This window comes from Microtus pennsylvanicus, chromosome 6 (assembly GCF_037038515.1).
Source record: "Microtus pennsylvanicus isolate mMicPen1 chromosome 6, mMicPen1.hap1, whole genome shotgun sequence".
Lineage (NCBI taxonomy): Eukaryota > Metazoa > Chordata > Mammalia > Rodentia > Cricetidae > Microtus > Microtus pennsylvanicus.
In genome coordinates this window covers 126046506-126103409 of record NC_134584.1, presented here as the reverse complement: position 1 = coordinate 126103409, position 56904 = coordinate 126046506, and the positions used below count along the sequence as shown (strand labels likewise).

The following is a 56904-nucleotide window of genomic DNA, read 5'->3' as shown; positions in this document are numbered from 1 at the left end:
AACCCATAAAACAAAAGCTAGGTATGGTGATGTGCATGTATAGCCCTGGGAAGGGAGGGGCAGGAGGATCCCCGGAGCTCATCAGCCATGTTCACCTACTTGTTGAATTCCAGGCCAGTGAGAGCCCCTGTCTCAAAAACAAAACAAAACAAGGTGGGTGGCTTTTGAGGATTGACACCCAAAATTGTATTTTAGCCTTCATATATGCACATGTATATTCACATACATACCCCCATGTGTACACCCCCGTGTACCCACACACAAAACCTGGAGCAGCTTCTTATGAAAAGAGTCATCTAGAAGAGTGTGTGCCTGTGTGAGTGGGAACAGCACGGATCCAAGAGGCTCCTCTCGACCACACAAGTGGCATTCTGCACTGTGTAGATTTTAGGCAGCAGGATGTGGCGCGGCAACACCTGCCATGCTAGCAACTGGGAGACTGAGGCAGGGGGACCACAAACTTGAGGCCAGTCTGAGTGACAAGTGACACTGTGTCAAAAAAGAACTGCCTCAGAAAAGTGCCCACGGCCCACCTAGGGGCTGGCCTGCCCTGTCTCGCGGCTGAGGGCCAGCTCAGAGCCCTCCTGCATTGTACATTTCTTCCAAGTGGCTCCTCCAGGCCATGAATTGGGGGCGGGAGATGAGTGTGTGTGTGTGTGCGCGCGTGTGTGTGTGTGTGTGTGTGTGTGCGCGCGTGCATATGTGTGTTCTGCCAGCGTCTTGGTGGAAAGCTGCACAATTTGGTGCAGAGGTTTGCTTGCTGACAGACCGAGAAAATGCAGTTAGGAGCTGGCTGTGGTGAATAAAGACCCAGAGATTCCTTCACTGTCGATGGCGCAGACCTGTTTCTCTGTGTACAGGGCTTTATAGCTTCCATGATCACATCCTCATTTGCTCCACTCTGTACCTCAGAAGGCGCAGGGTGTTGCTCCGTGTTAGTGAGCTTGCCTGGCGGGTGCAGGGGTCCAATCCCAATACCACACAGAGAGAGAAAGAGTGAGACATTCTGCCAGCACCTCCTGTTATTATAGGCAGTGTCTACTCGCAGGAGTGAGCAGAGAGTAAATCCAGAGTCACGCAGCACAGGGACACCTGGGAATTAGCCCAGTCCTCAGCTTCTGCCTTCAGGCTTTCCCAGGCCTCCCTTGTCAGGCCTTTGGTGGCAGTGGGCCAGAGTGGTTCCGGGCACCTGGACAGACTGTGTGACGGGGAGTTTGGTAAGCTGGGAGGTGCCGCCGCTCTCTGAGCTCCTGGGAACCAGCTCTGTGCTCACGGGGCTGTGTTGCGACGTGACTAATGGGTGAGAGGGTTGAGACCAACAACCATTACTTCACCAGCATGAATCAAGGTCATTTGTCATCATAGGAGCATGGGGAGCTGTGACACTGGGGAGAGAAGGGAGGCACCTACATCTGAGTCCAGCCCTCAGTGTGGTCTGGTGCTTATCCCATGTGGCAGGAAGCAGGGATGTTTCCAGAAAGAAGAATGTGCAAGGTGGCCAGGTCAGGAGCCGGAGCCAGGGGACCTGACTGTGCCTGCTGCAGCCACGGGGGCTTTGTCAGGTGCTGGCTGGTGACCATCCCAGACTAAGGGCTCCTGGACACTGAGACAGAGGCTACCTGAGAATAGGTTAACACCGAGCTTCCGGAGAATCCTCAGACCTGGCCTCTCTCCCTAGCTTGGCAGGCCTGTTGGCACAGTTTGGACGTGAAATGTCCCCCAGGTTCATGTATGTACACACTCGGTCCCTCCCTGCAAGTGTTGCATTGCAGGACCTGTGGGACTTAAGGACTAGAAGGTATAGGCTGCCAGAGGTCAGCTCAAAGGTTACAGGCCAGCCTTGCGTTCCATCCAGCTCTCTACTTCCCTGATTTCCCAAGACGGGAACAAGCTGCCTAATGTTCCTGTCACTGCGCACAGGAGCTCTGCGTCAGAGTGCTCAGGCTCAGAAGAACCCTCACAGACCACTCCTAGAGGGTACGCCATAGGAGCTGCGCGCCAGAGTGCTCAGGCTCAGAAGAACCCTCACAGACCACTCCTAGAGGATACGCTGCCCACACTCAGGCCAGCGGGCTAGGACCACACTTCCCGCCAGCAACCCAGGTTCTCCATCATGGCTGCCCCCGGGCTCTCATCCTCAGCCCTGAGCTGTTCCTGTGATCCTCACATCATTCCCACCTGTCAGCTTCCCCTGTCCCCATTCTTGCTGATATCCACTGATATCACGCTAATATGACCTGGCGTGTTGATTGGGTTGCTCGCTTCTAGTGTTTCTTCTCACAGAAAGGCGCGTTCCATGAGAGATGGAATCTTGCCTGATCCAGGTTATAGGGTCACATCTTGGGGACAGAGAACATCTCTCTATCCTTTGGATGAAGGGATCAATGCATGGGTGTGAGGAAGCAGCTGGGGTGGAGATGGACTCAGGTACAGACCACTCATGAGTAGATGCTGCCTAAGGTCCCTCGCGCGGAGGGGCAGCTGAAACCCCTATGGGGGCAGACTCCTCCTGAGGCTGAGCAGAAGGCACCTCTTGAGGGCTCTGCTGTGGTCTGGCAAGGGAGTGGGATTTGCGGGTGAGTAAACAAGGCCGGCCAAGAGGTCAGGAGTAGCCCAGTCTCAGAAACTGCATGTGTCATAGAAATGGAGGAGCCAGGAATGTGTTTTGCACTGATGTCAACCTGTCCCACTGGACCACACCTGCTTCCCGACCCAGGAGCGTGGGAATGAGAAGAGCGTGCCTTGTTTTGGTAGAGGTGGAGCGCGGGTAAGAGTGAGGATGCTCGCGCCCTGACTCAGAGTGGGGAGTTACTCTGGGGACTGCGGTAAGAGCCTGGGCTCCTGGCCCTTCCCTGCCAGGTGCTCCAGTGAGTGGCTTGTTCAGACAAGTGTGCTGTCTGCATGGGACAACTTCCCTCTGCCCAGGTCTCCCTTGTCCTAAGATGCAGGAATTGTCTTCTACAGCAGAAGGGAACCGGGACCTGGAGGCTGGACTTTCCACTCCCAGCTTTGGCTCCCATAGCTCTTCCTGCCTTGTTAGCTTCTGGTTCCCCACAGTTTCACCCTCCAAGGCTGTCAGGGCCATGTCTTCTTCCTTCCCTCTCCCCAGCTGCCTTGCAAAGAAGCCATGTTTTCTGAGACCCCTGCAGCCAGGCTCTGCCACTGCATAGAGACCCCACCTCCCCTGCAGCTCTCCAGACACAGTTGTTAAGCGCTCCGCAGAAACCTGAATCGATATTCTTCACACGTTTTAATCCAAACCTAAAGGCTTGTGTGACTCCTAGTCTTGACTCTCACTGACCAGTTTATCCCTGATACCAAGTGATATGCAGGCCCCTTGGTTACTAGGAAACTGGGGTTCTCTCTTTGGGATTCTTGGAGGATTTTGTAAGGCTGGTGAGATGATGGGGCTGGTGAGGTGACCCGGTGGTAAAGGCCCTTACTTCTATGCCTGACAACCCGAGTTCAGCCTTGAGGACCCCGGTGGTAAAAGTTCTCTCCTGCTCTCCACCTGTGGCCCACACATATGCACATGAATCTGAGAACATAATGAAAAATGTTTTTAAAGTATTCGAAGATGAACTCAGAACAGTTTTGTTAAAGTCTGAGAGGAAAACAAGAGGAGAAGCAAACTAAAAATCCTGGCAGTGGCCGGGGAGAAGGGAGATGGAGAGTCAGGACTTTGCAGTTTGGAGGTCAGAGAAATGGGGGATGTCCTGAGCATTGGGGATGCATGCTTTGAAGAGCTGAGTTCAGAGGAACCGAGTTCCAGACTCGTGTGTCTGAGAGCAAAGGATTGCACCAGGGACACATGGTTAGAAACAGGAACAAAGACAGTTTATTAAAAAAGAAAGAAAGAAAAAGCAGAAGGTGGGAGAAATGGCTCAGTGGTTAAGAGCACTGACTTCTCTCCAGTGGACGATGGTTTGATTCCTAACAGTCACAGGGTGACACGCTACCATCTGCCACTCCAGTTCCAGGGTAACTGGTGCCCTCTTCTGGCCTCTTCTGGCACTGTATGCTAGTGCACATATATACACGCAGGCAAAACACCCATGCACACAAAACCAAATAAATCTTGAAAGATTTTTTTAAAGAAAGAAAGACAGAAGAGGCAGATCTCTGTGAGTTCAAGGTCAGCTTGCTTTACATAATGAGCTCCCAGCTAGCCGAAGTTTCACAGTGAGACTGCCTCGAAAAATTAAAATAAATAAGCAGGAAGAAAGGAAGGAAAAAAAGAAGGGAAAGAAAAGAACGGGAGTAGGGTGTTGAGTTGAGGAAAGAGCCCAGAAAATGCTGGGCTACATCACCCCGACCCTCCTTAGGTCATTTTCATAGCACCCGATTCTCCCAAGTTCGTATACTGCAGGCTTTTCTTTTGTGTGCTCTATTAGAGAAAATCCAGGCAAGGAAGGACTTCCTCTACTCCTCTGCAAGCTGGCCTCTTTCCCACTTAATCCTTGAGCTTCTGCCAGTCCCTCCCACCTTTCAAGCTCTGCCTCTTGCACAGGTTCCGCGTGCGCGCGCGCGCGCGCGTGTGTGTGTGTGTGTGTGTGTGTGTGTGTGTGTGTGTGTGTGCGTGTGTGTGTGTGTGTGTGTGTGTAGATTGGACCATTCTCCACAAGCGTCTAGGCTAAGCGCTGTCAGCCCATGTGCCGCAGCATTGATGGTACAGATCACCCTGTCACTGGTCTGTAATCTGTCTCCAGCACAAGCCTGGATGTCGAGAGGTCCCTCCGTTTAGGGTAGTGTGTCTGCCTCACTCTGCAGGTGGGAGTTTGATGGGCACAGCTGATGTCTTCTTTTAAATTTTATTTTTTTATTTTTGTGTGGTACATTTGCCCACATATATGTGCACCGTGTGTAGGCATTACCCACAGAGGCCAGAAGAGGGGGCCATATCCCTGGGAACTGATGGGGCAATGGGTTAAAAGCACACCCATCATCCCACGCTCACCCCCTCGCCATGTTGAATTCAACCTGCCAGCTGATGCTTCTGTACTTCCAGAGTGGTCAGATGAGCAGCTGGATTACTGAGTCTTGTTTTCTTTTCTTATTTTTTTCTTTTCTTTTGACTCCGTGTATCTCTGACTTTCTTGGAATTCGTACTGTAGACCAGGCTGGCTTCGATCTCAGAGATCCTCCCGCCTCTGTTTCCCAAGTGCTGGGATTAAAGGTGTTTGTTACCAAGCTTGGCTGCTTCCTGAGTCTTTAAAATCCTGGATGTGTTTATGTCTCCTTGCCTCTTGAGTTTTCAGGCTTGAAATTCTTCCAAAGATCTCAGATGTCTGTCTCCAGAAGCAATTTCGCTTGGCTTCATGTGGTTGGAGCTACTTTTGTGTTAGGGGGCTATACTGGCTCTTGAATTTTATGTTGTTTTGTTTTTGTTTTTTGAAACAGGGTTTCTCTGTATAACTGCCCTAGCTGTCCTGGAACTTGCTTTGTAGTAGCCCAGCTGACCATTGGAATTCCATGGCTCTCTTCAAGCTTGTTCCCCACCACGTGCAGGTGTGTGACATGCCTGTGTGGAGTGGGTAGGGCCCTGGGTCTGCACACACTGTTTCTAAAAACAAACCAGGGTTTGGGGAGATAGTCCACTCATTGGAGAAGTGCTTGCCACAAAAGCATGAGGACCAGAACTTGGTCTTCAAGAACCCACAGGAGCAAGGTGGGGGAGTCAGGAACGGTGTAATCTCAGCGCTGGGGAGGTGTAGGCAGGCACGTTCCTGGGCCTCACTAGCCAGCCTGGCTTGGCCGACTGAGTGAGTTCCGAACTAGTGAGAGACCCCGCCTCAAAAAATAAGGTGGATGGTACCTGAGGAACTGACACCCTCACGGGCCTCCACGGACATACACATACATGTTTCACACACCTGTCCTCATGAGCACAAACACGTATACACAAATTATGATGTCCAGAAGGCTGTGTCCTTCATGGGTCATGGTCAAAGGTGTTCCTACTGGAATATTGTTCTGGTGCTGTCTCAGGTTGGACATACTATGGGGCTTTGGAGTGAGCTCTGTTTTGGCCCAGTTGGTCAGTCAGCAGCTGCTGGGTAGTGGGAGGGGCTTGGGAATGCACTATGGAGTAACACCACCCCTGACAAAAGGAAGCCTGGGTATGGCTGTTGAAGTCACAGCATAGCCAATGGTATGTCAACTCCTTAAGATCTTGTGGTCACTACCTGTGCAGTGAATGGGATTAGTGTAGCACTGGACATTCAGCAAAAAAAGACCTGATTCTGCACAGCTGCCAGGCTCCACAGTACTTGTGGGTGGTGGTCTGACTGCCCTAAAGCCAGGTTGGGTAACTCCTCTCCCTAGCCGACAAGGTTAGTCATTGCTGACACCTCCCGAGTCTTTCTCATTTTCCAGAACAATCCCTATAAACAGGTCATGCGATATGCCACATGTTTGGTGCCAAATTCCTTTGCAGGTCCATGACTGTATTTTGCATATTGAGGTGGTTCAAAGGCTGACCTCCTCCCGGAAGTGCCCCTGCCTAAATGCTGCAGCCGGTGGTGGTAGCCTCTGTTCCCAAGCCTCGCTTTGTCCAGGGGTGAACTTAGTACCTCTGCCCATCCAGCCACCTCCCACCTCAAAAGTCACCGAGCCCCTCCCAAGTCAGGCACTCTGCTAAGTCTAGGGGCGTTAAAACAACTGGAGGTTTATAAGCAAGCCCGGGTGGTGCTAAGTGCCCTGTACTAGCAGAGCAAGGAGAATTTTCTACGCGATGTGAGCCCGCAGGGGCTGCTCAGTATCTTTCCTAGGGAAAGTGTGCCTTCATCCAGACGGTCATCAATCAATAGGACGTACTTAGTATACCAATGTGAAGCACCAAGGGGCTCCTCCCAGACAGGTGTTGCCTGGACACAAGGCTCAGCGCCCTGCCCGATGGCACATGCCTGTAATCTCAGCCACTCAGGTGGATGTGCAAATTCTGTGTTCTGTGCTCTGGGTACCCTGGTGATACCCTGTGTTGAAGTTCAGATTTTAGAAAAAGGCCTGGGGATGTCACTCAGTAGAGTGCTGGCCTAGCCCATGCAAGACCCTGCATTCACACCACAGTACTGAAAAAACAAAAACAAAAGGCAAACAAAGATGCAATGATCTTTCATGCCTGCTTAACGCAAACGTAATCATAGCTTGTGCTAAAATGACTTAGTGAAAGGTTTGCTTTTTAAGGATTACTTTTATTATCTTAAATTGTGTGTGTGTGTGTATATGTGTGTGTATATGTATGTGTGTGTGTGTGTATAAATGTGTGTGTGGGGGTGCATGTGAGTGCTGGAGCCTCGGAGGAATTTATAACAGTAGCAAAATTACAGTCATGAAGTAGCAATACTTTATGGTATGTGTGGGGGGCGGGCGGGGCTAGGGGCTCAACACAACATGAGTTATCAAAGTGTCGAAGCCTTAGGAAAGTAGAGAACCACTGTCCTAGAGGACAGCAAGCCCAGGACTTTCCTCTTACTACTCTCTGTGTGTTCTAGCTAGACGCTGAACCCAGAACTAGTTCATTCTCTCTCTCGTCCTCCTTCCCCTACTTCTCCTTTTCCCCTTCCTTTCTTCCAATTAATTTTGTGTGTGTGTGTTCCACTGGGGTTCAGGCCCAGAAGTCCTCTTTAAAGCCCTCGAGTGGTTCAGAGAAATGGGAACATTGGCATAAAGTGACCTAAAGAGGGGGACTCTTCCAGGCCTGTCCCGCAAGGTCCCCACCTGAGTAAACATCCATTTGCATATCAATGTGTGGATTACAGACGTTTTCCTTCCGGGAACAAGCCAGCGCCCTGTTAACTCACACAGGTGTACAAACATCTAGGGAACCCTCCAACCCTGTGCAACCTGGGAACCGAGGCCCGAGTCCTCAGGCCTGAGGCCAAGGCCATGCTGGTCCAGCGCTGTCTGTTGCAGTTGTCGCAATGCATGCTTTGCTTGCCCTCCTTCCCAGATGACCAGGCTTCGGGCATGCGCAGGGGCTCTCCCTCTCCTGAAGCCAGGTTTGTAGCTCAAGGGTTTTATCTTGGGTCTTAGTCATACAGATAAAAGAATTTAAAATGGATTCAAAAGAAATCTCAGGAACAATTTTATTGGCATTATAGACAGGCACCCAGCAGGGCCAGCAGCTGCCTTGAGGAGAAGAGGAAAAAGAGAAAGTTGGTACTTTTCTGAGTTTGAGGTCAGGAAAGTAAGCTCATTAAGCAATGGAAGCCTCCAAGCAGCTGCTGTGGAAAGGAGGGAGAGAGAGAGGGAGGGAAGGAAGGAGGGAGGGAAGGAGAGAGATTGAGAGGGCAGGCAGGTTTAGGAAGAACAGGAAAGAAAATGCCACTCTTTCTAAATTAGAACTCGGGAATTGAACGGGTCTAGCAATGAGAGTCCATAGGCGCCTACAGGAAAAGTGGGTTCTGGGTCTTTGATGGTCTCCTTCCTGAATCTCTTCAGGTGTGTTGTTTCTTTGCACCTCCTGGTTTCAGGCCACGGAGCCTTTTGAGGATGTAGGACAGGATTTGTCCTTGTTTCAGGATGTCTTCGCCTTGCCTGGGCAAGGGAGGATCCTGCCTTTCTCACCAAAGGATGCTGTCAACCACCGACGAGGCCCTTTGTGAAGGGGGCTACTGTCCGACCACAGCTTTTGGGAGTTGGGGCCTGAGGATGTGTCTCATCCTCACCTGAGCAGGTGGCCAGCCCTGGCAGCAAGTGTCTACCCCTGCACGTCCCCTCCAGAAACCGTTCCATTCTAGCCCGGGAAAGACGACGTTACTATACGTTCTGTCCCAAAAGGTGCTTGTGGAGCGCGTAGCTGCCGTGTTTGCTTGTTTGCGTCACATTGAGGAAAGGTGGCTTTAATAGCAGTGGGAGAGTTCACCACACACATGGGACTTCTCCAAGAGCCATACTGAATACGGGGTCCCAAGCTGCAGCCACCACCTCTGCTGACGCTCCTGCTGACACCGCCTCTCTCGGGAGGGGAAGGTGAGAGGCTCGGACTATACCAGCTGGGTGCAGTACAGAACAGGGTAATTGGATTGTTACAGGTGCTTCAAGGCCGCTGAGTCACTGTGGGGATCAATTACCCAGGGGAGCAGGCGTCATCAGTGGGGGCGGGGAGGCAGCCTGTAACTCGGAGTCCTCATCTGGAAGCAGTGGGGGCCGCAGGCCGCACCAGATTGGCTCCTGCAGGAAGGACAGGCGGGCATCACTGCTGATGTGGATAATTGTGATTTCCTCTGCAGCAGTAATTAACCCTGAAGCACCTTGTAGGGCCGTGTACTTTCAGGAGGCGGATGCCGGCCACTTGGGGGAGGTTAACATTCTCCTCTCTCTCTCTCTCTCTGACGTGCTTTTCAGAGTGTGTTCAGTTCCAACTAATATCATTAAAAAAACAAGTCCTGGATTCAGCCATCAGGCCATCAGGCAGAGGATTGCGATTCCGTGAATGCAGGTGATAACAGGGCCTGTATACTGGTGTTGGTAAGGCTGAAGTCTGGCTCCTGGCAGCCCCGCCAAGTCCAGGTTTGGCTGCTGTCCTCAGCAGGCCAATCCAGAGAGGCAAAACAAAGCGAAAAGCGAAGAAAGTAGACTTATCCAATGAGGCCCTGGTGGGAAGAGGAGCAAAGACATCACGTGGCGAAGATTTGAGGTCCAGGTTTAAATAGAGGCGGGCAAGAGTTAATTCACAGCCAAGCCAGCCTGTCCTGTAAGGTGGTCTCCTGAGGACCGTATGGAATCTCTCCGGAGACCTAAGTTCCCTCTCTGGCTGGTCCTGGCCTTCAGCTTTTTATTTTTCTCAGTATGAGGTACCTGAGTAAATCTCAACTCCCTGGGGAGCCTCTTTAAAGAGCCTATTAGCCAAAAGGAAGCAGGTGTACAGGTGAGTCTTCAGAATGGCTTCCCTCCCACCCAGGTGGTTATAGTGCCAGCCTGTTTGGGCAGAGAGCTGACTGAAGGCCCATGGCCTCTTTGTCAGACCTCCTTAGGGTAGGGCTTTACCTTCTCCCTCCTCTAGGACCCATCTAGCCTACTGATCTCCTGCTGCTTCCGGCTTATGAGTGACCCACAGTGGTCTTCCTGGGTGGGGCCATAGGTGCACCTTCCTGAAATGCAGCTACAAGATGACGGATCCTCCTTGCTTCAAAGACTTAGAAGGGGCCATGGAGGTGGCTCCGTTGGCAAAATGTCAGTCATGCAGGCATAAGGACCGCAAGCCAGATCCTCAGTACCCATATACAAAGTCGGATGCGATGGTGTGTGTACCTACACTCTCAGGGCTGGAGCTGAAGACAGGAGGATATCTGGATGTCACTGGTGGCCAACCTGGCTGAATCGATGAGCCCTGAGCTAGAGACATGGTTTGAGTGATGAAGAAATATACTTGAGGCTGACCTCTGGCCTCCGCAGGCATGAGAACACCTGGGCAGATCAGCATCCATAGTCACGGATTGCAGTGAGTCCCCATCTGTTTTCCTACAGGTACAGACAGGCCTGGTGAAGCCTGCTGGCTAAACCCACTCTTTCCAGATGGAGGACCCCAAGCTGCAGGTTTCCTCCACACCAACAGCGATGATACGGGCTCCCTTGGATCAGCTATCAATCACACACAGTGACCCAGCTGCCTTGGGGCATTTGGGGCAACCCTGTGTCCATTCAGGAGATGAAGAAATGGAGACTCAGTGGGAAAAAGAAGCTACAACCAGGAAGTGGTTGAGATGGCTGCAGAATGGCTATTTCTTATTTATTTATTTTACAATATTCTGTCTGTGCGTATGTCTGCAGGCCAGAAGAGGGCACCAGACCTCATTACAGGTGATTGTGAGCTACCATACCAGGAATTGAACTCAGGACCTTTGGAAGAGCAGGCAATGCTCTTAACCACTGAGCCATCTCTCCAGCCCCAGAATGGCTCTTTCCTTAGACATCAAGGAGAGTGTGACCAGTCTCTGAGAGAGTGACAAGGATGATTTCAGGTAGTTCTAACCCAGGGCCAGAGGGCCATAGGCAGCTGAAGGTAGCTATGTAGGCAGACCAACAAGACATCTTAACATTTACTTAAAATATTATCATGTAATTTATTATATTTTTGTGATTCTATTGACTCAATTATGAGGTTATTTGTTTGTTTTTTGAGACAGGGTTTCTCTCTGTAGCTTTGGAGCCTGTCCTGGAACTCACTCTGTAGACCAGGTTGGCCTTGAACTCACAGAGATCCACCTGTCTCTGACTCCCGAGTGCTGGGATTAAAGACGTGCATCACTAACGCCTGGCATGAGGTTCTTTTTTTATCTTTGTATATATGATCTGGTGTGTATGCGTGTGTATGTATGTTGTGTGTATGCTATGTGTACGTGTGTAGAGGTTGGAGGAAAACCTGGGATATTGGTCTTTGTCTACCATTTTGTTTAAGACAGAGTTTCTTGTTAGCTGCTGTGTATCCAGCTAGCTAGCTCATGAAGTTCTGGGAAGTCTCCTGTTTCTAGTCACCGTAGTCTTGCTATAGGAGTACAGCGATTCCAAGGAGCACCCTATGGCACCTCACTTTTGGGTGGGTTGTTGGGGCCCTGAATTCAAGTCTTCACGCTTGAGCAGGAAGAGCTCTCCCCTGAGCTGTCTACCCAGCTAGCTTGGGTGGTTCTCCAGTGTTAACTTTGTAGATGGTGACGTCAAGTTGTCATGGCTACATAGTGGCTCGGACCCACCCAGTAGATGCTCAGAGGTGTGAGCTGCCTTCTTTATTCTTTGCATCTGTATCGTGGATCTGTCTGCGTCTCTGAAGGGGGATCTTGCCGCCCTGAGAGGAGCCAGCAGCCCATTGGAGCCTAGTGGTGGTTCTGGAGAGGAGCACAGGATTTGATCAATAAACAAGCAAGATGAAGCGGTGAGATGGCTCAGTGGGCAAAGCGCTCGCTGTGCAAGCCTGGGGACGGAAGCTCCATCCCTGGAACCCATATAAAGGCAGAGAGGGGGAGTCAACGCCACAAAGTTGTGGTCTGCTCCCCATACATGTGCTATGGTACAAATCCTCCCCAGTCACAGTACTAAAAGTGCAAGATGCCTAGATAAATTAGAATTGAATTTCATATAAAACTAACATTTTCGGGAGGATAAAAGTATGTCCTGTATGATCACTGGAATATATTTATTTAATAAATACAATATTTGGGGCTGGAGAGATGACTCAGCGGTTAAGAGCACTGACTGATCTTCCAGAGGTCCAGAGTTCAATTCCCAGCAACCATGCGGTGGCTCACAACCACCTATAACGAGATCTGGTGCCCTCTTCTGGCCTACAGGCAGGATACTGTACAAATAAATAAATAAATAAATCTTAAAAAAAATACAATATTTAATATATTTATACTGAGAAAGTATTTATTGGCTGAAATTCGAATCTCACTGAGCACTTTTTTGTAGTTCCAGGTGAATCTGAAACTGAGAACAGGACCCCGGAGTGGGCTTTGCAGGACCCTGGAGTGGGCTATGCAGGACCCCGGAAGTGGGCTTTGCAGGACCCCGGAGTGGGCTTTGCAGGACCCCGGAAGTGGGCTTTGCAGAACCCCGGAGTGGGCTTTGCAGGACCCCGGAAGTGGGCTTTGCAGGACCCCGGAAGTGGGCTTTGCAGGACCCTGGAGTGGGCTTTGCCCAGAAGCTCAGAAACCCATCCTGAAATTGGCAACTCCACCCTCAGTAGAATCTGGCCAGCTGTGTTTTTGACTGACATGATTTTAATTACAAAGTCCCTAGCCAGTCAAAACACAGAGCTGGGAGCTCAGTCCCAGTGGATACACCCACAGCACAACTCCCGGGACCTAAGGCTCAGGGAACGCTGAGGAAGACGGGAAGAAAGGTTTGTAAGAGCCAGAGGACCAGGGAGTTTGCTGGGAAACTGTTTCTCCTAGCAATGCCAGAAGCTACACCCATAAGGTCTCACCAACATGACTGCATAAATATGATCTAAACAAGGATGATACCAACAAACACAACAAACTGGTTGGGGAAAAGTTCTTGAGGCCTCAACCTTGCATGAGAAACTTTAGACAACGGAGGAAAGCTGGAAGTGGGAGAGATGGTCCTTTTAGGGACGAGCACACCAATCGTCTGTCCAGTGTCAGACCGTCAGCCCTGAAAACACGATACAGGTAACATTATACAGACGGAACTGGTTATATTCAGAAATATTTATGTAGATACACGTAATACACATATGTGCATGCAATAACAATAAAAAGGGGCCATGGATTTGAATTAGAATGAAGAAGAGCTTATGGGACGGTTTGGAGGGAGGTAATTGTATAAAATTATATTATTAAATTATATTAAAATTTCAAAAAAATTTAAAGAAGTTTTCGATCGTCAAAACAGATCAGGAACCTTCACACACAAATCTAGAATTTCTAGTTTCTGCCTCATCTTGTGTATTATGATCTGAACGTGAAGGGTTCCCCACAACAGGCTCATATGTACTGGTACTTGGTCCCCAGCTGGTGGTGCTGAGATATTGTGGAACATTTGGCATTGTGGTCTAGCTGGTAGAAGTGTGTCATTGGAGGTGGGCCTCGAAGGTGATGTCTGCCTCTGGTTCCAGGTGGATCTGTCTGCTTCTTGATCCTCCGAGATGTGACGAAGCCCTGCAGCAAACAGCCGCCACCGCCACTGAAACTGCCTTGGTGACCTTTGTGGACTGTGTGCCCTGAGACTGTGACCCAGAGTAAAATCACCCCTTAAGTTGCCTCTCCCAAGTGTGTTACCCCTCAAAGTAACGAACTTATAGGGTCTTCCTATGCAGGGCAGGCTGGTCTTCAACTGGAGATCCCCTTGGCCCCACCTGCCAAGTGTTGCTTGTTGGGATTACCGGCAACAGGTGTCTGGGTTAGTTCCTGGTGTTCTTTAAAAAAATGTGTGTATGTGTGTGTGTGTATGCCATGTGTGTGGATGTCCACAGAACCCAGAAGCGGACTTTGGATCTTCTGGATCTGGAGTTACAGGTGGCTGTAAGCTTCCCAATGTGTAAGAGTCAAACTTGGGTCCTTGGAAAAGCAGCAAGCACTCTTAACCACTGAGCCTTGCTTTGGTTGTCTGACATTTGCCCTTGAGACTCGATAGCAGTACTGTCAGCTAAGTCCCAGAACCCTCAGGTGTTTGCGCTGGCCTGCTAGTCTGGTGGATATCACCTAGTGGCAACCCCAGCCCCTGACTCACTTCTCCTAGTTCAGCCCCAGCCGACTCCAATCTATCACCTCTTCTGATTTCACCACACACTGGATCATCCCCTTCTTGTAACAATAGCAAAAATACCAAGAGTCTGCACTCAACTGTCCCCTCTGTTTCTCTCTCAGGGATGCCCCTTCCTATCTGTCCATTGGTTACCATGTGGGTTACCCTTCCTCTACAGTCAGACTGACCCTAAGGCTAGTCCTCATGCCCGTGGCTTCCTTCTGAATGTCTCCTAGAAGCCCTGGCTCAGATGCTTGCTGGTGCACACACAGATGCTGCCACTTAGCAGAATTTCCTCATTGCTCAGATTGACAAATGGAAAATGTGACTCTCAAGGATTAAACACAGCTGAAGCTGGGTAAAACTGAGACTGGGACCCGGGCAGCAGGGAGGAGGGGGTTTCTCACCCACCCACGTGCTCTTGGTGAGGAGCCAGCTCCCAAATGCTCTAGGGTAGCATCACCATGTGCTTGAGAAGCCATCTCTCTGACTGACTGACTGACTGACTGATTGATTACTAAAATCCTTGGCTCTTGAGCAAAGTCTTTCTCACTCAGCTGAGAAAATTCTCTGTGCTCTTCCTAGTCCCCAGAGATCAGATGAAGGGAAGCCCTGATGTTACCAGAGAGCTTTCAATGGCCGAGGGCTTTGGGGCCGGAGGGAAGGATCTGTTTGTATGCATAGACGAGGAGGGTGCAAAGAGCGGAGCAGGAGGGCAGATTTTTTTTTTTTGTCCGAAACAGGGATAGGTAAAATCTCGCCCACCTGCCATATCTGACCCGAAGCCTGTTCCATACGTCAAGGTTTTCTAGAGCTTTTTTTGTGTGTTGTCAAAGGCTGCTTTGTGTTGCAATGAACGTTTAGTGGGCACCATAGAAACAGTGTGGCCTGGCGAGTCTAACATCTTTACTGTTTTCTCAGAAAACGTTTTCTGGGGCCTGAAGAGATGGCTTAGAGACTGTTGCTCTTCCAGAGGACTGGAGTCTTATGCTAAGCACCCACATGACAGCTCACAGCTGTCTTTAACTCAAGTTCCTGGGGACTAGATGCTCCCTTCTGGTTTCTAAGGGCCTACACATGAAACACACACACACTTCCCATCTCCCCCAAAGAACAAAAAAGCTGAGCATGGTTTATGCCTATAATAGTAATATCTGAGACACCGAGACAGGAGGATTGCTGTGAATTCAAGGCCAGTTGGGCTACATATTGAGTTTGAGGCTATGCTGGGCTATAGGGTGGGACTCAGTCTCTCTCTCTGTCTCTCTGTCTCTGTCTCTGTCTGTCTCTGTCTCTCTCTCTCACACACACACCCTCTTACACACATACAACGCATTACTTCCTTTCCATAATGGCCCAAGTTGGTCACTTAGCCATATGTCACATTTGACTTTTCTACCTCATAATCACTCAGTTGGAGGAAGCAGGATGAGGACAGGTGGTCTTCGAGGGTTATTGCCTGGCCAGGTTGCTCCTGGCTCTAGCCTCTCCCATTGCTTCCTGATAGATGGAGGTGTGGCTAAGTCTTTAGAGAGCTCCCACCATCATGGAGAGCAAGCAGCCCAGCTTCCACACACCCCCCGTTCTGTGACAAACTGTGTCCCCTTAAGCTGGGACACCCAGGAAAACCCTTCCTCCCTTAAGTGGCTCTGTCAGGGAACAGTAACTAACACAGGGGCTGAGATGTGGCCCAGAGGGAGAGTGTTTACCGAACGCCTGGGAAGCCCTGGCTTCCATGCTCCATACTGCATAAAACCGGGTGCGGTGGGAGCTGCCTGTAATCTAACTCTCAGGAGGGAAAAGCAGGAGGGTCAGAAGTTCATGGTCCTCCTCAGCTACACAGCGATTTGTACGCTGGCCTGGGCTCCATGAAACCCAAGATTGGGGGTGAGACAATATAGGAGGCATAGATGGTATCATTGTTGAAGGGTCATATACAGGTAAGGTGGTGTCTGCTCTGGCCACACGAGGCCCTGTAGCAGCATGGATTCTGTGCACAGCTCCTCCTGCAGGCCTGGTTGAACGTTCTTTGTTCAGTGTGGCGTGACAGTGTCTGTCCTTTGGAGGCTGGGAACTCCAGGGTGCAGCCAGCGTACCCCATTTATAAAGGCAGCCTGGCTTATGGAATAAATAGATTCAGTGGACATTTGTAAACAGCGATGCCGCCTTGGGCTTTGGCACGTGCTGCCGTCTTATGCGAATCATTGTGGTAGTGTGCTGCGTTCTGATGGTTGTGGCAGGATTTCCTCAGAGTCCCTCTTCTTGGTTACCACCAGAGCTTTACCTGGGGCTTAGCGCGGGTCACTTGTGCTGTTGACGAGCTCTTGCTTAGCTCAGTGTGCAGATTGTTCTTTGGTCATCCATTGTGCATTTATTAGCATTAAAACAATTCTTACGGAAGCTGGGTGTGGTGATGCACACCTTTAATAGCAGAGGCAGGCGGATCTCTGAGTTTGAGGCCAGCCTGGTCTATGGAGGGAGTTCCAGGACAGCTGGGACTGCAAAGAGAAAACCCTGTTTCGAAAAAGCAAACAAACAAACCCCCCAAATCTTGTGGTTGATCCACAGTTAAGCGAGGCTTTAGAGCTGAGCCTAAATGATGCGGTGAGAGGAACATTGGCAGAGCTGGGGAGACCCAGCGAGTGAGAGCGCTTGTGATGCTTGAATCCGCAGCACCCACATAAACAAGCTGGGTGTGGCCACTCGAGTCTGTAAACCCAGCTGCTGCTGGTGGACTCGAGAGGAGCTCAGGGCCTGGCAGGACGCCAGCACAGCTCCGGGGTCACTGAGATACCCTGTGTCATGGGACCACGGAGAGCGATGGAGTGGTAGAACAGGACACCTGACATCCTCGTCTATCTCACATGCGTGTACCTGCACATATGTGTGCATGTGAAACACACACACCACATGCCACACACACACCGCACACACCACGCACACACACACTGCACACATATACACACACACCATACAACACAGACACACCACACACACACACACACACACACACACACACACACAGTAACAACAGCAAAACAGCTCTTTCTCCATGGTCTGTCTTCCCCAAGGAAAGTCCCCATTCACAACCTAACTGATTTCCTCAGACTGCAGAAAGGGAAGTGGGGTGAATAGTATTACCCCCGCTAAACACAGTGCAGCAGAAATAGCAAGAATACGGGAGTCCCCTGATCCCCTGGAGACGGAGACCCCGTGGATGTCTCGAACTGCATAGTATGATCAACCTGCCTCTTAGACTATGTTTTCCTCTCCACACGCACCCATGAGAGTTTAGTTTATAAATTAGACACTTCAGGGGTTAATGACAATAATTTACCACAGATCTTCACAACCTTGGGGTATGAGTGTTTAATTTTGTTTTTTTATTTAATTTTTATTTTTAAGTTTTTACGTTCCTGGCTCTCCTGGAACTCACTCTGTAGACCAGGCTGGCATCAAACTCACAGAGATCCTCCTGTCTCTGCCTCCCAAGATCTGGAATTAAAGTTATGTATGTGTGCACAGCTATACATAGCTAGATTTTACCTTTTTGTTGTTTGTTTTTTAATTTTTAAAAAGCTATTTTTTTTGCATACCTTTAATCCCAGCATCCAGGAGGCAGAAGCAGGTGCATCTCTGTGAATCTGAGGCCAATCTGGTCTACATGCTGGGTGCTAGCACAACCAGGGCTGCAGAGAGAGACCCTGTCTCAAGAAACCAAAATAAATAAATATTTAAAAAGTTAATTTTTATTTTATATGCTTGTTCGTTTTGCCTACACGTCCATGTGTGCCTGGTATCTGTGAAGGTCAGAAGAAGGCATTGAGTCCTCTGAAACTGGAGCTATAGATGGCTGTGGGCTGCCCTGTCAGTGCTGGGGACTGAACCTGGGTCTCCTATAAAATCAGCAAGTGTTCTTAACCAGTGAGCTATCTCTTCAGCCCCCCCCCCCCATTACTTGTTTTTGATGTCCTAGCTGGGCTTTACCTACCAGGGTCTCTCGAGAAGGCACTGGAGGGATGGGGAGAGTTCACTGTGGGTAAGTGACTAGGAGGACTTGAGTTTGGGTCCTCAGCACCCACATGTGCACACACACATGTGCACACGCAAACACATTTGCTCCAAGTTCAAAGTAGGTGGAGGGGCTCTGTTGTGGATGACACAGGACAGGCCACCTGACAGTCAGTGTTGCCACCATCCAACCCTTTTGTCCCTCCTTGTTGACCCTTCCCTGGGAGTCCAGAGGCTGGGGGGTTCACCTGGCCTAAGTCAGAAGACGGGGCAGCGCTGTGCATGAGGCTGCGATCAGGTGAGTCTCAAGCTCCCTGGCGTGCGCAGCCTAGATTCTTTCACGCCGCCTTCCAGGAGAGCAGGCAAGGATAAAATACCCAGGTCTGGCCATGACCTCTGTCTCTGAAGCCTCCCTGGTGTCCTGCCCTCCTTTTGTGACTCTGAGGTTGAATCCAGGTCTCTATGACTGGAGTCAAAGGCTCACCACCGTTCCTACCTTCTGTTTTGTCTCCACGAGCTGTTTAAGCTGACTGAGACCCCATTCTGCACACTGCCCAGCCAGGCCTTGAACTCATGACCTTCCTGCCTCAGCCTCCCAAGTGGCAAGGATGACAGATCTATGCTACCTGGTCTGCCTCCCGTTGGTTTTGATGTGGAGTGGTACTTTTTTTAAAAAAAAATTTCTTTTTATTTTTCTGTTCAGCATTCCTGGCCCTGGTGATAACAGGGCTTGTGAATTATGACCCAGGCAGCAAATGTTTTTAATCTCCCATGAAACAAAGCCAATGTGTTTTCTGTCCCTGGGGCCTCCGCCAGGCAGGAGCTACAGCTGTCTTGATATGGTGAACTCGGCTGACGTCAATGCAAGCCATGCCAGGCCAAGGGCTCCACTCGGGAAACTTGGAAGTGATACTAAAGACACATTTGCATTTTTTTTCCTTCACAGGAACTCAGCTACTCTCTGCGCCACTGAGCCGCTGAGATGTTTTCACTGGGTTCTGTGCAGCCAGCACAGAACAAGCCCCAGTCACCAAACGTTTGGAAGGCCACCTCCGCTTTTGTTCTTCATTTTCCTTTAAGAGTCCGCCAGCCAAATTCGTGTTCCCTGGCCCAGGGCTGGAAACCCTGGCAGGCTCACACTTTTCTGCAACTCTTAGGGAACAGCCTGGCCAATGGTCACTTTAAATGGAAAACAGTCCCAATTTGGAATTTCAGTGTTTGGGCCAAAATGTTAGTCAAAACTCGAAATTGTAACATCTCATTCCCTTCCCCGGTCCAACTGAGCCGGCTTGGGGCTGGAAGCCTGCATGGGAAAGGGGCGAGGTTGGCTGCTCCCCCTTTCCCGTCTGGCTCTGTTTCCCACTTCCCTGCTTGCAAGGTTGGAGGTAGGCAGGGCGCCAAGGGGCCAGGGCAATCCTAGGGAATGGGGCATTGGAGAGAGTTTCATTCTCAGCCTGGCTGAAGTAGATACCTGCCCTTGGCCCTTCTCTGACCCCCCTCCATGTGGTCTCTTGAGACTTTATTTCCTCTGGTCTGTCTTCAGCTTCTTCCTGTCCTGGGACTAGAACCCAAACCTTGACCATCCTAGGAACAGGCTCTTTCACTGGCCTGAATTCCCAGCCTCCTTTCACTTTTGAAACAAGGTCTCATTGGGCTGGCCTGGAACTCACTCTGTAGCCCCAGCAGGCTTCGAATCCATGCTTCTCCTGCCTCATCCTCCCGAGTAGCTGGGATGGTAGGCCTGAGTTCCTTGATGTGGCTTACCTATAGCTCCTCCCTGTGGGGTTTCTGCCCCTTCTGGTAGCTCCATCAATCAGGCATTCTGTAGCCCACACTAGCTGCCTGCCTCTTGACCTGGGCCTGGACTGTCACTGACCCTCTTAAATTGCTTGTCCTGACAGCTCTGAGGCAGAAAATTGGCCCAACACTTGCTCCTGGTTCTAACACTAACACAGAGAGCAGTCGACTTGTGTACAACGTCCCCATGACTGCTGTGACAAAAAGACACAACGTCCCCATGATTGCTGTGACAGAAAGACAGACACAAGCTTGAGGTCTTCAAACTATTCTCTCACGGCTCTGGAGGACAGAAGTCTGACATCACTTTCCTTTGGCTGTGTCCACGGAACTGCGTTTCCTCCAGGGAGGGAGCCACTTTTGATCTGGTCCAGCTGGCATGGGGTCTGCCATTACTTCACTTGTGGCCTCATCACCTCCACCATGGCCGTGTGAGGACTTGGATGTAAAATGCTCTCCACAGACCCACGCGCTTGAACGCTTGGTCCCCTGCCGATGGCACTGTTTGGGAAGTGTGAGAACATTGGAAGGTCAAGCCCAGCTGGAGGAAGGAAGTGGGTTGTTGGGAGCGGGGGATTGGGTGGACACTGCGTTTTAGGAACGGGCCCCTCCTCTCTGTCTTTTCGGTGCCCCCTGACTGCCCCTGAGACATGGCCATGCTGTGATCCCACAGTGACAAGCCATTTCTGCCACCCCGCTTTCTTTCCCCGCTGTGGTGGACAGCGTTCTCTCAACTGGACGCCAGAGTAAACCTTCTCTTCCTGAAGCCACTTTCATGAGGTGCTTAGTCACAGCGATGAGCGAAGTGATCGGTGCACTCGGCTTCTGTCTCCTAAGGACACAGGTCATTGTATTTAGGGCTTTTGCCTTCTCAGCTTTGGATCCTCTGAGATAACTGCTGCACCTCACAGTCCTTAATCATATTGCAAAGATCCATTTTCCTAAAGACAAAACCAACCAAACAAACAAAAATCCACCAAACCCCTCACATTTATAGGCCTCGGGGGATGAGCCTGGCATCTTTGGGGGACTCTGCCAGCCTACCGCAACCCAATTTAGACTCTCTGAAGTCCCAGCTGGCAAAGGCCTACTCCTCTCTGCTCTCAGCTAAAGGGCATCCCAGGGTAAGCTCTGTCACATTCTGAGGAGCAAAGCCCGTCCCCACTTCCTTTCAGGGGGCATGGATTTCTCCACAGATTTATTGCTCAGAAGATCCTCTCCTCAACTCTGACCCCCCAGCAGCCAGCACCTTCCATGTACGAGGGAGGGGGAAGGTGCACGGAGGTTTGAGGTTCTAGATCCTTTCCTACCGTGCTGCAAGCGTCATGGCCTCCAGTCTGTCACCTTTACTGTGGGGATATTAGCGACGGATGATAGGGCAAGCTTGTAACCTTTACGGCTGTGCACACTGTACTCAACCCTAGGGAATCCAGAGAGGGGCCACCGAGGGCTGTGATCAGCCACACCTTCCCCAACAAGCCCGGCCCTTAAGTTTGCAGGCCTGCATTTTTGGGTTCCTTGAGCTACATGTCTTGATCTCTCACCAGTCTCGTGGCTGACCTCATTCTGTTTTCTTTGCCAGTCGTTGGAGGATGCAGACAGTGCCCTGTGATCACGGGACACTAGTGGCAAGCGAGGCAGGCATCCTTCCTGGGACTTGCGGTTCATGAGGTGTGTTGAACCAGAACCCTGCTGCTCTGTGAGTTAGCAGACAGTGTTTGATAAGGAGGTTGTGCGTGGATGAGCGTGCCACAGAGATGGACAAGCTGGCCTGAGAAAAAAATGCACTTATCTTTCAGACTTCAGTCCAGCTTTTTTTTTTTGGGGGGGGGGCGGACGGGTAGAGGGAGGAACAGATTTATTTGGAAGGCCCTGGAATGCTCAGATAATAAATCCTTTTATCTCCTCTTCCACCTTAGCAGTGGAAATGAGTCCCTGGACTGCTGGAGGAGGGATGAAAAAACACCGGCCTTGAGCTAAATTCCTAAACACTTGGGTACACTGGTGGACGGGGCGCCCTTTGTCCCCAGGGTTCTGTGGGAAATCTGCAGCGTATAGAGGAGGAACTGAGAAGCGTCAGAGACGTTCCCAGTGACAGTCGTCAAAGACGGAGCTCACTCAAGGGGCTTGCAGTATGCCTGGATTATTATTTTCTTGAGCTATTTCTGTCACCTCAGTAGATACCTACCAATGGCTCGAAAAGGAACTTCAAGTCTTCTCCTAGTCTCTTGACACTGTTTTACCTTTTGTGTGTGTGCGCGCACAGGCCAGAGGGTGCCCCAGGTGTTATCCCTCAGACACCGGCAGCCTTTTTGTTTTGAGACAGGGTTTCTCACTGGCCTGAGAACCACCCTGCAGGTTAGGCAGATTGGCCAGAGAGCCTCTGGGCTAGGCTGATCTCCACCACCCCAGCGCCGTCATTGGACCCAGTTGGTTCGTTGTTGTTGTGTTTTGTTTTTTAATTTATTTATTTTCATTTTATGTACATTGATGTTTTGCTTGTGTGTATGTCTGTGTGAGGTTGTCAGATCTTGGAGTTATAGACAGTTGTTAATTGCCATGTGGGTGCTAGGAATTGAACCAGTGTCCTCTGGAAGAGGAGTCAGTGCTCTTAACCCCTGAGCCATTGCTCTAGCTCCTTGTTTTTTGTTTTTGTTTTTTGTTTTTTTTTTTGATTTTTCGAGACAGGGTTTCTCTGTAGCTTTTGGTTCCTGTCCTGGAACTAGCTCTTGTAGACCAGGCTGGCCTCGAACTCACAGAGATCCGCCTGCCTCTGCCTCCCGAGTGCTGGGATTAAAGGCGTGCGCCACCACCGCCCGGCTGTTTTTGTTTTTTGAGACAGGGTTTTTCTGTGCATTTTTGGTTGACCTGGAACTCACTCTGTAGACCAGACTGGCTCGAACTCACAGAGGTCTTCCTGTGTCTGCCTCCCAAGTGGTGTGATTAAAGACATGTGCTACCATGCCCAACTTTTTTTTTTTTTAAACATGAGTACTTGGAATTGAACTCACTTCCTCATGATTGCATGACAAGAACCTTACCAGCCAAGCCGTCTCCCCAGTCCTCATCTTATTCCTGGATCTCTGAGGCGTTATACCATTGGCTTAAATGAGGGTCTGGTCTAAGTGGGCCCATACCTCTCCTATTTGGGTAATCCTGGGGGAAACTGAGGAAGGTTTGGGGAGATTTTCTTCAGTGTGGTCAGACTGGATTAGGAGTGAGGCTGCTAAAGAAAGACCGAATAGACTAGGTGACTTAAAAAAACAGCATTGACGGCTCAGAGATTAAAAATGCATACTGCTCTCGCAGAGAACCTGATGTCAATCCCTTCACAGCGGCCTATAATCCAGCTCCACGGGACCTCTGTGAGCATCCTGGACCTTGAACTGATGTCCACAGACAGACAGACACATCTAAACATCATTAGAAATAACAACAACCATTTAAAAAAGAACAATATTATATTCTCTTATACTTGTGGGCAGAGCTGGTTTCTCTTGAGGCCTCTCCTTTTGGCTTGGCAGTAGCTGTGGTGTCCCTATGTCCTCATCTGGTCTCTGTGTACCGTCATGTCCTAGCGCCCTTTTTCTGTGAGGACGGTGGTCGGATTTAATGAGGCCTCATTATGTTCACTGTGTTGAACCCTTTGTTTTTGTTTTTGTTTTTTTTTCTCATTTTGAGATGGTCTTACTACGTAGCCCAGGTTGGCCTCAAACTCATGATCCTTCTGCCTCGGCCTCCTTAATGCTGGGATTATGGGCATGTGCTACCATGCCCATCCATACTGAATCCTAGTTACCTCTTAGGTATTGTCCAGAACATTAATATGGGAATTCGGTGGGGACATGATTCTACTCTAACACCAGGCAAGACATTTAACATAGTGATTTCAAGTATTCCTTCCAGTGATACTGAGCTAGACCACATTGTCCACACACACACACACACACACATATCTGTATATAGATACAGATATCTATATAGGTGTATGATATCTATATATATATCTGTACCTATATATATCTGTATCTATATAGATATCTATATACCTGTATCTATATAGATATCACATATCTATATCTATATAGATATAGACGATAAAACCAAGGCTCACAGAGATTAGGCAAGCTCATTAAGGCTACACACTAGCAAACAGCAGAGAGGTGAGTCACCCCAGGGCGGGTCCCTCAGCCCGCACTTTTCTGCTGAAGCCAGATGACTACGCCTTGTGAGGTGCCGAGAGAGGGTGGGAGGCAGAGAAAGGGGTCATGTCACAAGCTAGCTAAAAATAAAGCCCCGGGGTCATATGCCCACACCGTGTCAACCCTAGACGTTCCTTCCCGTCCTCGGTCCAGTGCACCGTTAGGGCTCCTTTGCCTTGAGTTGTCCTCGGCACGCACCGCGCGCACCGGAAAGACGCTTCCGCAGAAGGTGAAGGAGAGGCGAATCTAGAAGGTTCGGAGGAGGCTCACGGGGACGGGCAGCATTGATCCTGACTCCAGCTGGCACAGGAATCAGCCTGGGGAGTGGCAGAGGAACAAAAGTCACGGAAGAACGAGATTCCCTTGAGTGGGAAGGACACTGTGCCTCCTCCTTCCGCAGGGTGCACCAGAGCAGTTCCGCAGTGAAGCTCACGTCTGGGGCTCTCAAGGGCCAGGGTCTAGATTGTCCCCAATCCCACCCTCAACACTCATGAGCTCTGCTATGCGACTCGAATGTGAACTGTCCCCGTAGGTTCAGACTTTTGAATACTTGGCCCCTACCTGGCGTCACTGTTCTAGGAGGTGGGCTCTACCAGCGGAAAGTGCGCCACTGGGCAGACCTAGCCCTGCCCTGCTCTAGACCCCTGAGTCCTGCTCTGACGGAATGTGAGGAGTTCCCGTCTGATGCTTCCCCTGTCATGATGGACTGTGTGCCCTCCCGTAGGGCATGAGCCAAAACGAACTCTTTGCTAAAACTTGCTTTGTGATGTGCTTGGCTTCAGGACCAGAAGGGTAAGGAGTCTAAACCCACACTTGCTGTCTCAGTGTGTGACCAGGCTGAGATGGGGCCTTGAAGAAGTGATCACATTGAAATTCGGTTCCTCCTAACCCAACCTGACTGCTGTCCTTAGAAGAAATGAGTTTAGAAGTGGGGAGGTGCCTTGAGTTTGAATTCCCAGCACCCGCATAAAAACTGGGGAAGGCAGCATGTGTTTCTAACTCCAGCACTGAGGGGAAGGGATGAGCAGAGACGGGTGGATCTCTGGAGCTCACTGACAGTCTATCTGGACTGATGAGTGCCAGGTTCAGTGAGGGACTTCGTCTCAAAAACCAAAGCGGGGCTGGAGAGCTGACTCAGCACTGAGAGCCATTCCTGCTTAAGCGGATGACCCAAATTCAGTTCCCAGCTCCCAATGGCTGCTCACCATCCCCCGCGACACCCCCTTGTGGATTCTGTGACCCATGCGCTCACATGTGAGAGTGCATACACACACATGTGCACAGACACCACATACACACACACACACTTGAACAACAAAAATACATCTGTATTAAAAGTTGTAGTAATATGGGCAGCAGGGCTGCGTCCCCAACACCCCAAGCCGCCTGCCCTGCCCGGCTAGCTTTACCCAAAATAATTACACGGAAACTGTATTCTTTTTAAATACTGCTTTGGCCCATTCCTATCTATCCTCTTCTGGGCTAATTCTCACATATTAATTTAGCCCATTTCTAATCATCTGTGTAGCGCCCCTAGGTGCGCTTACCGGGAAGATTCTAGCCTAAGTCCATCCTGGGTCGGAGCTTCATCGCGTGCGTCTTCCCTGGAGCAGGTAGCATGGCGTCTCTCCTGCGTCTGCTCTGGAGAGGAGAGCTGTGGAGTCTGACCTCACTTCCTCTTCCTCCCAGCGTTCTGTTCTGTTTACTCCACCCACCTAAGGGTGGGCCTATCCAATGGGCCTAGCAGTTTCTTTATTGCTTAGCCAATGAAATCAACAGATTGATATATGACACTCCCACATCACTTCCCCTTTTTCTGTTTAAACAAAAAAAGGCTTTAACCTTAACATAGCAAAATTACATATAACAAAACAGTTATCAAGTAAAAGTTACATCAGAAACATTTATACATATAACAAAATTGACCTTAAATCTCTATCAATAAAGCAAAATCTATACTAATGCAAATTATTCATATCTATATCATATCCCCCTTTAAATGTAAAAGAACTTATAAACAATATTTGGGAACATGAGCGCAGTTTTTTCTCTCCAAACTGCTTCCTGCTGAATGGGGGCGTCGTTAATTAGGTCTTTCATGGTATAACCTGTGTGCTAGTTTCATCTCAGTTGGCAGTTGAGCAAGGCAATTTTCTGAAGATGTTCATAGCAACCCTTCAGGAGGACGTGGTCCATCATACCAAATCGGAATAGAAGAAATCCATAGAGTCTCATCCTCTGTGAAAACAAAAGAAGAATCTCTTTTCCAAAGTATCATATCCTTAGATCCAAATTCTGAAATCATACCCTCATGATATCCGTTCTGGTTCCACTGGGCAGCCCATATAATGAAATGTCTCTCTGTACTTAGCTCCTTCACAGTCAAAAATTTTAAAGAAAACACAATGTACATAATCCAGACTCTCTGTGAATTTTTCATTTTTACGCGGCTTATTTTTATTTATATCTATAACTATCTGTACTCTGTCTCTTTAAAGACTTTACTTTTACTTTTTTCTTTTTAAACCATTAACTTTATTCTCTATATTCTTTTTCTTCTCTCTCCCAAGCCTACGTACATTCATCCAACAGTGTGACTCATTTGGTGGTCTGAATCTGTCCTATTGTGAATCTGCAATTTTTTACTATCCAGGAGCACTTTTGATTTGCGCCTTTAAATCACTAGGCGCTTAAGAATCTAAGCTGCGACATTCCTAGGTTAACTTTTTGCTTTTTGAGCGTATATCTGTAGACCAGGCTGTCTTTGAACTCTCAGAGATCCGCCTGTCTCTGCCTTCCAGGCATTGGGATTAAAGGTGTTTACTACCACACCTTGAACTCACAGAGATCTGTTTGTCTCTGCCTTTTAGGCCCTGGGATTAAAGGCGTGTGCTACCACACCTTGAAGTCACAGAGGTCTATCTCCCTCTGCCTCCCAAGTGTTGGGATTAAAGGTGTGTACTACGACACACAACAACTCTCTTCCTTTTTTTTTTAGAACTTCAACTTTTAGCTTGCCTATATTTTTAACACACAGTAAACCATTTAGAAATTTTCTTTGTCTCTGAATCTCTCTTTACTGTATATCTCTCTTTTTCTGACCACAAGAGCCTTTAATTTACCAAGCAATATCAGTAGGACTAAAGGCGTGGCTTTGCCGGCTAGATGTAGCCCATTCCTTAGCTTTTCAGCCTCATGGCTGAGGTACTGGCTGTAGCCATGTTTACTGCCATAACTGGCATTTCAAGGTCCCTGCCAGCCAGCGAGCTACAACAGACAACACTCAAGTCCTCTCTCAGTAGCTGGCCCTCCTGCCTCAAACAGTCAGAGTTTGCCCTGGCAGGATGGCCCAGAAAGCCGGCATTTTAAAACAACACAGGTTTGTTCCTGCTGCTGAGTCAGGAAAATTTCAAAATGGAGGACGTACCATTTTGTGCTAGCTCTGGGGCTACCAGGTAGGAGCGGCAGTCAGCACTTTAATTCTGAGACTGAGCGTGCAGCACAGAAATTCTTTTCATCCAAGTAACATCCAAATCTGACACGCAGAGCACTGCGCAGTCTAAAAACACATCTCTGTATGGCGGCAGGAATCCGCCATGCTCTTCCGCCTGCCTAAGCCTGATTCTGCCTTCTGCCCAGGAGCAGGCGGGGAGCTCTGAGTCATCGTCATGGTCTCAGAGCACTCTCCTTCTGATCCCAAGCGGGAACACAAACATAAAGCCAGAGTTTGCACTGGCGGCACAGCCCCAGGAAGCCACGCTTTGAAATGATACAGCGTTTTTTCTGCTGCTGTTGCCGAATCAGGAAATCTCTCTACAGCACGCCACCAACAAACAGCAAAAATCTGTGTTAAACTCTCTCTCCCTTATTTTTAAGCCTTCTCAGGTTTTTTAAGTGGGTTTAGTTAGCTCCACGTTGGGCGCCATTTGTAGTAATATGGGCGGCAGGGCTGTGTCCCCAACACCCCAAGCCGCCTGCCCTGCCCGGCTAGCTTTACCCGAAATAATTACATGGAAACTGTATTCTTTTAAATACTGCTTTGGCCCATTCCTATCTAGCCTCTTCTGGGCTAATTCTCACATATTAATTTAGCCCATTTCTAATCATCTGTGTAGCGCCCCTAGGTGCGCTTACCGGGAAGATTCTAGCCTAAGTCCATCCTGGGTCGGAGCTTCATCGTGTGCATCTTCCCTGGAGCAGGTAGCATGGCGTCTCTCCTGCGTCTGCTCTGGAGAGGAGAGCTGTGGAGTCTGACCTCACTTCCTCTTCCTCCCAGCGTTCTGTTCTGTTTACTCCACCCACCTAAGGGTGGGCCTATCCAATGGGCCTAGCAGTTTCTTTATTGCTTAGCCAATGAAATCAACAGATTGATATATGACACTCCCACATCAAAAAGTGACGTGGCAAGCAACTGAGGAAGACATCTGCCACTGTCCTCTGGCCACCACATGCATGTGAACGCATGTACACAGATACTTGCATGCATAGGTGCACACACCCACACCAACATGACATACCTCGCCACATACACACGAGAACAGGACAAAGACACAAACAGGGACCACTGTGTAAAGATGAGAGGGGAAGACAGTCATCTGTAAGCCACAGGGTGAAACCTCGGGAGAAAGGAGCCTTGCAGAAACTTTGGCCTCAGCCTTCCAGTCTCTGGAGTTGCGGGGAAACACATCTTCGCTGATTCAGCATGGGAGCCTCACAGAAGAGGATGCCTCGTATGGAAACTAATTCCCACCTTTCCTGAGTGTAGGGGTCTCCATCTTGTCTCGGAGTCTGCTGTGCTTTCAGGCAGAGGTGATACCTGAAGAGAGGTCAACTCTGCCAGAAACCACACAATGCCAAGGCGAGAAAAAGACGCCAGCAAAAACACAGGACCCTGGAGACAAAAAGCACCTAAGAAATCACCTAGAAATGGACGCCTTCAGAGAAAATGAGGGAGGAGTCACACTCATTTCCTTGGGTTTTTCTAAAAGTTCCCTCCCTAAAGCTAAGGCTGCAGCTCAGCCCCCCACCCTTGTTCCGAACTCCTGTTCAAGCCATGCAGATTTATTTGGAGATAACACAAAGGTTTTGCAATATCGAGTCTTCTAATGCAGGCTCGTGACATCTCTCCTCATATTGTGCTCCTTTAGAATCTTCACCCCAATGTACCGGGCATTGAGCTAAGGCCTCAAACATCTGAGACAAGTGTGGGGGCCCAGAGGTTCTTATGCTCATAGATAAGCACTGGGGTACATCGAATTTTAAACACACCGTGCTGCTCCTTCAAAGGAAGGAATGCATAACCTGTTTTCTGCCCAGTAGACGGGGACAGACATGGTTAATAGCCTGGTGACCTTTGTATTATCTGTGTGGTGGGAAACCACGCCAGATCCTCCCTTAGACACTTACAGTAAGCTTGTTTTCTTCTTCTTTTTCTCTCAGTCTGTAGAAGCCATCTTTTTGGAAGGTGTCCACGTGGGCTTTACAAAGAGCTTTGATGTAGTCGGGTCTAATCTTTATTGAGCTTGCTTTGTTCCTCAGGGATGTTTATGCCTGCTTTATTGTACACAGTGTAGCGAGCTGATTATCACCAGGAAAGTTTTCATCAAATTGTGCTTTTTTTTTTTAAGATTTATTTATTATGTATACAACATTCTGCCTCCATGTATGCTGACACACCAGAAGAGGGCGCCAGATCTCATTACAGATGGTTGTGACCCACCATGTGGTTGCTGGGAATTGAACTCACGACCTGTGGAAGAACAGCCAGTCCTCTTAACCACTGAGCCATCTCTCCAGCCCCTTGTGCTTTGCTCAAATATACCTAAAATAAACCACTCACCGTCAGACTCCAGAAGCTTGAACCAGCACTGGCTACTGAGCTGTGTGGAGCTGATCTGCCTCTTCGCCTCTGTGGGAGCATCTCTCCGCTGGCCCAGGAGGTTGCAGAGACCCCTGCCGCCGAGCACTCGGCTACTGTGCTACCCAGCCCTTTTTAGATGTCTTTTCTCCTTTCTTTCTTTATATTTTTTGAGGTAGATTCTCACTAAATTGCCCAGGCTGGCCGGCCTTGAAATCACTCTTGTAGCTTAGGCAATCTTTACTCTTTAAAGCCTCCTGCTCAGCTTCCTGGGTAGCGGACAAACCTGTTTCCCCAGGTCAGGCTTAAAACAAGGTATTTCTAAAACAACTACCGCCAAGGATTCCTGGGGTCCTAGTCCCTGTCCTCAGGGTGCTCGGAGGGCCTGGCACAGCAGGCGAAGTGTCATTCTACCCTGTGGCCCTGACAACTAAGACTTCTGGTGGTATTTTTATTCTTTAGCTTCTTTCAATGAGGCTCTCTCTCTCTCTCTCTCTCTCTCTCTCTCTCTCTCTCTCTCTCTCTCTGTCTCTATCTCTCTACTGGGGAAAGGACAAAGCCTAAGCTACTCCCCCAGCCACCATCTCTATAGACAAGAGTCCCTACCACACTCACATAGACAGGAGACCCACCTTCATGACCTCATTTAAACTTAGTCACTGAGTTGAAGACCCCACCTCTAAATGTAGACCCTCTCTGAGGTGCTCGGCTGTGACCTCAGCATTGGGAGTTCTGCAGAGCCATGGTTCAGGCTGCTGAGACGCTGAATGGGACCATTAAGGCACAGGGCCAATGTCTGAAACACTTGCACACAGTTCTTATTTTGGCCCTCAGAAGCCATCACTCCGGGATCTCCGGTAGTGGCCCTGGGGACTTTTCTGTACACTGCAAAGATTCCACAGAGGTTAAGAGAACATTCCATACTCATCTTGCCAGCTGATTTTCAGCCGTGCGCAGCTGAGGGACAGGGAGCCTGTCATGAAGGACACCGGACACCCAGAGACTGGCCGTGACACAGAGCCCACAGGTGGGGGCAGTGCGTACGGAGGAGGGGGTGTAAGAGGGGTTGGCAGGGTGTCTAGGGGCAGAGGCTGTTGTAAAAATAACCTGCATCCAGCCCAGGGCCAGCCTTCCAGATTGGACAGTGGCTTCCTGCCCTGGCCTCAGTCCCCAGAGCCATCTCATACTGTAAGGAGCCACACTGGAGGCTCGGGTGTTGGCAACACACACGAGTAGGTACGACTGAAGAGTAGCTGTGCAGGACAATAGGAACAAGGGAAGGGAGAACAAACTCCTTGGCCATTTCTGAGCTACCTTGCATGGCTAACATTCTGATTTAGGGACCCATGAAAACTTCTGATGGCTTCCAGTGACTTCCAAGGACTGGAGAAAAGACTTGATTCTCACCATGTCAAGAGGGCTGTTACATAAACCCCAGTGCCCGTGGGGCCATAGGCCAAAGGCTCCTGGAGGAAGGGGCAGCTGACTCAGGAGCCCTTAGGACTTGGGTAGCAGCCAGCCTGACCAATGAGCCTGCTGTTCTGGGGTGGTAATTACCCATCACCCAGGGGACTCTTCTAAGCCCTCTGCTGCTCTTACTTGTTCCAAGGCCTTCCAGGACATCACCGTGTTATTCCTGATCTTGCTGCCTCGAGCACAGAGTCTGTCCTCGTGTGGAGGTTGATACAGGCTACCGTTTATTGCCCTTCACCTTATTTTTCCAGACAGGATTTCTCACTGAACCTGGGAGCTCACTGATTTAGCCAGGCTGGATGGCTAGTGAGCCCCTGGGATCCTTGTGTCTCCGTCCCAAGTACTCGGATTACAAATACAAGCTGCCACATCTGGCTTCTGCGTGGGTGCTGGGTATCTCAACTTGGGTTCTCATACATGTGTAGCACGCGCTCTCCATGCTGAGCACCCCCTCCAGTCCAGCATCTGCTTCTGATCTTCAGCTCACACCCCCCACTTCTGCCACCGAACTCACATTCTTGGACCCAGAAGAACAGTCCATCTTGCTGGGGCCTATGCCTGCTTGCCAACATGGAGCCATTGGACTGTACCCCCCACCTCAGGTGGTATAAGCCCCCGAGACTCCCATTTGCTCCTTTAGCTCAGGAACCTTCCTGATTGCTTTCTTCTGAAGAGTCATTCCCTCATTTTCTGGGTAGGGGGAGAGAGAAGCTGCTGTACTCACACTCCTAGTCGGGAAGGTTTTCTATCTGATGACAATCATTCCCCTCCAACCCTAGAAGTGCATAAGGAAACATGGGGGTCAGACCTTAACCTCTTAGCTCCAAGTCCTGTCAATCCCAAAACCATCCCCCCCGAGCTAGACAAAGTATGTCTAAGCCTTGCTTTGGAGCTTTGACAACATTGCACAGTTTGGTATAGAAGACTTGCTTGGAAATCTTCCTCTGTGCGAACGTAGATTTGATTACAGGATGGAGAAGGAGATGTGTGTTTCTCTATTTTTTTATTGTCTCGATTTTGTCCTGTGATCTTTCTGTGTGTATGTGTGTATGTGCATGTGTGTGCTTGCCATGTGGAGGCCGTAGGGCAACTTTGATGTTATTCCTCAAATGCTGTCCACCTTGTTTTTAAAAGTCAATCTTTTAAAAAGATGTATTTATTTTTATTTTATGTGCATGGGTGGTTTGCCTACCTGAATGTCTGTGCACCACACGCATGCCTGTTGCCTCTGAGGCCAGAAGAGGGAATCAGATCCCCTGGGACTGGGGTTACAGACAATTGTAAACTGCTACATGGGAGCTGGGAACAGAAACCTGTGTCCTCTGGAAGAGCAGCCAGTGCTCTTAAGAGCTGAACTAGCGTGACAGGACCTAGTTTTAGTTTTTCAGAGTTTTAAAATCTATTCTTAGACAATTGTACATGTAGACAATGTATCTCTATCATATCCAACCCAAAGCCTTCCTGCTCCCCTGCTCCGGGATCCCACTGATACTTACTCTCCCACATATATGGGTGTGGAGCCATCTTTTTCTATTTTTTTCTAGGTGGAGCCTCTTCTTAGATCCTGGGGCTGCTCAGATTAGCCCGGCTGGCCAGAGACCTGCAGGGAGTCACCTGTCTCTACCTCCCTGGGGCTGGTATTAGAAGCATATGCTACCACCCATGGCTTTTGTTTTATGTGGGTTCTAGGGGTGTCTAACTCAGGGCCCCATGCTTGTAAGGCAAGCACTCTAGAAGCCCACCCATCTCCCCAGCCCCTTCTCTGTGCTTTTGAGCAACGTAACTGCACAGCTGTCTTGCCTATGCCCCCACCCCCACCCCATTTTGGAGGTGCATCCAGCTGGCTCCTCTGAACCTGTCCTTTTCATTCTTCTCCTTTGCTTTTCTTCGGGCATTCTGGGCTCACTGTCTAGACTGGGGATTCACGGTGGCTTTTCTCGCTGCGCATTCCACCCCCGCCCCCACGGCGGCTTTGCTGGATTCTCACAGCCCTTCCCCGACTAGCCCACTCCATCTCCACAGCGGTGGCTTTATCCCCTCAGTGTCCGAGGAAACTGATTCATCGCCCGAGGTCCTGTCTGAGAACTGCTTCCAGACAGCCGGAATCACATTTGAGCTGTGGGTGGGATCTGGGTTTGGGTCTGGCCTTTCTTTTGCTTTGTTTAGCTTGCTTTGGTCTCCCTCTGGGATGTGGGACTGCCTCTTTTATTTATTTATTTTTGTATAATTCCATGCCCAGCGTCAGGCTTGATCCAAGAGAATTTCTTGTTGCCAGTGACACACGAAGCTTCTAGAGTTTGTTTATCACGCCTCAGGAGCTTGCTATCCTCTGTCCAGCAAGCTCAGGCCAAAGGTGTGAATCTGTAGGGTAAAGTCATACAGTTCCTGTCCCAAGTGGGCATTAGTCAACACCCTCAGTGGCATTTGTAGGGGCTTTGATGGTGGGAGGAGAAGAACGTCTTTCCATGTAGGAAAATAACTACTCTGTTTGGTCTGGAAATCATTTTCTTTGTCCAATTATTTTCAATCAAGTAGCATTGTGAGAAAGCTACTGCAAACTTGCTTTATAGCTCCCTGCTTGCGTGTTTGTGTGTTTTTCAATGTTCAGAAATATATATTTATCCCTTTCAAGAGTCCTGACAAGAAGCAGTAGAGACTTAACAGGAACCAGATTGCAAAACAGGGGTGGACCATCCATCATGGCGGAGGGACGGCTGACAGGCTTAGAAACTGTCTCAGACACTTTTCCCATTGCGGTGACAAAATGCCCGAGGGAAGCAACTCAAGGAAAGGCAGGGTTGTCTTGAAGGAGCAGTCCTTCATGGTGGACGGGCCACGGTTCATGGTGGAAGGGGCACACACAGTGTGAGCAGGGAGTTGCTTGCACCGCACCCATAGTCAGGAGCCAGAGAGAGGTGAATGCTGCGGCTTAGCTTCTTTCCCCCTTGTTGTTTCTATGCTGGGGTCCTAGCCCATGGGAGGTGACCATCCCCTTTCCAGGTGTGTCTTCCATTCCAAGGTAAGCCTCTCTGGAAACGGCCTCATAAACATGCCCAGAGATGCGCCTCCTAGGTGACTCAAAATTCCCATCAGTTTGGCAATAAAGAGTAGCCATTAAACATATCCACCAAAGACTCCATATCTACCCCAGCAACTGAGAATCCAGAACCCTCTGGAGGGAAGCAGAAGACTGTGAGAGCCAGATATGCATGGGTCAACAGAGGGACACGAAGGAAGGGGGTGATCCCCACAACAGGCAGGGTTGGCAAGCACATCACAGCGTGGGGACATGCGTCCTTGGCCATGTGCAGGGCATCGTCTCAAGGCCCCTTGCTTCTTTTCCCCCTATGAGATGAGGTCTATGCCCCCTTTCATCTACCAGAGATGAGTTTCATCAATAAATAAGGGGCCTGTGACATCATGTGGTATTCGAAGCAGGGCCTCATGAGGCCATATGGCTTCTGTTTTGTTTTTGGGATCGCTTACTTCTCGGTCTCTGTAACTAGGGAAGTTTGACCACCCTGCGGTGGCTGTGCTGGGAGGAAGCTGAGGCACATGGAGAAGCCACATGAGGCCTCTGGTCAGCAGGCTTGGCCTCTGAGTCAGCGGAGTCCAGGTTCCAGATGCCTGAGAGGTCGGGTATCCAGTTGACTCCAAACCCCAGCTATGGAGTCAGCCTGGCTTTTGAGGCTACCCTACTGAGGCCCAGATATGTGGTCAGATACCAGCCCTCCCTGCTATATCCTGTCTGAATTCTTCATGTGTATGTGTATGTATGTTCATGTACACACATGTGTGGAGGCAAGAGATCAACCTCAGGTGTCAATTTTAATGCTCCACCCATCTTGTTTTTTTGATACAGGGACTCTCACTGGCCCAGAACTCATCAAGCAGGCTAGTCTTGCTGGCCAGTTCCCTAGGAATCCACCTGTTTCTGCCTCCCCAGATCATTTCTGGTTATAAATTTCTAGCCCAGATATGTCCTCCAAACATCCCTGCATATGTAAGTGGCTTCATTATTTTCTCTGAAATCTAAAAGTTTTACCAGAGAATATTCTGGTGTGTTTATTTTTACTTTCTATCCATAGTTTATACAGTTAGGGCATTTCTTCCCCAAGGGTTCCCGAGTGGTTTTAGCTTTGTTCTGCTCTTTGCTTGGTTTTCTGTTTGGGGGACTCCTGGCTCTCCTCTGCCCGTCGTCTATATGTGGCCTTTCTCCCAAATCCCTCTTAGTTCCCTTTCTTCCTGCCATTCGCTATGTTTATACTTCCTGCTCATCTGACGTCAACGTCTTCTGGATTTACTCTCCTTTTTAAAACTTAATCCTTATTTTTGGATATTCTTATCCCTTTATTCTTAATACTTTCTTGGATTCTGTAAATTTACTTCTGAGTTTTTCTGTCATTTATGATGTCTCCCCTCCCTTCCTTGGGGCTTCACTCATGCAAGTCAAGTGTGCTACCCCTGAGCCTCACCCAGGTCCCTAGGCCTCAGAGCTTTGATGCAGTGTCTTGCTAGGTAGCCCAGGTCGGGCTTGAGCTTCCCACTCTTCTGCTTCTGTGTGGCAAGTGCTGGGACTACAGGTGTGCGCCACCGTGCCTTTCCCTTGTTGGTTGTTTAAAGTTGTTTTTTAATGTAAAGAACTCTTTTTAATTACTTTAATATCAATTTATTTATTTGGATACATACAGGTGAGTACAACATGTTTTATGTGTGGAGATTTTATTTAGAGGAGTTAGTTCTTTCCTTTCGCCTTTGGTTGCTGGGGATTGAACTTGGGTCGTTAGGCTTGGTGGCAAGCGCCTCTACCCCCTCAGCCCTTTCATCTGCCCGCGTCTGCTATTTATGTAGTGCATATCATCTATGAAGTTTTGCTTTCGCTAGTCTCTATTAGTTGTACTATGTTTTGGTTGAAATTTGGAGATGTTAAAAATGATGCTATAGGTCATCATCCCAGAATATTCTTCAGTCTGTATTCAATGTGTTAGTGAGAACGGTCCTTTAAAAGCCTACGTCAGATCCTGTGGTGCTCTTCTTGTGATTCTCGGGGCTTCATCCCTCTGGGCAGAACTGCGTCTCCTCTGACTGCCCTCTGCGCTTCTCTCCACCCCTGATTCTTGTTTAACTCGTTTTATATCGTGTGACCCCCTTGCTGATCAGGTCTCAGCCCACGGGCCTCCATGCTTTCCTGAAGTACTCCAGCAGAGGCTTTGTCTCGGGGAGTATATCCCTATATTCCCTGTAGCCCCCTATAGCACCTATAGCCCCATATAGCACCTATAGCCCCCTATAGCACCTATAGCCCCCCTATAGCACCTATAGCCCCACTGGTGGTGCTGTAAGTGCCTTCTTGGTTTGCCATCTCTAGAACCTTCTGGGGTTGCCCCACCGGCTTGTCTTCATTCCCCGTTCCCTACTTTTTCTGCTCTATTTTTTTTCGCTCTCAGCTTTTATCACATATTCTAATCACTGATTTTTCAAATGTGAATCAGAATGTCAACTTCAGTAGGCATGTATTTTAAAATCAATCCCTCTGGGTTGACCAAGGAGAAGGAAGGACGGCGGGAAGGAAACGGAGCAGGGAAGTGAGTTAGGAGAGAAACATAACCTAGAGAAGGTACTGGAATTGTGCTAAATGGCAGGATTTGTGACCTCGACAAAGGTAGCGTGGGCAGACCACAAGTAGCAGCTCAGGCTGGGAGATGTTGCTGGTTTGGTTGAGGGACGGTGGCTATCTCCCCTGTATGGCACCTGCCCCATCCATTCTCCTTCATGTTTGATCTTAAGTAGCTGACCTGCAGGTCTTTATGGCTGGGGTGGGGAAACGCAACTGTCAAGAGGGAGAGGACGTTTTTCTTCCTATTTATTATTCTTTGCAGTGCCAGGGAGGAAGCCTAGAGCCTTCCACATCCCAGTCAGGTACTCGAGGACTGCACAGCACCCCAGACTGGAGAGGGTGTTTCCTGTGGGTCTCTGGAGGAATTTGCTGCCTGCTGGATCAACCAAAGGTGCTGGATTGCTCACTGTGATTCTGTGCTTCCTCTAGGTCAGTGGTTCTCAACCTTCCGAGACACAGTTCCTCATGCTGTGGTGGCCCCAACCATAACATTATCTTCATTGCTACTTCATAACTGTCATTTTTTTCACGGAGGATTTCTGATATGCAATCCCTGCAGAAGGGTTGCTGCACCCCAAAGAGGTCGAGACCCACAGGTTGAGAACTGCTGTTCTGGGTACTTCCTGTTCTCTCGGCACTCACTTGGGGCTGTGGCAGGTAGAGATTTGGGGGTGGATAGACCTATCTGTGGTGGAGCTGGTGTTGGCAGGTAGGTTGAGGGTACCCACTCCTCCACAGCCAGGCCAGCTTCCTGCCTAGCCTCTTTCTGGTGGCCCAAGGCAGCATTCCAGGAGGGCACAGGCAGAAGCTGTAAGGGCTTAGAAGTCTCGTAGCTCTACCGCATCGTTCCTTATTCATTCTTTTGAGACAGGGTCTTGCTATGTAGCCTTCACGGTCTCCAGTATCCGGTCCTCCTCCTCAGCTTCCTGAATGTTGAGATTACAGGCAGGTGCTGTCACATCAACTCCTAGCAGGGTTATTTCTATGGAATTTCTTCATCCACAGCAACTCACAGGCTGGCTCCAATTCAAAGAGGTCCACCAAAGAACCTTCAGTCCTTGCTGAGAGTGCCAGCGGCGAGCTCGCCACAAGGAGTAACTTGTGGCAGCTCCTTCAGAAGGGAGCTAACTCTTAGGTTGTCTGTGCGGCGGGTTCCACTTGACCCTCGGTGTGGTCCTAGGAGGAGATATTTGAAGCAGCAGTGGCCAGGGACAATGTTCTGCCTATCTAAGGACTTGAAACCCGAGGGCAGAGGCTGCTTGTGTGTGTGTGTGCTGGCAAATGCATGCTACAGCTCATATATGGAGCTCAGAAGATGACCTTGGGTGCCAGTTCTCACCTTCTACTTTGTTTGAAACCAGGTCTCTTTGTTGTTTGCCATTGCATAGGCCAGGCTAGCTGGGCCATGAACTTCTGGGGATTACCCTGTCTCTACCTCCCACTGTGTAATAAGTGCACTGGCATTACAGATGTGTGCCGCTGCCAATCCTGGCTTGATTTGTAGGCATTCACACTCAGGTCCTCATGCTTGCAGGGGAAAGCCACCGAGTCATATCTCTAGCCTGTTCGTGTTGCGGGGTATTTAATCTCATTGTGAAACTGCCAGACCATGTTAATAAAATCAGCCTTGAAACAAGGGGTGGAACCAGCGACCAGTTGACCGGAATTAGCCATAGAGAGGACAGAGGAGCCAGGAATATGGCAGAGAGACTCACAGGAAGGAGTAGGGGACTTAGAGATTTGAGGTCTTCTTGGCTTGGAATGAATGGAGAGACACTTCTCTTTCTGGATCTCTGGCCAAAAAAGCTAGCTCAACTGGTCGCTTCTCTTCTTCTCTGATCTAGCAGGTTTTCACCCCAGCATCTGACTCTCCAGTCTTTCTTGGCAAATAGAACTATAGAGACTTGGTTAAAGCCTACATTTGGTGGCCACGGCTGAGCCAGTGTGGGCGGGACTGGAAATCCTGCCAGGCTGCAGTTGAGCAGAGGGGTGCTGCCTGTGGGGGCTGAGGGAACCGATGGTAGTTAAAATATCAGTAGACTCAGGTATGGCCACTAAGAGGACAGAAAAACAACATATTCGCTCTGTTTTTGCTTTTCTTTTCCTTTTGACTGCTGGGCCTGGTCACATAACTGACATACAGAAGCTGCATCTGTGGGGCTTTTCTAAACAGCACTCCTTCCCCGCTGTGCTTCTAGGGATTGAACCCAGGGCCTCTCCCATGCCAAGCAAGCCCTCTGCCACTGCACTACATCCCCAGTCCCCTTTACACCTTTTGTTTTGTAACACTAACTTGCTCACACTGACTTTGGAGTTGCTATCCTCCTGCCTCAGCCTCCCAAGTAGCTGGTGGTCCTGCATCTCCAGACCTGGCAAAAAGCTCAGACTTCATGAGCTCATTGCCTTCTGTGGGAAATATTTCGCCATATGCCTTAGCTCACACTGCGGAGCCTTTCCCTGCACAGGAGATGGCTTCCTCCCAGCGGCTCTCACCCTCAAAGCCCAGAGTTCCCAGGTGGCCAGGTTGCTAGATGGGCCAACAGCTCACTGTCCTGCTAGGCTGGCCCTCCTGTCCCTGTGCTGTCAGGGTATTTTTCCCCTTCTTCTGGTTCCTGATCCAGTGGATTCAGTTTCGGGCCCTTCCCAGAAGCAAGAAGACCCCCTCCTCTCACCAGATGGCCTCAGCTCCCAGTAGAGGACCCTAAAGCAGCCCACAGCAGCAGGTCAATCCTTTGTAGCGTTGACAGACAGGTGCACTTGTGTGGATTAACCCTCTGGTCTCTGTTGCTGTTCCTATAACCCCAGTATCCCCAGGGAGGGACAAGTAATGCTGTCTCTGTCCTGTGCTTTGCCAGGTTCCTGGGCCTCAGCTCAGGTCTTCCAGCTTTCAACTCAACACTCAATGGTTTGTCTACCACAAAGCTCCAAAGTCTTTCCATAATCCTCTCCCAAACAGCGTGGTCAGGTGTGTCGCAGCAATGTCCCACTCCCCTGGTACCAATTTCTGTCTTAGTTCGGGTCGTTTTGCTATGATGAAATACTATGGCCCAAAGCAAGTTGGGGAGGAAAGGGTTTATTTGACTAACATGTCCACATCCATAGCCCATCACTAATGGGAGTCAGGGCAGGGATTCAAACAGCACAAGAACGGGGAGGCAGGAGTTGATGCAGAGGCCATGGCGGAATGCAACTGGCCTGCTCCCCATAGCTTGTTTAGCCTGCGCAATCGCGCTTTCTCTCTCTCTTCCGAAAATGGGTTTTGCTGTAGTTTTAGAGCCTGTCCTGGAACTCGCTCCTGTAGACCAGGCTGGCCTTGAACTCACAGAGATCCGCCTGCCTCCGCCTCCCAAGTGCTGGGATTAAAGGCGTGCTCCACCACCTGGCTAGCCTGCTCTCTTGTAGAACCCAGGACCACCAGCCTGGGAAGATCTCATTCACAATGAGCTGACCCCTCCCACATCAATCACTAATTAAGAACATGCTCTTCAGGCTTGCTTACAGCCCAATCTTATGAAGGCATTTTCTCAGCTGGGGTTCCGTCGTCTCAGATGACTCTAGCTTATGTCAAGTTGACATAAAATTAGTACAGTAGCCCATCCTGAGCTGCTGCTGCTGCAGTGTGAGTCTGTGTGTGTGTGTGTGTTCACGTGGGTGTCCTGTAAGCGTTCATGTCCCTGCATATGTGTGCATGCATGTTTGGACCTTGAGTGTTGCTTTTCAGGGGATTCTCTGCTTGTTTATTGAGGCCGGGTCTCTCAAAGGCGTGGGCTTGCCTACTAGGTTCGACTACTGTTGAACCCCAGGGATCTGCCTACCCTGCTTCTGCCCATCTCTGCTTCTCCGGTGCTGGGATTACAAGCACGTGCCACCGTACCTGGCTTTTTTTGTGCAGGTGTCGAGGATCAAACTCAGGTTTTCACGCCTGTGTAGCAAACACGTTACTGACTGAGCCACCTCCCTGCCCCTGGGCTGCCTCTCCAAAGACAGGAGGACGAGTCCGGGTCAGGGAGGAGCAGGTCCTTCTATCTCTTTCCAGCATCTGAGACTCACTACCTGGAAGTAGAATGATGCAATCAGAGGTATTACCAGGATGATGGCGGCTTCCTTGTGTGGGTGGGACCACCGCGTCACCAGGCCGGGGAATCCCACTGGTGACAACAGAGCATCATTTGAGCTGATGTGGCACCCAGCGGCCCCATGCTGGCTTCAGTGTGACAGCGTCTGAGGGAGGCGTGTGCAGAGCCGGTGACAGGGCAGTCATCTGCAGATCACCTCCAGGGGACTTTGTGGTCGATTCTCTGATGATTCATTCCTGACCTGGTTTCAACGCGGTGACTCAAAACGTACCACTTTCATTAAAAATAACATTCACTGGGGGTTAACGGCTTTCTGTTTTCTATGCTTCACGGTACAGTGTCGCTTCTGTCTGGGAAGCCGGCAGGTGCAGACAAGGGCTTCAGAGGGGCCTGAAGAGAATCGTGCATGCTGGCACTGGGCCGTGGACTCAAAGCAGGGCTGCTGCTGCTGCGTGAGGGGGCGTCCTGCAGTCTTCACTCTGAATCCCCGAGTGTGGACTCATGGGGGCTCCTCAGGAGCTTTTTCTAGACTTGAGATACAGAGATGGGGGGCCCTTCCTTCAGACTGCAAAGTAAAGAGGCCTCCTGTTCACTAAGGGAGGGATGTGGAGGGGGTGAGAGAGGAAAAGCAGAGGGCAGGGGTGGGGGAACCCCAGTCACCCATGGGACTACACCAAAACCTCCTGCTTTCTGTGAGACACCCACACTCTTACTGGTTTGGGGAACAATGCATTGGACATCCTCTGTCTTTTTACTCGAGAAAAGAAAGAAAGAAAGAGCACAGGAAAATGCTGCAGTAAGCATTCTTCGGGGCAGAGGCCCCGGCTGAGGCCATCTTTAAATAGTTTGTTCACTCTTACTTTTGTCTGTGTACATGTCTGTGTACCATTCCTGTTTCTGAGTGCACACACGTGTGCATGCAAGTCAGGGACCAGAGGCCAATCTAGGACGCCATCCCTTGGGTGCTGGCCACCTTATTTTGAGATAGGATCTTTCACTAGGCTGGACCTTACCGAGAAGGCTAGGCTGGCCGGCCAGCGAGTCCCAGGGGTCCAGCTGTTGGTTCCTTCCCAGAGCAAAGCTTCCAAGTGTGAGCCACCATGCCCAGCTTTTAAGTTTGGATTCTGGGGATCAAACTCAGGTCCTCCTTCTTGCATAGCAAACAGTTTATAGACTATTTCCGTAACATCTTTATTTGAAATTTAATTTAATTTGATATTTCTTTTGAGACAAAGTTTCCCTATGTAGCTCAGGCTGGCCTCAAACTTGCCCTAGTCATCCCCACCTCTCAAAGCTGAGATTACAGGTGTAAGCTACCTTGCCTGATTAAATCTTGGGTTCTTAAAAAAAGCTCTTAGCTAGAAACTTCAGGGCTGGGACAGGTATTGTCAAGGGGGTGAATGGTATCAGCTGGAGGGAGAGACTGGTTGTTTTACGGAGACGGTGCTACAGCCATGTGTATCGCCTACTGTCGAAGACAGTATTCGCCACAATGGGCGAGAAGGTATATTTTTCTCTTAAGTAAGTGTTTTATCTTTCCCACGTTTTGTTGCAGTAGAAACATTGGTCAAGATGGGCTGGGAAGATGCTCAGCGAAGTGTTTGCTGTACAGGTGCGAGGGCCTGAGATCAGCTCCCCAGGGTTCGCGTAAAAAGAGCTGTGTGCGCACACCTGTCTGCGATCCTCATGCTGGGGAGGCTGAGGCAGGAGGGTGCCGGGACTTGCTAGACAGCTAGTCTCATGCTGGGGGCGCTGAGGCAGGAGAATGTCTGGAGATTGCTAGTCAGCTAGTCTCAGTCTATGCAGCTGATGAGATCCGGGATCAGTGAGGGACTGTCTTGAATAGCAAGGTGGACAGCAATTGGGGAAGACACACACGAGAGGACTCATGCTCCTTCTCACATATGTTCACACACATGAACGTGCACACACACATAAACTCCACGCATTCCAAAGGATGACCCAGCCAAGTTTGACGTGGATAAAAGTGCAGAGAACCCTAACCCGTCGTCTCAGGGACAGTCAAGAAACTGCCATTTATTCTCACCCTTTGTAACTTGATATCTGCTATGTGTTGTTCTAAAATTTTGTTTCACGATGGTCTTTCCCTCCAAGGTGTGGTGCTGGCTGGACCCCACCCTGGGGACTCACACTCTGCAGCAGCTCCCTCCTACCTAAGCCCTGGTGGCCAGGAGCTCTTACAGACAGGGTGGGCTTGGACACGTAGTCTGCCATCAGGAAAGACTCTGCAGTTCAGCTTTTGTGTCCCATCTTTGCTCTGTGTCTAGAGTCTTCCTGGGCTACCAGCACCCAGCGCAGCCAGCATCTAGTGAGAACATCTTTGGAACACTTTGGGGTACCTTTCGGCATGGTTCCTCTTGGTCCTCACCTCTCATGTGTCCCTGAGCCCTGGACAGGATTCTGATCTTCTCTAGGTCCGAGGCTCCAGCTTCCCCAACTTCCTCCCTTCTTCTGTGTCACTGGTTTCTAGATGGTTCTCCCCAAGTGAGCCTCCCAAGTGCTTCCCCACCAATAGTCCTCAGGTGCTGCTCCTGCTGGGTGATCTGCCCCTGTGGACTGGAATCAGACTACTGGAGTAACACCTGGGCGGCTTTGGAAATGCGTGACATTATCTGATGTGTTCTCACCAATCAGTTGCATCTTATAATCAACTGTCACAGTTTTGGGGAGCCGCATACCTGGGGCTCTATGTCTCAGGGATTTTAACTGTGTTGGTTGGCCCCTTTCCTACCACCCAGCACTGTGGAAAACTTACCCAGCAAGTAGTTTTTAGGGCTTTTGCTGTCAGCTTTGGAGTTGGGGTTTTGTTAAAAAGAGAAGCAATATGAATATTGACCAGCAGGAGCCAGGGTGCCTGGGTTCAAGTCCAGGCTCTTCTCTGTATGGCTACATGACCTCAATAAAGGGATGTGCTGTGTCTGTGATTTGGGCTTTCTCACCTGTAAAGTGGGGATAACTAGACGTCTCAGCTCAGAGCTGGAGACCTGCTTAGCCGTAGATGTGCTTGCTGTGGAGCCTAACTACTGGACTGCCGGCCCAGGGATGGACGCAGCCGTTCTCAATCTGTGGGTCATGGCCCCTCTGCGGGTCCTACACTGGATATCCTGCATAGCAGATATTTACATTATGACTCATAACAGTAGCACAGTGACAGGAAGTAGCAGCAAAATCATTTTATAATTGGGGGTCAACACAACATGAGGAGCTGTATTAAAGAGTCTCAGCATTAGGAAGGTTGAGAACCACTGTACTAGAGGAAGAAGAGAATTAACTCCTGCAAGTCATCCTCAACATGAGTGCCCTGGCACATACATAAACATACAAACACTCCCTACACCCTCCCCACACTACACACACAACAGGCACATATATACCACACACACACACACACACACACACACACACACACACACAGTCTAAACACAAATAAATAAAATAAATTCCCAGCTCAGAATTTTCTGGGGATTTTTGCTGTTTGTTTTGAAACAGGATCTCACTATGTACCCCTGGCTGGCCTTGAACTCCCGAGTTCTAGGACTAAAGGCTTTTGCCACCACGCTTAATGATGTCACTGTGTTTGTAAAAATTCATGTCAGGAATAGCCAGAAATTCATGTTCAATTAATAGATCAGCAAATTTCGTAGATCAGCAAAACCGACCCACAGAGGAGGAGTGGGAGGTGGCAGGTGGCTACCCTCCCAGGACCAGCTGTCTCCAGAGCCTCCTCCCTGATGAGGGGCTCTCTGGAGCACAGCCCAGGTTCCTGCCCACTTGGATCTGAGGCCTCTGTGTGGGGTGTGGATATCAGCGCCTGCCTCTCCTTTCGCGGATATCTGCGCAGGTGTTTGTTAGGGTTTAGGGTGAAACGGAACAAAACAGAGCAGCAAGGCTGGAAGTAATAAACTTATGCTTGTCTAGGGAGAGTAGTGTGTGTTTCTTGCAAGGTCCTTGCGTGTGTGTGTGTGTGTGTGTGTGTGTGTAGGGTATGGATGTTACCGTATTACATGAAGAGGTTTCCTGGGTGTTATCAAGTAAAGAATTAGAGGGAAAAAAAATGTAAAGGCCTGATTTAAATAAAATGGCTCAGCTGTTAAAGGTGCTTGTTGCATAAGCCTGGTGGGCTCAACTTGATCCCCGAATCCCTGTAAAGGTGGAAAGAGAATTGACTCCACAGTTGTCCCCTGACCTCCACATGTATGCTGTGGCACATGTGCCCACACACATACACACAATAATAATAATAATAATAATAATAATAAATTAAACTAGGGTAAAATATACAACATAAAACATCTCCCATTGGTTCTCTTGCAGCCCAGGCTGGCCTGGAACCCCTCAGTATAGCTGAAGATGGTCCTGAACTCCTGTCCCTCCTGCCTTTGCCTCTCAAATGCTGGAATTACAGGCATGGGACACCATACTCTGGCCCACGCTGTTTTCTATAGTGATTATGTTAGCTCACGTCCCACCAACAATGCACAAGGATTTAGACCTTGCAGCAAGATGTATGAGTTGGTCTTGTCACTGTGGTAGGCAGATACTCGCAGAAACACTCAAGAGAAGAATGTCTTTTGGCTCATGGTTTTGGGGAAATCTCAGTCCACTGATTACATCAGGCTGCCTGGTCAGAAAGCCCTGGGGATCTGCCTGTGCCCACCTACTTAGTGCTGGGATTACAGATGCTTGCTGCCACCACCGCCTTTTCTAAGTGGGTTCTGGGGATCAACCTCAGGTCCTCAAACTTGCACAACTTTCTCCCCACACACCCCGTTTCATTCCATTAAGCTCCAGCTGAAAGTCACCACGCGTTAAGTTATACGACAGACACAAAGAGTGTTCCCGAAAGCCAAGAAACACAAGTGGGCGAACAATGATTCTGCCTTTCCCACCCTTTCCCCCTTCTGTTCTTTGTGATTCTCCCCTCCCCTCATCTCTTTTCTCTCTAAATAATACTCTGCAGGGCAGATTAATTTGTCATGACTGCTCGGGGCCCTCTTTTGGTCCTCCTAAGTAAAGAAAACCTGTGCCCTCTGGCAGCAGATACTGCGTGGATTTCTGTGTGGCAGAGATGCCAGTGTTTTGAGATGTGTGTAGGTTTCAGGGTATGAGCCACAGCAGAGACAAGGCCCCCGGGAGTGATGGGTGACAATGTACGCTGCTGATGAGGGCAGTTGCTAGCATTGATGTGGACGTCTGAGCCCCTCCCTGGAGACATCGCCTGTCACCTTCGGCCACCACTGGGGATGCCTCGGCTCTCTGACTCTGGCTCACCATGCGTATGCCGAGCGGCTGGAGGAAGCCCCTGGCTCACACCCTTGCTACATCTTATGCTATTACATAAGCATATGTGCTGCCTCTGGAGGTGGAGACAGGAGCATGAGAAGGTGCTGTCAGGTCCCCCTGCCAATACTAAACCTTGTCAGTCCAACCTGAATGAGTAGCATCCTGCAGCCATCAGACCCCTGGGCTGAAGCCAGAGGGGACAGAGGAGCATAGGAAGCACGGAGGTTCCCAGAAGCTGTGTCATCAGCCCCTCTTTCTGTTGCTTCAAGTCACAGGATGGAGGGAGAATTAGTTTTGACTCCTGGTTTGAGGTTGTGCTCTATCAAGGCATATGGAAGCAGGAGCTTCAGGTTGCTTGCTCACGTCTCAGTGGACCCTGAGCGGGGTAGCTGAGTTGGGTTCCTAACCTCAAGGCCCACCCCGGTGACCTGGTTCCTCTGCTAGGCCCCAGCTCCCAAAGGCCCCACAAGCTCACAAGACATCACCACTAGCGGCATCTGAGTGCTCGAATGCATGAGCCCATGGGGGACATTTGTCATTCAAGACACAGCAGCTGGCTATGCCATAATCCAGCTACCCCCATGAGCTGGCTGGATGAAGAGCAGGCTCTCCTGCCTTCCTAACTCTTGGGTGCCTCCGCCAGTCCCCTCCACACCCTCTGGCTGCTGCGGGCAGCGGTGCTCACAGCCGTGTAGACCGACACGGTGGAAGTATGAGCTGCGGAACAGAGCGATGGCCTCAGACACAAGAGGCCAGGCTCTGGGCCCAGGTCTGCTGTCCATTAGCTCTGTGGCTTCTGGCGCTCTTCGCTCTCCCCATGGGTTGACCATCCTGTGGTGTGGCCCACGTCATCAAGGTCTGGAGAGGCTCCAGTGAGGGGGTGGCTGTGAACCGGAGACCCTAGGAAAGCGTGAAGGCCACCTCGGAGGGAGGGAGTTTCATCTGGGGCCTCGTATGAAGGGTAAGCAGGGCCCAGAGCTCATCTGGCAATGAGAACAGCATTTGCCCAGGCTGTGAGTGTGTCAGAGCTGCAGGAAACTCAGTAAAGACAATTGCAGTGGGCAGAGAAGGAGATGGAGCCCATGGGAGGGGGGTTGTGAAAAGAGATCCTGGGCCCTTGGAGCATCCTGGAGGGCCCTTGTGGAGACTCTGCAGACCAGGAACGTGAACCACTTGGGGGCAAGGAGCTCACAGTTCATTCAAAGAGAAAGGATCGTTTCCCTTTTTATTTTATGAGACAGGATCTCACCATGTAGCCTAAACTAGCCTCAAACTTACTATATAGCTCAGGCTGGACCTAACTGGAAGTGATCCTCCTGCCTCAGCATCCAGAATGCTGGGATTATATGCACAAACCATCCTGCTCAGCTGAAAAACTAGTAGGGGGTCAATGAGATGGTGTTGTGGGCAAGACACTTGTCACTAAGGCTAAAGAATTGGGTTTGATTCCTGGGACTCCCCTGGGGGAAAGGAGAGCGCTGACTCCTGCTAGCTGTCCACACTTAATAATTAAAAAGACCTTACAGACTGATTGGTTAATACCTGGTTACATCGGGTTACTTTTTGTAAGGTTATTTTTGTAACAGAGTTTCACTATGTAGCCCAAGAGAGTTAGCCTTCCCTTCCCTTCTCTTCCCTTCCCTTCCCTTCCCTTCCCTTCCCTTCCCTTCCCTTCCCTTCCCTTCCCTTCCCTTCCCTTCCCTTCCCTCCCCTCCCCTCCCCTCCCCTCCCCTCCCCTCCCCTCCCTTCCCTCATCCTTCCCTCATCCTTCCCCTCCCTCCATCCCTCCATCCCTCCCTCCCTCTCTCTCTTTCTTCCTTCCCTTCTTCCTTTCTTTCCTTCTTTTCTTTTTCTTCTTCTTTTTTTTTTTCAAGACAGGGTTTCTTTCTCTGTAGCCCTAGAACTAGCTGTTGTAGACCAGGTTGGCCTTAAACTCACAGAGACCTACCTGCCTCCTGAGTGCTGGGATTAAAAGTGTGTACCACCAACACCTGGCTTTTCAGTTTTCTTTTTCTTTTCTTTCTTTCTTTCTTTCTTTCTTTCTTTCTTTCTTTCTTTCTTTCTTTCTTTTTCTTTTTCTTTTTTTGGCTTAATTAGAATTTCTATTGTTGTGAAGAGACACCATGACCACAGCACCTCTTCTAAAGGAAAACTTTTAACTCAGGTGGCTTACAGTTCAGTGACTTAGTCCATTGTCATCATGGCCAGAAGCATGGCAGTACACAGGTAGACATGGTGTTGGAGAAGGAGCCAAGAGTTCTACATCTGAACTGGCAGGCAGCAGGAAGAGACAGTGACACTGGACCTGGCTTAGGCTTCTGAAATCCCAAAGCCCACTCCAGTGACACACTTCCTTCACCAATGCCACATCTCCTAAGAGTGTCATTCCCTGTGAGCCCCTGGGAACCATTTTCATTCAACGTGTGACGCTAACCTTGAACCTGAGTCCTGAACTTGATTCTCTTGCCTTTGTTTCCTGAATACTGGGGTGATATGTCTGTGTTACCTGGAAGGTAGGTAGGGGAGCTGTAAGACTGGACTTCCACACGGCAGCCTGGGATCAAAGGCAAGGCTGGGAGGTAACCCTTTGGGTGGGAGGAAGCTGTGGTTTTATGGATATTGGGAGCTGCAGAGACTTCACGGCAATTCACTTCATCAGGGTGGGGGACTAAAGTGCTGGGGAGAAGAATGTAACAGGCCAGGATATTCTACGGTGCAAACAAAAGCTGACACATGGTGACAGTATCTGGAGCATCTCCATCTCCTGACCTCATCCAGAGAGCCCTTGACTTGCAATACCCAGGAAGTGGAGGAGGCAGGACATGAGACCCCGGGACACAACACAGGGCAGCCAGGCGCCAGCCTGCAGGGTCCAGGGCCCCTTGGTTCTGAAGATCTGGATATATACCGGCTTTGAGACAGCTGATCCCTACAATGTCACTTCTGTGGGGACAACTGCAGAGGGACAGCTGGACCCTGGTCATCTTTGGAATGCCAGCAATGTTGGCCTGAGGGGGATGTTGATTTGTCAGTCACCCAGGTAACTCTCGTCCCCCATGGAGCCACTCTACTAGGTCCCCCAAATCTCCCTGTGAGTTTCTGCAATGTGTCTGCCCACCAGCCCGCTCAGAGTTTTACTCCATGTGGGTGACATATTGCCCCTTCAGCCACGTTATGAATAAGAACAGGACATGGATCCTAGGGTCCTCGATCAGAGGTCAGTCTCCCTTCTAGTCTGCAGGGACAGTGTGGAGGACAAATGAAGGAACAGAAATGTCACAGATGTCACCACCAAGGATAGCAGGAGGGAGTGCAGTGTGGGAAGAGGAAGCCGTAAGGAAAGGGACAGGTGACTGAGGATGAAATGCTTCTCTTCTTTCTAAGTTGTTTGTTTTGTTCTTCTTTTAAACGCTGCATCCTTTCAGCGCACACTGAGAGTCCTTTGCTAGGCTCGTCTTTAAGGTATCTTAGTCCCAGATCCCAGGACCGCATTAAGTCAGACTTTGTCACCGTGACAGGAGGAGCTGACTGAACAACTGAAGAGAGAAGGGGTCATTTTACTTCACAGATCCAGAGATTTCCACACATCATGGTGACAAGGACATGGGGAGTAGAAGTAGAACAGCTCGGGTGGTGACCAGGAAGCAGAGAGCGAGAAAGAACAGCTGTGAAATGACTTCCTCTTCCCTCTGTTCCAGGCCCTCAGTTTGTGGAATGGCGCCACCCGCCATTCGGGGTGGGTGTCCTCCACTCAGGCAGTCCTCACAGAGGGGGGCTTCACTGCTCTCCTTTGACCTGGGACTGGAGGTTCTGCAGGTGCTGTTCTCTCAGCACAGGCCAACAGAACCAAGGTCATTGTCCCTCCTCTCCATGAGCAGCAAGGCCGTTCCTCCTGGTCCTAGGGGGAATCTGAGCCTCAGCTCCATTAAATCCCAAGCCTTGTCAACTCAAGTGAAGTCTAAAGTCGAGGTGAGCTGGCACTGCACCAGTCGCCACCCACAGATCTCAGCACCTCCCAGTATTCATTTCTTAAACAACAGACATTTGCCGTCTCAGGTCTGGAGACTGAAAGTCCAAGATCCAGGTATGGAAAGGGTTGGTTGCTTCTGAGACCTAGGAGATTGCAGCTGAGGTGAAGAACATAGTGAAGAATGTGTACAAAGGCACCGTGGTAGGAACAAACGCGGATGCTACCCCCACCGAAGCCTGCTGACTTGCCTCAAGCCCCAGAGATGGCCTCAGCTGAAATGAGTAGAAACACCTACATTTTAGCTCTGGTTGGCACATTCCCTTCCAGCCTGAGTGAATGGCGTCGCTGCTCGTGAAGAGGAGGAACAATGACCTTGGTTCTGTTGAAGGTCAGCACCTGCAGGACCTCCAGTCAGAGGTCGTCCACACGCAGCAGTCAGAATGCTCCAGTCTACCAGGAGCTTTAGACAGAGAGCAGAGTCTGTTAACCCTGAATCTTTGAGCTGCTTCCTTGTCCTCCACACCTTTAGCTGTTGGGACAGTCAGACAGTGTTGAGAGCTGCTCCCCCAGCACAGAGAGCTGTCCTCCAGTCCCCATGGAAGTGGAGACAGAGGAGCCCCAGCATCACGCCGCCCAAGCGGAAAAGCTGGAGTGTGGCTTGGAGACCCCAGTTAGGCTCTGAATGCCAGCACTGCCAGTGGGTATCAGTGCTGATCCCCATGACTGCAGAAGGGCAAGACCTAGTCCTTCATCATTCTTTATTCCAAGATGGTTCAAAAATTGTAATCTATAGTTATTCTTAATCGTGGTAAGATGCAGAAGAGACAAAATTCACCATGGTCAGCATTTCTCAGGGTACAGTTAGGAAGGGTTAAACACATTCACATTCGTCCCCACCAATCATCTCTAAACCTTTTCATTTTGCAAAACCGAAAACCTTCACCCATGAAACAGCCTCCCCCAGCCCCCGCCAGCCCAGGAAATGGCCTCTCTTCTCTCTGTCTCTACGAATTTGACTATTTTTGGTCCCTGGTGTAAGCAGAATCGCACCACTCCTTTCCTTTGGGTCTGGCTTATTTCACTCAGGACAATGTCTCCCGTGTCCATCCACGCTGCAGCAGGTGCCAGGCGTCTTTGCGTTAGAGGGCCAGACAGGACGCCTGCGGATGTCCACCTGTCTCTGGTTTGCCCGCTCCTCCAAAGAGGACATTGATCGAGTTGCTTCCATATTTGCAGTGTGAAACCAATGAAAGAAACCAGAGCCCTGAATTTATACTGTGTGAATTTTACACTTAAATGTGTTCTTTCAAAAACATAATTTTGTTTATTCATTATTTATTAATATTTTACGTGTTTGGGTGTTTTGTCTCTGTCTGTGCACCACATGTGTGCAGAGCCCACGGAGGCCAAAGCCGAGTGTCAGAGCCTCTGGAACTGGAGGTACAGATGCTTGTGAACTGCTGTGTGGAGTCTGGGACTCAAGCCCTGGTCCTCTGCAAGGGCAGCCAGTGCTCTTTCGTACTGAGCCCTCTCTCCATCCCCCTTAGATGAGTTCTCTTTTCGTCCTTGTCTTTCTCGGTGCACTACTTTGATCTGGTCACCAGCACGAGAAACCTAGAAGGGCTGAGGTCATTCCTCCTGCACTTTCCGTTCCTAGCCACTCTTTCCGGCAAGCGAAGGCTGGGGAGGAGTTCGCAGAGGAAGGCCAGTATCAGATATCTCAAGGTGTGGCGCTCAGAGAGGTTTGTCCAGAGGGCTGTCTGTTTTATCTCCAGTTGACTTTTTTTTTTAAAAAAGGCTGACAATGTTTTCAACCAAAGATAATGTTTTGTTTTGGTTTGGTTTGTTTTCTTCCTGAAGACGTTTACACAGTTCAAGGTGGAAAACTAAGGCCTTCGCTCTTATTCACAGGACAAATCAGTCTCTTTCCCCTATGGGAACCTGACATTGCCTCTCTGAGAGGTATCCGCAGGCCTGACCTGTTTCTGTTTTTTTTTTCTTTTTTTTAGTTTTTCGAGACAGGTTTTCTCTGTAGCTTTGGAGCCTGTCCTGGCACTAGCTCTTGTAGACCAGGCTGGCCTTGAACTCACAGAGATCCGCCTGCCTCTGCCTCCCGAGTGCTGGGATTAAAGGCGTGCGCCACCACTGCCTGGTCTGACCTGTTTCTGAAAAGGTCCACTCAACACAGGGTGTCGCCATGGTTTCTGAGGCCAGGAGCATCCCCTATTGGTGACTCTGCAGCTGATCCTGGTGCCTCCCAAGAGCACTGACCCTCTCTTCCCCTAGATGTTTAAATGTGTTATTGAGGGCCACCTCAGGAGATGATGAGCAAAAATGGGAGCTTTCCATGTGAAGGGAAGAACCGGACAGGCTGTCTCCAGCAGGGAAATGCTTGCAGACACCGCCAGCATCTAAGCTCGTCCTCCCTCTGCTGCTTCCCTTGGCAGACCCTTCCCAAACTTCAGGGCTTCAGAGTTTGGTGGCCTGTCTGCTCTCTTTCCTGGTTGGTGTAAATTATGGAAACTCCCTGTATAACCCACCGAGGGCTGTTTTACATGCTCCCTCTGGGGTTTCCCAGCCAACTTAGCAAGAGTTGCTGCCTGTGGCGGGGGGGGGGTATGTCCTCTGTGGGTTCTGCTGGAGTGTTTTCTGCGGTCCTATCTGCATCTGGGCTGTGCCTGGGGCAGGTGTGGAAGAAATGAAGCAAAGAATGCAGCCTCAGCAGTCTCCAGAAGTGATCCCCGGTCAGCGCCTGCGGGTTCCAAGCATGCCAAGAATGGACAAGTGCCATAGAAAAGAAGGAATGTACACGCTCCTAGCTGAGCCAGTGGGGACAGCCAAGGAAAAGAGATCGCACAGCACCAAATGTGAGCCAGTCAAGAAGGGTCAGGACTCAAAAACAAACATTCTCTTACGTTGGCGTCTAGTGTGTGTGTGTGTGTGGGGGGGGGTACGCCCAAAACCAAATCTTTATATTCTTGTCTGACTTTTGAAAATGTTTTTAGAATTAGCATATATTAATTTCCTACTTTAATTGGTTTCATGACAACATTTTCTTGGTTTACCTTTCAAAGATTTATTTATTTTTAATCTACCTGGAGAATAGACTGTGAAGGCAGTGTGAATGCCGTGTGAATGCAGTCCTCCAAGAGGCCACAAGAGGGCGCAAGATTCCTTGGAATAGAGAGAGAGAGAGAGAGCGTTGTCAACTGTGTGGCGCTGGGAACAGAACTCTGGTCCTCTACAAGAGCAATATGCATGACTGTGGAACCATCTCTCCAGCCCCTTATAAAATATTTTCATATATGTACATGATGTTATTTTGATCACGGTCACCCCCTCCCTTCCCACTGAGCCTCTTCCTCTGCCCAAATAGGCCCCTTTCTCCTTTCCTATCTTTTTATTTGGTGGGAGGCAGAGTTTCGTTAGGGTTGCTTTCAGGAGCATGGGCTGCTAACCAGTGGCTGTGCTATTGAAGCAGCCACTAACTGCCTACAGATCCTTCTGGGTTCCTACACCCTTCCCCATAAACCCCCCTTTTTTAGGCAATGACTCAGGACTTGGGAGAAGCCATTGTCTCAACCCACAGGCATGCAGGCAGGAATGAGCAGGGCCTACTGGGTCTTTCCAGCTGCTGAGCCAGCTCCTTGGTGCTGGGACACATGCCTGTGCCTTGTTCTCAGTCCAGGACAAGGATCTTGATGCAGGACAGAAGGTCGAAGGGCACAGCAGTAGGGCAGGAAAACAAAACAAAAACAGGAAGTGGCCTGCTCTGAGATTTTCCATGGGAAGGCTGAGAAAGGCATCCTGATAGAACAAGAAAAAGGAAGAGAGGAAGAAAAAGGAAGGTTCTGGTTCTTCAGAAGCTCTGTGACAGTGCCTGCTAGGAGACGTGGTGGGGAAACATAGCCTGTAGCCCACGGCCTCAGCGTCCTGCTTCATCTCCCTGCGTCCTGTTTTCCTGGGAGGACACCGGGAGATTTGTGTTCATCAATGCCCCGGTGCTTCTGTGAGAATGTAGGTGTGCAATAACACAGAAAAGCAGCCATATCGGAAGTGGGGTCTCTAGGGGAAGATTCAGAATGCCAGCCACAGAAGGACTCACATCCACACTCTCAGTGTGAGGAATGGACCATGGCCTCTCTGCCACTGACGCCAGGCGGGTGGAGCTCAAGAGAGTCCAAGCCGTCACTTTCCCTCTCTTCAGTCAAGAATGGATGACTTGTCAGAAGCATAGATGGCCAAAGGTCTGTGGGAGCAGGGAGCAACTTTTGGGGGTAGGGATTCCTACAAGAAGGAAGCCAAGATCAGAACAAATGCCCTACGGCTGGATTCAAACTCCTAACCCAGAAAGGAGGGAAGAGTTGCAGTTCCTTCCGAGCTGCGTTTGGTCTCAAGATCTTAGTTTAGAGCCCAGTTGTGAATGCAATCAGAGCTTTATGCCATGAGGGATGAACATAGGAGCAGCTCTCCTGAGGCCTGTGCACCCGTGAGTTGGGACAGTGCGCTCCAGACAACCGCCAGAGGCCAAAGGGCAGCCTCAGCCTTCCCCACAGTTTTGCTCAAAATACACAGTAAGCGGGTGGCAGGAAGTAAGTTGCAGCAACCTCAAGTGATGTGTGAAAGTTTCCAATTAGAGATTCAAAGAACTTGTCATTGTTTAATGGAAAAACGAAACAAATTCTTTGTCATGTCTCATCCTCCGTTGGTCCTGGATGAGGGCTGCACCCATGGCAGGAACCTAGGGGCCATTTGCTCTCTGATACCTACAGGATCTGATGTCGTGGGAAGAAAGCCAATCATACATTTTGGTTCAGGACAAACAATTGCCTGGATTAGGTTGAGCCCACACTATGTTGTTAATAAAGTTTTATTGGCACAGACTGTATGTGCTTGTGTATATTCAATACTGTTTTCACAGTATAAGGGCAGAACTGAGTGTCTGGCTGGCACATCCAAAGTCACCCTTCTCTCAGATTTGCTCCCTGGATGATGTGTGTGTGTGTGTGTGTGTGTGTGTGTGTGTGTGTGTGTATGAGAGAGAGCCATTCTCTGATTCTTTGCTTTTCATATATAAAGAACTTCTTTGAAAATATGGTTGTAGCTATATATGCAAAATTCCTATCGAAGAAATGTGTGACCTCCTGACTAAGAATGTCAGACACTGTGTAGACTCTCCCACAGGCTTGGACTGATGGGCAATATTCTAGATTGTCAGGACAATAGCTTCAGAGGGCGTGAAGGACATCTGCTTTGACTCCACACCTACCCACTGCAAGGACAGTTATGATAAATACAAACAACCTTGAATCACCAGCCAGAGGGTGTGAGCTCTCTTGGCTCGGTTGCTTTAAGTTGTGTGACCTTCAGCAAGTCATTTTACTTCCTGGACCCTGGCTCTCCCTGCTGTCTGATGGGATATCAGGATAGTTCTTGTTTTTTATTTATTTATTTATTTTTGTTTTAAGAATTATTTTATCTTATGTGGATGTTTTATTTGGTTTTGTGTTTTGTTTTGTGTTTTGGTCTGCACGCGTGTAAGTGCACCACATGCATACCTGGTGACCTTGGAAGCCAGGAGAAAGCATTGGATTCCCTGGAACTGGTGTTATAGATGCTTGTGGACCTCTGTGTAGGTCCTGGGAACCAGATTTGGGTCTTCTACAAGAGCAGCCAGTGCTCTTAACCACCGAGTTATTGCGCCAACCCCAGGGACAGGTTGTTTTCTGTTTTGTTTTCAGGAGATGCTTCTATTATCTTTGAGACTCCAAAATTCGTTTCCGGACTTGAAGAGCTAGAGCGTTGTGATTTATATGTTTTCAGGACATCTGGATCTGCTTGGCTACCCAGAACAGTGGTCTGTGGTGCTTAATCTAGTTATTTCTCCAATGTCTGGAATCTGGGATTTGATTACCACGTTGGATATTTGGCATTTTAGGAGAAAGTTCTGCCGTGCCTGTCTACACTCTTGACCCTGGCTGTCTGTCCTGATCCTTCTAGCTGCCACATGGGGGTGACTTAAGATGAGTCACATGGGTAACTTATCCATTAGAACTCAGAAAAAAAATACCAGAGCTTAGACCACAGGGACAGAGAACACGCAAAGCCTATCTACGACAGATATGATCTGTCAGAGAAACGTCAAATCCATGTTGTTTTTTTTTTTAACACGATGGGATGTGTGCATATGTGTGGGGAAGACAGGGCCCAATATTGGTGTTTCTTCCTTAATCACTTCCGTCTTATTTTGGAGACAGGGTCTCTCACTGAGCTTCAAGCTCACATCGGAGAGACTAGATGTCAGTATCTTCTAGTCTCTGCCTGCCCAGAGCTACACTTGCTTCTTGTGTGGGTTTTGGGGATTGGACTCAGGTTCTTACGCTTGTCAT

At 49.6% G+C, this 56904-nt stretch overlaps 1 long non-coding RNA gene across 1 annotated transcript; it reads left to right on the top strand.

Annotated features, from left to right (window-relative positions):
• Positions 1-7867: 7867 nt before the first annotated feature.
• LOC142853009 (uncharacterized) lies at positions 7868-9877 on the top strand. The gene is made up of 3 exons (XR_012911054.1): positions 7868-8000; positions 8782-8973; positions 9349-9877. It is a non-coding gene; the product is annotated as an uncharacterized LOC142853009 (long non-coding RNA).
• Positions 9878-56904: the final 47027 nt, after the last annotated feature.